General features: G+C 39.9%; 1 long non-coding RNA gene across 1 annotated transcript; it reads right to left on the reverse strand.

Moving 5' to 3' along the window:
• Window positions 1–401: 401 nt before the first annotated feature.
• LOC132821509 (uncharacterized) lies at window positions 402–55,808 on the reverse strand. The gene is made up of 4 exons (XR_009645324.1): window positions 55,683–55,808; window positions 33,702–33,763; window positions 10,596–10,697; window positions 402–901 (listed from the first exon to the last, which is right to left on the reverse strand). It is a non-coding gene; the product is annotated as an uncharacterized LOC132821509 (long non-coding RNA).
• Between the last annotated feature and the right edge of the window lie 16,281 nt (window positions 55,809–72,089).

Raw genomic sequence — 72,089 nt, forward strand, 5'->3', positions numbered from 1 at the left:
AAGATGAGGACGAATATTTTCTCTGAGGGTAGTCAATCGATGGAATTCTTTATCACAGAGTGATGGAGAGGTTGAGTTGTTAAGTATATTCAAGGCTAAAATTGACAGACTTTTAGTCAATTAAGTTTAGAATGTGAAATTCTAGAGTAATGAGTACAATCTTTAGATTGCCAGAAGTTACAATTGGTCTAACATGATTCTGCAATCACTATCATCAGTGACAAAATGGATCAAGTAAGAGTGTTACCTCCTAAAGTCACAAATAAGACTCAGGGACAGAATAATCTCACACAGATTCAAAGGTATATCTGAAATAATCTGAATTATTCGTAAATTATGAAAAGTTAATTCCACCAGAAACATTGAATTGAATTGAATTGAATTGAATTTATTGTCACGTGTACTGAGGCACAGTGGAAAGCTTTGTCTTGCGATCAATACAGGCAGATAACAGAGTTAAGTAGCATAGATAGTAAATAAAAGGTGAACAGAGGCAAAAACAAAAACACAGGTACAGGCTAATGTTAAGAGTTTGTGAGTCCACTCAGCATTCTAACAACAGTAGGGTAGAAACGGTTACTAAAACCAATTGGTGCATGTGTTCAGGCATCAGTACCTTCTCCCCAGTGGTAGAGGTTGTAGAAAAACATTGCCAGGGTGGGATGGACCTCATGTCAGGCAGGTGTCTTATGGGGCTGGGAGCATTTCATTTTGGTTCTGCTTCATGGGGCAGGTCTCTCAGGTCCCTCCAATTTTCCAGCAGGCCCTAAGCCTGGGGCTTGCTTAGGCTGCCTCCGGCTGGCCTGGCCTTCTTCCTGGGTGGTTGGATGGGTCGTGGGCACCATGTGGTTTGCTGCCTTCATCCAGGAAGCTGGCTTTGAGAAACGGAAGAGCTTCAGACCTGTGAGTTTAGATAAAACAGAATTATTCATAATTTTTAAAAGTATGCTATTAAGTTTAAAAAGTGTAGAACGATTGTAGGAAATAGGAAACTTAGACCTGCATGCAGAAGCTCGCAAGGAGTCGACAGTATCCGGCGCCATCATGCTCCAAGTTATACATTAAAATTATAAACAAACAATTAGCTGATTGGACTGAGGTGAAATCTTTCCTACCACTGATAGGCAAGGGCCTTAGTGAGAAAGTTGGAAAGTAGTGTGAGATCTGCAGCAAGATTATCAGTATCCATAGCAAAAAGGCCCATTTCCCAGCCAAGAATTGAACAGTGATATGGCAGTTTTGCAAGTGACCAGGTACAAACATATTTGCATTCATTTGCCTGGATTAATATCTCATTATTAGTTAATCTCCCCTTCTTAATGTGTAACTTTGCTTTCTCCAACTCAATGGACAGAAACTGGATGGTTACAATTCCTGATGTGTAAGTAAGACTGGTTACCTGGCATCTCTAACTTGCCAGTCTGGCTCATTATCCATAGCCACCAGCCACCAGCACCTCAATGCACGCTCAAAAGACAAAGCTTGTATCATCATGGCACATCTCTAACCCATTTCCAATACAATGCTGCACTTTGAGGTGTACTCGCACCTTTCATTGTAGCACTGCTGCCAGGACATTTTGCACTCAGGAATGCAAATACATCTTGTGGATTGGATCAGGGTGCACTTCAAGGCTCCTCACTTGCTCTCAGAGCGCACTCATATTGCATCTACTTAACGGGCTCACAACACCGCTGACTTGCCTTTTTGTTCTTTGCCCCTCAGCGAGCTCTTAAAGGTTCACATTAAGTATTTATGTGTGGCTTCATTGTTTAGAATAAACACAAAACCAGGCAGCTTATCATGGTTGTCAGCAGTCATCAGAAAAAGGCTAGATATGATAGTCACAGGTGAGGTGCCGGAGAACTAGAGGTTGGCTAACATGGTGCCACCATTTAAGAAGGGTGGTAAGGACAAGCCAGGAAACTATAGACCAGTGAGCCTGACATCGGTAGTGTAGAAGTTGTTGGAGAGAATCCTGAGGGATGGGATGTACATGTATTTGGAAAGGTAAGGACTGATTAGGGATAGTCAACATGGCCTCTTGCGTGGGAAATCATGTCTCACAAACTTGGTTGAATTTTTTGAAGAAGTAACAAAGAGAATTGATGAGGGCAGAGCAGTAGATATGATCTACATGAACTTTCAGTAAGGTGTTCAAGAAAGTTCCCCATGGGAGGCTGGTTAGCAAGGTTAGATCTCATGGAATACAGGGAGAACAAGCCATATGGATACAGAACTGGCTCAAAGGTAAAAGACAGAGGGTGGTGGTGGAGGATTGTTTTTCAGACTAGTGGCCTGTGACCAGTGGAGTGCCACAAGATTGGTGCTGGGTCCACTACTTTTCGTCATTTACGTAAATGATTTGGATGTGAGCTTAAGAGGTACAGTTAGTAAGTTTGCAGATGACACTAAAATTGGAGATGTAGTGGACAGCGAAGAAGGTTATGTCAGATTACAACAGGATCTTGATCAGATGGACCAATGGGCTGAAGAGTGGCAGATGGAGTTTAATTCAGATCAATGCAAGGTGCTGCATTTTGGGAAAACAAATTTTAGCTTGCTAATGGTAAAGTCCTAGGGTGTGTTGCTGAACAAAGAGACCTTGGAGTGCAGGTTCATAGCTCCTTGAAAGTAGATAGGATAGTGAAGAAGGTGTTTGATATGCTTGCTTTTATTGGTCAGAGTATTGTGTACAGGAGTTAGGAGGTCATGTTGCGGCTGTACAGGACATTGATTAGGGCTACTTTTGGAATATTGCATGAAATTCGGGTCTCCTTCCTATCAGAAGGATGTTGTGAAACCTGAAAGGGTTCAGAAAAGATTTACAAGGATATTGCCAAGGTTGGAGGATTTGAGCTGTAATGAGAGATTGAATAGACTGGGGCTGTTTTCCCTGGAGCATCGGAGGCTGAGGGGTGACCTTATAGAGGTTTATAAAATGTTGTTGTACATTACAGGGTTGCATAAATCCCACACCTACACCATGTGCCAGTAACTTACAACCTCCCAACACCTGTACTCAATGCTCTGATCAGTAAAGTAAAGCATACCAAACACATTCTTCACTATCCTATCTACCTGTGACTCTACTTTCAATGAGCTATGAACGTGCACTCCTAGGTCTCTTTGTTCAGCAACACTCCCTAGGATCTTACCATTAAGTGTATAAATCCTGCTAAGATTTGCCTTCCCAAAATGCAGCATCTTGCATTAATTCACTTCTCTAGCTTCCCACAGAGTTCTAGGGTACACCTGATCTGGACCTGGGGATTTATCCACCTTAATGCTTTTCAAGACATGCAGCACTTCCTCCTCTGTAATATGGACATTTTTCAAGATGTCACCATCTATTTCCTACATTCTATATCTTCCATGTCTTCTCCACAGTAAACATTGATGCAAAAAACTCGTTTATTATCTCCCCCATTTCCTGTGGCTCCACACAAAGGCCGCCTTGCTGATCTTTGAGGGGCCATATTCTCTCCCTAGTTTTTCTTTTGTCCTTAATGTATTTTTAAAAAACCCTTTAGATTCTCCTTAACTCTATTTGTCAAAGCTTTTGGTCCTCCTGATTTCCCTCTTACTCCTGATGCCTTTATACTCTTTTAAGGATTCACTTGATCTGTCCTGTCTATAACTGACTTCTGTTTCCTTCTTTTTCTTAACCAACCCTCAATTTCTCCAGTCATCCAGTATTCCATACACCTACCAGCCTTTCCTTTCACTCTGATAGGAATATACTGTCTCTGGACTCTTGTTATTTCTGATGGCTTCCCATTTTCCAGCTATCCCTTCACCTTCAAACTTCTGCCCCCAGTCAGCTTTTGAAAATTCTTGCCTAATATAATCAAGATTAGCTTTCCTCTAAATTAGAACTTCAACTTTAAGGGCTGGTCTATCCTTTTCCATGACCATTTTAAAACTAGTAGAATTATGGTTGCTGGCCCCAAAGTGCTTTCCCACTGACACCTCAGTCACATGCACTGCCTTATTTCCCAAGAGTAGGTCAAATTTTGCACCTTCTCAAAAGGATACATCCACATACTGAATCAGAAAATCTTTTTGTACACACTTAACAAATTCCTCATCACCTAAACCATTAACACTATGGCAGTCCTAGACTATGTTTGGGAAGTTAAAATCCCCTACCATAACCACCCTTATCTTACAGATAACTGAAATCTCCTTACAAATTTGTTTCTCATTTTCCCATGGACTATTAGGGGGGGGTCTATAATACAATCCCAATGAGGTGATTATGCTTTTCTTATTTCTCAGATCCACCCAAATAGCTTCCCTGGTTGCATTCCTAGGAATATCCTCCCAAAGTACAGGGGTAATGCTACCTCTTATCCAAAATGCCATTCCCCCCTCCTGTTTGGATGGTGTGAGGAAACTGAAACACCCAGAGAAAACCCAGGCAGACAATATACAAACTGCACAGTCATCCAAGGCCAGAACTGAACCTGGGTCCCTGGCGCTGTGAGGCAGCAGTGCAAACCACTGAGCCACCCTGCTGCTTCTCTAACAGTCAATAGTTTAATTCTAAAATTATTCCTTAAGGCTGGTCATTCCTTGAGGGTATTTTAGAGAAAAGAAAATTTCATCATCGGAATGATCAAATCTCTCACAGGTAGAAACTTTCAACATTGGAAGAGCAACTGTATTTCTTGAGGCAAGAAATAATTAGAGAAGTTGACCCAACGGATTGCTTACTCATCTCTGGCTGACAAATACTGCAAGGTATCCAATCTGCCTTGATGACTTAATCAGTTTATTTTTGGCAGTGAAGATAATTAACAAGAGTTTCAACCATGCATACGTATACAGACCTATTGTACAGTTGGCAGAGCTAACTGCCCTAGCTGTGGTATTTTAGTATGTGCCCTTTTTGTAAGTTCCACTGTTGGAATCATGGTACCCAACAGTTTTATTTCTTTCACATTTCTGTTTGTCATGCTGAAGTGTTCCACCTGAGAAACAGAACTACATCTCTCCACAAATAGATATTTCAAATTGCCAAACATTTTTGTTCAGTGTTTGTTCTATTAAATTATTTTTGATGTGATTTGCTATTAAGTGGATACTTTCTTATCTTGTTTACAGATATTTGCTTTCAGTGTAATGTATAATGTCAGTAAATGGCTATGCGTCATGCTACCAGATTGCATTACAATGCTTTGATGTGTGAAGCGCTTGAAGATGTGTGTATGACAAGGCTTTCAATTGTATATTGCACCTTGACCGTGTGCTCTGTTTGAAATACAATGACAGTACTCGAAGCTTGTGAAAGAGTTTGGCATGGACATGGAATAAATGTGGCCTGAAATCTTGTACCATCTACTCGATACACGATACTCTTGGCTAATCAGAGTTTGCCACATTCCTTAAATCTGTTTTTTCAAATCTGAGCCAAGGTCTCACATGTACAATAGAGAGCTTTGTGTCCACAGACCCCTGACTAGGCATGATGCATTTCCATCGAAAGAGGAGTTTCCTGAGCTTCAGAGAGAACACCTCTTCTGACATTCATCTCATGTCACAAAGATGTTCACCTGCTTTGTTTTGGATTCAATTGTGTCCCATTCTGTCTAACTTTCATTTGGAATTGTTTATGGTCATTGATCTCAAAGCAAGCTTTTAACCAATATTCCATGGGCTCTGAGAATGGTGGGTGTGGAGGCATATTATCCCCCACTCCAAAGAAAAGTTGGTCCCAAACCAACCAACTTTAAGAAGAGTTGTCCTACCACAATATTACATTTACTAGCCATGACCTCTGGTAGTCCCAGCAGAGCCAAACCTCAATGGTTGGCACTGCTGGAACTGCTTAAATCCCACAGTGTATTGGCATCACCACAAAGTGGGTCTGGGGTGTTTTGGAGGCCAGGCAGGGAGGCAGAAAGGGGGTTGCTCTGATTTGCACAGGGAATCTCTGAAGGAGGCACCACTACTTCTGCTCTGATCTTTCAGCACCTTTGGTGGAAAAACACACCTTCTCACATTCTCCCATCTTCCACTGTTCAGTGTGTTATGGCAGTGGAAACACATTCAGGCTTTTAATTGCCATTTAATCAGGTAATTAAGAGCCTCAAACAGTTTGATCTTGCCTCATGCTTCCTTCCTGTGTTATGGAACTGGGCAGGGAGATGGTGGGTTATCTGTCCAATTTATTTTGTGTCCCCCCTGAAAACATGGCTGCTGCATAATGCTGTAAAATTCCACTGCATTACTTTTTTTCTATTATGCTATTTCACTTTTAGGAAGGGTCCATGTGGTTAGTATTTATATGCTTGGAAAGACTGAGGCTTATGTTAGGCATTTGATATGGAACATTGTCTTGAGCATTGCTCCCCACACTAGAGAATATAGAGTCCTTGAGCCCAGCAGGTCAGGCAACATCCAAGTAGCAGGAGAATCAAAGTTTCTGACAAAAGACCTTCATCAGGAATCTCCAGCATCAGCAGTCCTCACTTTCACCTGATAATAGAGTCATTGCAAATGTCCTAAAGAAGGCCACGGTTTAATACCTGAGTTGTTTTTAAAAAGGTTACCACATAGGCTTACAGAAATGGAACGTACTACTCCAGAAATCTGTAAGACTTGAGAAGTTTCAATAACATTATTTTAATCAGTCTATATGGCTAAAGTGTTTGAACTTGTTGGAATCTGGACAACCATAATATACATCAGTTATGTGTGGAACTAGGTTACATACCAGAAAATGCTCCTTTTCCCACACCATCAACTGCAAGTTCCTCTCTAATCCACTTATTGACCTGACTTGGAAATGTATAGCCATTCCTCCAATGTCACTGGGTCAAAATCCTGGAACTCCTTCCCAAGCTGCATTGTGGATTTACCTCCAGTACATGGACTGCAGCCCTTCAGAAAGGCAGCTCATCACTGCGATCTCAAGAGCAACTAGGGACAGGCAATAAATACTGGCTCATCTCAGGAATGTTTCAAAGAAAACAGCATTAAGCAAGTTCCAGCCGTTATGCTGACCGTAGATTTGTTGCAAATCTTTGAAGGGGATCAGTTTTACCAATTGATGATATTAACAATTCTATAATTCCAAAAAAAAGTACGTAAGATTTTCTAAAAACAAATAGAGCTATTCTGGTCTAATATGAAAGCAGATCTACAACTGAAATACAAGCAAAGAGAAGAGTTGCGGTTCATGATTATTAAAGCTTGCCTGAGGTTCCCTGTTTTAAATATATATTCAAAGAACTTGGCTTGACGGATATTTGGCTTAAATCAATAAGGGCATGACTATTTAAGAGCTACAGCCTGCCACAAAATGGGAAGTTGTGATTGTAATAGTAAAGTGGACTGTTGCTCACCATGGTACAGCAAATGTGAATGGATAACAATATTCTCTTCAGCACTGAAGAGCGAGAGTTCTTACTGTGTGAAATGAATCAATTGAGAATTACCCTTTTAGAGCTGAAAGGAGGGAGCTAATACATTCAAAGCTGTAATTCAACTCCCTCTTATACCTGACTGCAATGATTACACTGCACTCCTCAGATTCTTGTGAGCTTCACCAAGAATGATAACAATGCAACTTGGAAACTTCCAGATCATTTAGAAAGAAATCTCAGAGGGCTCTAATCAGTGTGATTTCATAGATCATGGAATCATAGAATCCCTACAATGTGAAAACAGGCCATTTGGCCCAACAAGTCCACACCGACCCTCTGAAGGTATCTACCCGGAACCATTCCTCTTCCCTAATATCTACATTTCCCCTGACTAATGCTTTTTTTTTGATACACTCAATCTGATAAGATTCGCATCCAACACCATTTGTGGCAGATATAATCCGCAGTGACTCTTAAACTCTCTTTAAACTCCCACATCTGACAAGAAGTACATATCACTGCAAAGGCTATTTTTGCTCCTTCACAATCTACAGACCCAGAAAATAATACCGTTGTATTCCTCTACAAACATTACCCCAGGTTAAATTAATAGCTAATGACTTATATTTTAAGTTTAATCAAGAGACTTATCTCCAAAAACATATAATCAAGAAAGAACCCACTGTACTCACTAATACAGCCTTTCTCTTGGACAGACTTAAAACAGCAATTAACTTATCTGATTTTATGCTATGAGCTTCACCCAACAGTTCCTCCAAGATTAGTTGTGAATTTCACAGTTTGTTAATTTTCCCAGACGCATTCCAGTGTCCAGCGATACACAAATTCAAACAGCAAAGGCAGTAACTGTGCAGGTACACTGTGGTGTCAGTTTCGTTCTCTCTCTCTCTCCTGCACTGTCCTCACCATGTGCTTCCTTTGCCTGCTCTTCTCCCTTTTAAAACTGCTGTTGTTTTGACTTTTTTTCCCCAAAGTTTCAAAACAATGCAACAGCATATAAAACAGTAATTATTGCTCCTGGAATTCGAGGAAATCACCTCCAACCCCTAAAATACCTAAAAAAAAGGAGCAGCTCTTACAGTCAGAAATTTTTCCTACCCTCCATCTTGGATACCAATGACACCAAAATTGGAGGTGTAGTGGACAGTGAAGAGGGTTACCTCAGATTACAACAGGATCTGGACCAGATGGGTCCAGATTTGTTGAGAAGTGGCAGATGGAGATTAATTCAGATAAATGTGAGGTGCTGCATTTTGGGAAAGCAAATCTTAGCAGGACTTATACACTCAATGGTAAGGTCCTGAACAAAGAGACCTTGGAGTGTAGGTTCATAGCTCCTTGAATGTGGAGTCGTACGTAGATAGGATAGTGAAGAAGGCATTTGGTATGCTTTCCTTTATTGATCAGAGTATTGAGTACAGGAGTTGGGAGGTCATGTTGCGGCTGTACAGGACATTGGTTAGGCCACTGTTAGAATATTGCGTACAATTCTGGTCCCCTTCCTATTGGAAAGATGTTGTGAAACTTGAAAGGGTTCAGAAAAGATTTACAAGGATGTTGCCAGGGTTGGAGGATTTGAGCTACAGGGAGAGGCTGAACAGGCTGGGGCTGTTTTCCCTGGAGCGTCGGAGGCTGAGAGGTGAGCTTATAGAGGTTTACAAAATTATGAGGTGCATGGATGGGATCAATAGACAAAGTCTTTTCCCTGGGGTCGGGGAGCCCAGAACTAGAGGGGCAACGTTTTCACACAGAGGGTGGTACGTGTATGGAATGAGCTGCCAGAGGATGTGGTGGAGGCTGGTACAATTGCAACATTTAAGAGGCATTTGGATGGGTATATGAATAGGAAGGGTTTGGAGGGATATGGGCCGGTGCTGGCAGGTGGGATGAGAGTGGGTTGGGATATCTGGTTGGCATGGACAGGCTGGACTGAAGGGTCTGTTTCCATGCTGTTAATCTCTATGACTCTATGACTTGATAATGCACCTAACCTACACATCCCTTTTACTGCTCCTGGAATGCTGCCTGAACTGCTGTGCTCTTCCAGCATCACTAATCTAGAATCTGGTTTCCAGCATTTGCAGTCATTGTTTTTACCTAGTTGATTTTAACCCTACTGCGAATCCTCTTGCAAGGATGCCTGCCTTGAAGAAGTTTTCCTCCTCTCTCTACAAGAATCTCAGGGAGTCCCTCTCCCCCTGCAACTCCCAGGTCCACACTTCAGGCTCTCTGCCTTTATTCCTGATGAAGGGCTTTTGCCCGAAACATCAATTTTACTGCTCCTCAGATGCTGCATGAACTGCTGTGCTCTTCCAGCACCACTAATCCAGAATCTGGTTTCCAGCATCTGCAAGTCATTGTTTTTACCACGATGGCCATTTAGCCTAACCCGCACTGCTTAGAACTGTGGGAGAAAACCGGAGTACCTGGAGGACACCCACACAGACACTGAGAATATGCAAACTCCATTCGGAAGCTGGAATTAAACATGGGTCCCTAACTACTGTGTTGCCCCTATTTGTAGGAGAATCAGAGCCCTATTCTCAACTAATGGGAGTATCTCACTCCATCTTATGGTTATTATCCAATCAAACAATTCAGAGATGTTCTTACACTCCTCTGGAACAGGTGAGACTTGAACCTGCATCTTTTGGCCTAGAGGTAGAGGCACTGTACCATAAAGCTTTTGCTGAGTAGTTTGGTGAGTTTCTCACTAGGCAACAGCAAGTTGTTAATTAAGGGGGACTGTAGCTTGTTAAGCACCCTATTAATGCCACATCTCATCTCATTAATAATTAGCTTTCTATCTTGCTAAACATACTGAATAAGCTAGATGTTGAGAAATGACACAGACTGTGGAGTTAATGTGAGAGATGCAGTGAATGAAGAATAGGTGCTTATTCGATTGGAAGGAAATGGATGGCTTGGCATCCTCCCTGAAGTGGTCTTAGTCTTGTCGTACTGCAAGGTCCAGGCTTCATTTTTGAAAAGTGTGGTGCTGGAAAAACGCAGCAGGCCAGGCAGCATCCGAAGAGCAGGTGAATCGACGTTTCGGGCATAAGCCCTTCTTCAGGAATGATTCCTGAAGAAGGACTTATGCCCGAAACGTCGATTCTCCTGCTCCTCAGATGCTGCCTGGCCTGTTGCGCTTTTCCAGCACCACACTTTTCAACTTTAGTCTCCAGCATCTGCAGTCCTCACTTTCTCCTAGTTGATCTTTCTTTCTTTCAGGCTTCATTCTTGTAGAGGCTGAATGTCAGGCATATCTTCACCCGTTTCTGCCTTATTGTGAGCTGTCTTTTCCTGGAATGAGAGAAAGTGAGGGATTGAGTGAAATGAAAATGGGTAGTCTAGCTGTTAATGCAGGTGGAGGTGAACAAAGGTCACAGGTTAGTGAATAGCCAATGCAGAGGCTATGCGAGGTTAGTGGTTTAGGAGGTGGGATGATGAGAGTAAGTGAGGGAACTAAGAGATTTGTTGCAGGCATAATAGTAAGGAAAACCACCACTAAATGTAAAGAACAATACAGCACAGGAAACAGGTCCTTCAGCCCTCCAAGCCTGCACTAACATATTTTGCCCTTCCGTACTAAAACTGTCTTCACTTACAGGATCTGTATCCCTCTTTTGTCCAGGTGCTTCTTGAATGCTGTTATTGTGTCTGTTTCCACCACCTCCCTGGTACCGTGTTCCAGGCACTTACCACCCTTTGTGTGAAAAATTTGACTCGCTGATCTCTTTTAAACTCCTCCCCTCGCATCTTTGCCTTGCATATGTCTTTTAAACTCTACCCCTACTAATTAACCTCTCACCCTGGAAAAAAGCCTTATATTTTCCTTTCTATCTATGCCATTCACAATTTTCTAAACTTCTATCAGGTCACCCATCAGCCTGCTGTGATCCAGTGAGAACAAACCCAGTTTGGGTTTCACCCATCTTGGTGAATCTTTTCTGTACTCTATCCAAAGTATCCACATCCTTCTTGTAGTCTGGTAATCAGAACTGTATGCAATATTCCAAGTGTGGCCTAACTGAAGTTTTACAAAGCTGCAGCATAATGTACCTATCCTTATACTCAATGCCCCTTACAATGAAGGCAAGCATGGCATAGGTCATTTTTACTACAATATCTACCTGTGCTGCCACCTTCAGTGATCTGTGGACCTGCACACCCAGATTCCTCTGCATACCAATACAGAACAAGGGTTCTGCCACTCACTGTATGATTTCCACCTACACTTGACCTTCCAAAATGCATCACCTCACATTTGTCCAGATTAAACTCCACCTGCCATTTTTTTGCCCATACCTCCAACTGATTTATATCCTGCTCTATCCCCTGACAATCCTCCTCACTGAATATTATGTTTAGGAGATGTTCCATTTTTATATGGAAAATTATGATGATTGTATCCTCTGTAACCATGACAGTCACCTTTATCCACATGCAATGCAGATGGTCTAATGTGGAAGATGTTCTCTGGGATGATGTGGAATGATCCATTGTCATGAACATTTCATGTTATTGTAACCTTCATTGAGATGAGAACAGCTGACTCTGATTCAAGTGTTGTTTGCATATCTTTGTTCAGCTAAAAACAGAACTCCCTGATAATCTGACCTGTGCAGTGAAGATAGCAAGGGCAGGTCTCTGTTGATGTACTTAAGTCTAGCTCCTAAAGTAGTGGTGACTGTGTCTGAAACAACTTGGACATTATTGTTTACCTTGGCCCCTTATTAATTCTTTTTCATCAATTCATCAATTCATCTGTATGATATGTGAGAAGCTCCAAACAATACCTGTTCTCCTCTCACTAAAATGCTAAAGTAATTACCATCCAAGTTTAATGGACACAATACTAATTAAGAAGGAAAATATCAAAATGGAAGACCACCCAACAACATCCTATAGCACATAGGCCAAAATATTCCAAAAGGCAATTGAAATGTGGAGTTTGCACATTCTCCCTGTGTCGGCGTGAGTTTCCTCCGGGTGCTCCGGTTTCCTCCCACAGTCCAAAGATGGGCAGGTTAGGTGAATTGGCCATACCAAATTTCCCCATAGTGTTAGGTCAATTATTCCGAGGGAAATGGGTCTGGGTGGGTTACTCTTCGGAGAGTTGGTGTGGACTGGTTGGGCTGAAGGGCCTGTTTCCACACTGTAAGGAATCTAATCTAATCAAAAATTGAAAAAAATTCAAGAAGTAAAAGAAGTGTTCCCCAGAAAAGGCAAGTTGGCAGGACTCCTATTAATTCAGTTTTGATGGGTTTGTTATACTCTGAGTGAAACCTAATTTAAAGTTGAATATTGAAGATTTCATGATTAGATTTGAAAATCTCAATGAAGCCATGAATTCTTCTGTTGTGGCCTCAAATTTTGTTTGGTAAAATCAAATGCACACAGAGATTCAACACACAAGCCTGAAACCCAAAATTCCAACCTCAGAACACAGCATGCAAAATCCCACTAGTGCTAAATGACTTTAAGTGATTTATTTATCATGTTCTTTTATGCTTACTGTGTTAGGAAATGCAATAGAAGGTAGTTTTAGTGTAGGCAAGGCATTTCTCTGGCAGAGGTAACATTGATTAAGTAGACTACTGGAATTAATTGCTTCTCTTTGGGCCTGATTTGGTACTTGTTCTAAACCAATTTTTTTTCTTTGAAGCCTGATCAAAGGGTTAAATATGTCAGCTCTTTGGCTAAGTTAGGTAAAGGGTCTCAAATAGGCTTGATAATCTCAACTTAATTTTTGATGGGTGAGAACTCCCTATCTAATAGCACTTAGGAGACACTTTAACACACAGGTTGTAGTGGTTCAAGAATGTGGCTCACTACCACCTTCTGAGTGCAGTCACTGATGCCTTCATCAGTGACACTAACATCTCATGACTGAATCTGAAGAAATCAAACTGTCCTTAATTTAGCATCAGTTAACTCAAATGTAGCAGTCTCTTTCAGACTGTGAGCATGAACGTGATGGAAATATTCTAGATAGTGCAAATAACATCCTGATGTCCCTTAGCTATTTGAGCACCAGATCACTCTGTGCTGTTTGTCCTCTCCTCAACTCACTCCTGTACTCCCCCTCCCCCGAAAAAACCCAAATGCACAAAGAGAGCAAAGGGACCATTCATGCCCATTTCTCAATGGGTGGCAAATGGCATTGGCATAGACTCTTAGCAGATTGTCTTTCTGCCATTGCTTTCAGTCAAGGAACAGTACCTACTTGCGAGGAGACTGAAAAAGACAAAAATAAATTGCCAAAACACATTTATTTTCTTTAAAAATCATCTCATCGCAGTTTCTTTAACAAGCTATCATTTAATTTTACAATGATAGAAATTTTATGTTCAATATATGTCGCCAATGAGTCATGCATAAAATCATAGGAACTATGCCAACATTGCTTTTGTAAGAACGGCAAGCTGTGGCTCAATAGCACAGTAGAGTAAGACAAGTAGTCAATCTACAAACAATATATTTGTAGCTGATTGATGACTCTGGTAATTTGTTACTAAGGAGGCAGTAGCTATCCATTTCACAAATGTGGTTATTAAGGACAATGCAAGCTTGCAGTGTCCGGCTTAGTATCCCTAGAGCTCTACAAACCGTACTCTAAGCTACAGCTATTAATGCTTCCCTTAAATGTATTATGTTAGTGTGCTATTTGGATGTCACAACAACTACTTGTAATTAATTGAGTTAGTAAAAAGTGCTTCTGAGATAACGAGAGATTGTCAAACCCTTGGTCAAATATCTAGTTGTTCAGTCACATGATAGAATTTCTGACAATCATGATCAAATTTGTAGGTTTTTCTTTTTGTCTTCCTCATGAAGGGCACTACATAGAAATGAAGCATTGCAATAGAAAACAGAGGGAAAGTTACCAGGAACATTGCAAACAAATCTATGGTCAGCATGACTGTGTGATATTTTAAAGTGGGTTTTAGTGAGTCAACTAATTTTACTTCTCATGCAAATGTTTTAAAACTTCCATCAAATTTAGGAGTGATGCTCAGGGGGTGCTGACTCACTAACAAAATTTTAAGTGCTATTCCAAAGTGAGACCTGTTTCTCAAATGATAATGCATTTGCAATACTTAAACTGGACAATTTTAACTAATGCAGGTCAAACAGAGAGCTTATTGCTTATGCTCATAATTCTATGGAAAAGAACCCTTCCTTTCACTGCTACTTGTCTAATATGTATCTCTATATATTTCTCCAACTTTCATTTTTATATATCCATCAAACTATTAGACATTACTAAAAGAGATAAGATCTCAGAGATAAACAACAGAGCTGCAAATATGGCAAAACATCATGAAACACCACTTTAAAGCACATTAGACATGCACTATGTTACACTGGCAAAGTTATTCCACATTTTAATAATACACATTGAGGGATAAATATTGGCCAGGATACCTATGGTAGTTCTCCTGTTCTGAAATGGTGCCATAGGATCTTTTATGTTCACCTGAGAGAGATAATGAGACATCGATTTAACTTGTCATCTGAAGGATGTCATCTCTGATGGTGCAGCATACATTCAGTATTGCAGTCGGGCTTATCCTAGATCTTCATTCTCAAATCTGTGCACAACCTTCTGACTCAATGGTGACAACTCAATATACCACATCACCTACATTGTTAAATCTCTCCAATGAGAACTAGTTTTTTTTTCTGTCATGTTGCCCAGTTCCCACTACTCATCTTAGCAACTTCACTCTCTTGGTAATGCCAATGACTTTCAATACTTGAATATTTTTCATATCCGTTATTAAAACCTCCCTCAATTACCAAGGCAGACTACAACAACAAACTCATCATTTAAAAGGTGACTTTTTTTTAATCTTTAAATATCAACTTCACTATTCATAGTAATAGTTGTCTTTCTGTTTTATAGATATTGCGATGATCACTGAACTTGTTTCTATTTTCTTCACCATGTCTGAAATATAAAATTGAATGCTTTTTCTTTCCCACTTTTTTGGAATCAAGCCTATTGGTCAACTGTCTTGATTGGTCAGCAGACCTATCTAATGAGCTGTGCAGGCCAGGAAAATTCAATAATTTACAATCTGTAGCATCTTGTCTCATCCATGGAGTAGCAACAATAATGATGTTAGAATTAGTACCAATATCTTTAGTTTATGAAAGGGTTGCTGGTTAGGCTGACCTACCCTAACTTCAATCAGTTAATCCCTATTGGGGTTAATCTCTTTTGGGATTGTGTTTGTATCGTTGTCACTTGGAGGACAGCAAAGAGTCTTTCCTAATTCATTTTCAATGCTCCAGTCCGAGCCACCATTTTCAGGGGAGGGGTAGTAGAGGATAAATATTTGGATAAGCTTAACATGGCCATCATTAATGTAATATTATTTTCCAAAAGGCTCATCAAACAGTTTCATATTCTTATTTCATTTTTTACATGATCAAAACGATAGAAACTGTTAACTCCTCTTACAAAATTTCAGGCTTTCCAATCCCAAACTTGGCAGCACGTAGTGAATAATTCTCGATTTACCTTGTCTTTTTAACCCTAGTGGTATACTGAATAATAAGCTCTGGCCCCTGGCTCCTGGCCTCTTATCTACATTTCTCAATTTAAAGGAAAATGCAGACAGCAGATCAAGTCATTTTTGGACTTGATCCCATTACATTGGTATACTTGCTGTGCAGCAGGCAAAGAATACGGTGCCAAAAAGGATGTTTTTCCTTGTTTGTTGCTTCAGCAACAATGAAAGCAAGCCAGCTGAAACTGTTCCCGTTAACCTACTGAAGGAAACCATCCTTTTTCTGTATAGACTGCGACTAAAGTCTTTCCTTGCTGTTAGTCTTTTTCTGTATACAGTCATTAACTTTCACAGGATACTCCCAACATTAATCCAATCAGATTGTACCTAATTGCATTTTCTGTACAATCCTTGACAATATTCACTAATTCATTTCACTAATGTCTGGATAGTTCCAATGCTTAGTTTATGATAGCAAGACTGCTCTTATGCACTTTCTGAATTCTTAAGTGAACACATTTATCAATTACGTAAGATATAATATAACATTTTTAACTTTTCTATTATCTATATCTCTAAAGTATTATGAAATGCACATTTGTATTCCTCTCAAAAGTAAATTCTAGGGAGGCATGCCCCCATATGGAATGATGTGGGAATGCAATATTTAATATTTGGCATGCATGCCAATAACTTGGTACTGCCAGTTCCTTCAGGCTAATATCTGATGCTGATCATTTCAAGAAAATCCTGGTACCTACTGAAAGGAAACAAACTTAATGAAGTGGAGGGTCTGAATACGAAAGCAGTTCTCCAGGGCTTGGAAAAATGGATGGCAGGAATGCGTTTAGAACAAACATTCTCTTTTCTAAGAACTGATGGCAACAATAACAGTGATGCAGTGATCTGTATTATCTCATTATGGACAAATTCAGACTGCTTCATATATATCTCAGTTTTAATTTAAATGGCATTTGGTTAGTTTCCCTGTGCTGAAATTGGAATAAGGGAAATTTGGATAATCCATACTAACTTGGAAAAGAATATTTTGACAAAAATGTTCATTGTTTTAATGAGACTTGACTGACAATACATCAGTTTAGACAGGCCCTTGTAACATCTCAAATTTGGTTGAATTACTGTAAGACATTTGATCTATCCCATTTTTTTAAGGTGTGAAAACAAGTGGAACTTTTTCATCATCTCTGAACATGGTCCCATAATCTCTATGAAGAGCTTGTACTTTGTGTTCACTTATGCTTTAAAAAAAACCAAATTTAGAAATAGTGACAAACCTTCAGAAAAGGAGAATGACCCAATTAAAAATAATATGCTTATACAAAACCCTTCAAGGAAAATACTTTTTATTTCTATGAATTGTTTTCTTATTCTTTTGACACTGGCTTTAACAGATTTATCATTATTATCACTGTATATTTAAAATATTTCAAAAATAGTATCCATGTTCAGCATTAAAAAAACATATTTGTTTTGAGGTTTAATTCTCGAGATCCTCCTCTTTTCTTGGCTCAATTCATTATCTCTGCTTTACAAAGAAAGAAAATCATGCATTTGTATGGCTCTTTTCACAAGCTCAGGACATGCTAAATTTATTAAATTTACACGACAAAGTAGGTTTTCTGAAATGTCACTGTTGTGATGTACAAAACTCGACATTAAACATTAAAATACCACTTGGCAATATCCCACAAACAGCAATGTGATAATTATGAGACAATCTGTTTCACTGGTAGTGGTTGAAGGATAAGTATTGATTAAGATACTGGGAGATTCCCCTGCCGACTTTCAAGTTACATAGCAAGGAATTTGTTCCATCCATTTGAAGGAGAAGATGGGTGCTCTATTGAACATCAAATCAGAAAGATGTTTTGTCTCTAGACTGATACCACAATTTAGCATTTTCCACATGCGTTTAATGTCTAGTTCCAGCAATGATTTCTTAACATATAGAATTTTGCCAGAAGCTTAAAGAAGGAAATATAATGCAATGTTAAGCAAAATAGGTACTTGTGCTCTAGTTAATATATTCAGAAAATGCAAAATACTATAATGATGAATTATAATGTTCAATCTCAAGTTGTACAATAATGAATATTGGTGCTTCAGTGTTACAGCAGGTCATTCATACATCATTTTATAAAAGAGTAATGTAATTATGTAAAATCACCGTACCAGTTAAATAACTGTTATAAGTTAAAGTTGGCTGTTTTAAGCCAGTTCATGGTTAATTAATTTGTATTCCTAACTATCCCAGATTTTCTGTTTCAAATGCAACCTATTTTACAACATTTCATTGCTTAGAGAATACCTTAACTTGTTGGTCAGGTTTGATTGGGATAAGATTGTGAAGGATGTCAGCACAATTTATAAATCACACAACACCAGGTTATAGTCCAACAGGTTTAATTGGAAGCACAATTTATGTCCAACATTTTTAAGAAGGATGATACCTGAAATTATCAATTAATCTGAAAAAGTAGTACATGTTTTAGCAAAGCTCTGAGTTTGTATAAAAAGGTTGACTGGTAAAGAAAATAAAGAGTGGTTGATATAACTGGCTTCTCTTTACTGATACAAATGCCTTGCAGGGCAGCATCCACCTGAGTCAGTGTGCATCAATCCAATTTAGCTATAACTTAAAGTTTCATTACTTTCTGACTAAAGCAAGTGCACTTGCAGCAATGCACTATGAAAAAGACTATTGGATTGCCAGTGATTTTTATACATAATGCTATTAGGTTTGTAAAGTAATTTCTGAACTGACTAAGAGCTGATTCAGTCAGTAGGATGGCATAGTGTTCTGAAACTCTGAAATGAAACAATACGTTGTGATAGCATGTGAATCATCATCCACCTGCTGCTGTGGGGAGGTGGTAATGGCTGGTAGGTGCATTTCCCATCAGACGGGAGAACAGCAGGGCAGTTAACCCAACCTTAGCAGTGACTAACTTCACAATGACAGTAATGGAATATTTAGAACAAGTAACATTGTTACTGTCAACCGTTGGTGTTTTGTGTAGCATGAGAAATAGGACAAAATGGGGAATGAACCCGACCAGGTGTTAGGTTTGGAGGGAGGTGAGCACTTTGGCGATAGTGACCATAATTCGGTTATGTTTACAATAGCAATAGACAGGGAAAGGTGTATACTGCAGGGAAAGATGTATAACTGGGGGAAAAGCAATTATGATGTGATTAGGCAAGATTTAGGATGCAGATTTAGGAAAGAAACTGCAAAGGATGGACACTCTCGAAGTATGGAGTTTATTCAAGGAACAGCTACTGTGGGTCTTTGATAAGTACAAACCTATCAGGCAGGGAGGTAGTTGTCGAGAGAGGCAGCCATGGTTTACAAAAGAAGTTGAAGCTCTTGTCAAGAGGAAGAAGGTGGCTTATGTGAGGACAAGGCATGAAAGCACAGTTAGGGGGTTGGAGAGTTATAAGTTAGCCAAAAAAGATCTAAAGAGAGGGCTAAGAAGAGCCAGGAGGAGATGTGAGAAGTTGTTGGCGGATAGGATCAAGGAAAACCCTAAGGCCTTCTATAGGTATATCAGGAATAAAAGAATAACTAGTGTAAGATTAGGGCCAATCAAAGGTAGTAGTGCAAAGTTGTGTGTGGAACCTGAGGATATAGGGAAGCACTTAATGAATACTTTTCATCAATATTCACATAGGAAAAGGGCAATGTTAGTGAGCTTACGGAGTTACAGGCAACAAGATTAGATGAGATTGAGTTTGACAAAGAGGAGGTTTTAGCAAGTTTGGAAGATCTGGAAATAGATAAAACCCTAGGGCCAGATGGGATTCATCCTCAGATTCTCTGGGAAGCTCGGGAGAAACTTGCAGAGCCTTTGTTTTCAATCTTTATGACATCATTGTCAACAGGAGTAGTGCCAGAAGACCGGAGGATAGCAAATATTGTTCTCTTGTTTAAGAAGGGGTGTCAGGACAACCCTGGTACATATAGGCCAGTGAACCTGACTTCAGTTGTGGGTAAGCTGTTGGAAAAGGTTATAAGAGATAGGATTTATAGTCATTTGGAAAATAATAATTTGATTAGGGATAGTCAACATGGTTTTATGAAGAGTAGGTTGCGCCTCACTAATCTTATTGAGTTCTTCAAGAAGGCGACAAAACAGGTGGATGACGGTAAGGTGGTTGATGTGGTGTACATGGACTTCAGTAAGGGGTTTGATAAGGTTCCACATGGTAGACTGTTGCACAAAATAAGGAGTTTCAGGATTGAAGGTGATTTAATGGTTTAGATCAGAAATTGGCTAGCTGAAAGAAGGTGGTGGTTGATGTGAAGTGCTCATCCTGAAGCTCAGTTACCAGTGGTGTGCTGCAAGGATCTGTTTTGGGGCCACTGCTGTTTGTCATTTTTATAAATGATCTGGAAGTGGATGTAGATGAATGAGTTAGTAAATTTGCAGATGACACAAAGATAGACAGAGTTATGGATAGTGCCGAAGGATGTTGTGGGTGACAGAGGAACATAAATAAGTTGCAGAACTGGGCTGAGAAGTGGCAAATGGAGTTAAATGTGGAAAAGTGTGAGGTACTTCAGAAGAAGTAACAGGAATGCAGAGTACTGGGCTAATGGTAAAATTCTTTGTAGTGTAGATGAACAAAGAGATCTTAGTATCCAGGTGCATAAATCCCTGAAAGTTGCCACCCAGGTTGATAGGGTTGTTAGGAAGGCGTATGGTATGTTGGCGTTTATTGGTAGGGGGATTGAATTTTGGAGCCACAAAGTCATGTTTCAGCTGTACAAAACATTGGTAAGGCCGTATCTGGAGGATTGCATGCAGTTCTGGTCACCGCATTATAGGAAGGATGCGGAAGCATTGGAAAGGTTTCAGAGGAGATTTATTAATATGTTGTCTAGTATGGAAGGAAGGTCTTATGAGGAAAGGCTGAGGGAACTGAGGCTGTTTTCGTTGGAGAGAAGGAGGTTGAGAGGTGACTGAATCGAGACGTATAAGATAATCAGAGTGTTAGACAGGGTGGACAGTGACAGCCTTTTTCCTCAGATGGTGAAGGCCAACATGAGGGGATATTGCTTTAAATTAAGGGGTAATAGATTTAGGACAGATACCAGGGGTAGTTTATTTACTCAGAGTGTAGTAGTGGCGTGGAACACGCTGCCTGCAACAGTAGTAGACTCGCCGTCGTTAAGAGCATTTAAATGGGCATTGGACATACATATGGATAATAACAGAACGGTGTAAGTTCAATGGGCATCAGATTAATTTTGCAGGTTGGTGCAACATCGAGGGTCAATGGGCCTGTACTGTGCTGTAACATTCTATGTTCTATGTTCTTAAATACAAACTTAACAAGAAAATATTGTAACGGACAAACTAATGAGACTTGCTGTTTGTTCGACTCAACATTGATTTAATTTTTAGACCATTTGTCCTGGAGGGTAGTGTAGGCAGAGATCCAAAAAGTGTGACACACTCGACACAATATCTGGTATTTTGCAAACAGATTAAGCAACCAATCCAACTGAAATTTTATTATCTAACAATGATGTGTCTAGACTGGGCAACGTAAGGTTGGATTAAGGCAGATAGCAATAAGAGACGGAATGATAGAGTTCAATATAACGTCTTTCTAAAGAAGTCTGCAAAAAAATTAAATTGTGAAGGAAGGAAACATCTCCATTTGTAAAAGTTTGTTTTCAGGGCTAGGAAGGTTGTTTGACAGTAATTATAATTTATGGGCCATGTAAAAAAGTCCATGGTCTGAAGTGAGCTTTGTCCACAAATACAATATAAGAGTTGGGACCTCCAGTTTTGATGTTTAACTGAAATGGGGCGACAGACAGTAAGATTTTTTGTGTGTAAGTTGTAGAGGAATGATGCTCATTGGACAGCAATTTCTAGAGATTTGGGGTAGGAAGATGTAAGATAGGAAAAGGGTGAAGAGAGGGAAGGACACAGCACGTTGTCTAAGAAAAAGTGTTCTGAACTGCTGCCAGCCCTTTTCTGTTCTCCATACCTCTTGGTAAAGCTCCATTGATCAAATATGAAACTATTGTTTTAAGGATTACTGGGATCTAAATCTGCCATTCAAGGACTTTTTTTTGTTAAAGTTTAACCTAATTCCAATATCTTTTAGGCAACTCAGTTTTGAATGGATTGTTTAACTCACTTTGTTTGCTGGAATACTGGAGCCTGAAGTTAGCATGGGAGTTCTCCTGAACATGGCCGACCCAGCTGAGGGGCTAGCTACATTACCATAAATGTTTGCATTCATCCAAAATAATTCTTTTTTGTTTCTCCCCCATACTACAAATGGGATGTTACTGGGAAGGTTAGGGTTATTGCTGCAGTATTTCTTTAAAGTGGTTAAATTGATACTTTAGTTTTTCTATTCATTCATTTTTCACATCTCGGAACACAGACCACTGTCGCACTGGAGCTTGTGTTTCTGGTCACACCCAAATGAAACAAAATAAAACAAATAAATGCACAAAACATAAACTTCTGTACCTTGGTGACAGAACAAATTTGGAGGCTAATTTATTCCCCATCTCCCAAATGAAGATATTTTTGGAAATATTTTAGAATGAGATTTCTCTTCTAACTTCTGAAGACATTGCATCTCGAAATGAAGAAGCCAGAGCTCATATGTCCAGAAAGCAAATGTTTCAGTGCACCCTTGTTACTGGGTCCACAAGCTCTCATGATCCAGGCAGACTGATATATTTGTCACTAGAATTAGATGTTCTCTTTGTTAACTGTGTATAATGTGTGTTTTGTTTTCTGAAATTCCTGAAAATTTTAGCTCTTAAAATGAAAATAATTCTTGATTGATTACCAGAGTGTATTTAGCTGCTCAAACCATGAAAGGATTACAGTTCAAACAGCGAGAATAGTTGAGACCACGGTTCACGTTTAAAGCTCTTCTCAATGCAGTTTCAATTTTACTGTATTTATTATGACTTTGACACAAAACGATTATGAAATGCAGCAAATGAATTGAACCATTATTGCATTTCCTTTTAGCATGCTAAACTATTAAGTCATATTATAATGAAAGCATTGTTTCCCAACTGTCCCTTAACTAGCTATATTTCTGCTTAGTTTTTAACTCTGGCTAAGAATTGCCAAGCAATCTGTCTGGCATGAGGCCCAGGAGGTTGAAATTTCGAGATCCTTATTTTTCCCAATGCCGACTCCTGCTTGAAGTCAGCAAGGATAACATGGACCTCAGTGACCCACAGTGAACATTGTCAGCAGTACACCACTGAGGACTGAAGAAAGAGTTTGCGTTCAGATTTGGGATGATCATAAAGCCAGACTGGGAAGTAAAGCAGGACAGATGATCTTGGCCCTAGGGTTTTTTTGTTGCTCTGACAGGAGCACACCTGACTTTTCTGAACCATGAGAAAACTCTCCAATGATTTTTTAAAAAAATATGTTATTTACTTACACCTAGAATCCCTACATTGTGAAAGTATGCCATTCAGTGCATCAAATCCACCCCAACCTTTGGCAGGGCATCCCATCCTGCATTTGCAATGGCTAATCCACCTAGGTTGCACATTCCTGGACACTATGGACAATTTTTGCATGGCCAATATGCACATCTTTTGACTGTGGAAGGAAACTGGAGCACCCAGAGGAAACCCATGCAGACAAGGGGAGAATGTGCAAACTCCACACAATCACCCACGGGTGGAATCAAACCTGGGTCCCTGATACTGTAAGGCAGCAGTGCTAACCACTGAGCCACTGTTCCAACCTCTTTTGTTCTGATGTTGCTGTTCATTAACCTTTGTTTCAATCGAGATATTTCATATTTACTCTCTATCCATAGTGAATTTATCAATTTATCAGTAATATCCAGAATACTCATTTAACTGGCTGGCCCAGTTCTACCAAAGATCAGCATACCACAGTACAGTTCAGAATGCAGTCATGCCTAATGCTGTCCTTTATTTCAGAGAGTGAATTGGGATGGTGGAAAATCATGGGGAGCTGGAACTTTGCCACACTTCAGCACCAAGTACTGCCTACCTACCAATGTCAACACTGGAATGTCTGAAGCTCTGAAGATGCCCATGTTCTCCTGCTTCTCAGCTGCAGATCAGACAATGAAACACACGGGGCTTCAGTGGAAAAGGAAGAGGCAACATTTTTATCAGCAGAAATTTTTCTTAAGTGTACATGTGGGACTTCTTTTGCTCTACTCCAAACAAAGTCTCAATCACAAAAGGTGAACATCCCCATGCATTGTGCCATCTCCATTATACATTCTAACCATTACTATAACGTTTCTGAATGTGATGGCCCAATTGAGCACTAAGCTTTGTTTATTCTGTGTATTTCCATACCATTGATTTCTATCAACTAGAGCCAAGTTGAGGGTTACTGAACATATTGCACATTGGATGCTGACAGATATTTGTCCCACTACTTCTCTCGACCTTGCACCTTTTTCATTCAATGAAAGTTAACAACATGAACTGACCTCTTATAATTGAATTTAATGTTTTATTTTTCTCCGGTGAGCTGCTGGAACTATTTTCACTAGAACAGTGTAGGAAAAGATAGCATTTCAATGAGTTTCTACAATTATGAAGGGCATTGGTACGGTGAATAGGAACACATTCGACAAGCTGGCTGAGAAATTAATGACAAGAGGTCACCAATTCAGATTTAACAAAATATGAACAAGGAGAGAGCTTAGTGGAAATGTTTTCATGCAAAGAATTGTTGGGACACAGTAGTTGCTAACAAAAACAGCTAAAGTTGGGATAATGTATATCTTAAGAAAGGTGATTAGATATATAGGTGTTCATAGCGAGCTTATCCAGTGTTGTTAGCATGATTCTGTTTTGTGTTCCAACCATCAAGCCAACTGAGTTAACCAACCCCCAACTGCGTTCAGCTGTAAGAGCTCTCAAAGTCAAGTAGCCAATCCCAATAAGGTGATCATCCCTTTCTTATTTCTCAGTTTCAACCAAATAACTTCCCTGGATGTATTTCCAGGAATAACCTCCCTCGGTACAGCTGTAATGTGATTTCTCATCAAAAACGCCACTCCTCCTCCTCTCTTGCCTCCCTTTCTATTCTTCCTGTAGCATTTGTATCCTGGAACATTAAGCTGCCAGTCCTGCCCATCCTTGAGCCATGTTTCTGTATTTGCTATAATATCCCAGTCCCATGTTCCTAACCATGCCTTGAGTTCATCTGCCTTCCCTGTTAGGCCCCTTGCATTGAAATAAATGCCATTTAAGTTGTTAGTCCTACCTAGTCCCTGCCTGCCCTGACTGTTTGACTTCCTTCTGTTCTCAACTGTACCAATTTCAGATTGATCTCTTTCCTCACTACCTCCCTGCCTCCTCCCCCCCCCCCCAACCCCACTTACTAGTTTAAATCCTCCTGTGCATCTCTAGCAAATCTCCCTGCCAATATGCCACTGTTGGAATATTGCGTGCAATTCTGGTCTCCTTCCTATCGGAAAGATGTTGTGAAACTTGAAAGGGTTCAGAAAAGATTTACAAGAATGTTGCCAGGATTGGAGGATTTGAGTTATAGGGAGAGGCTGAGGGGTGACCTTTTGGAGGTTTACAAAATTATGAGGGGCATGGATAGAATAAATAGACAAAGTCTTTTCCTTGGTTCGGGGAGTCCAGAACTAGAGGGCATAGGTTTAGGGTGAGGGGGGAAAGATATAAAAGAGACCTAAGTGGCAGCTTTTTCACACAGAGAGTGGTATGGGTATGAAATTAGCTGCCAGAGGAAGTGGTGGAGGCTGGTACAATTGCAACATTTAAGAGGCATTTGAATGGGTGTATGTATAGGAAGGATATGGGCCAGGTGCTGGTAGGTGGGACTAGATTGGGTTGGGATATCTGGTCAGCTTGGATGGGTTGGACTGAAGGGTCTGTTTCAATGCTGTACATCTCTATGTCTCTATGTTCATTCCCTTCCAATTTACGTGCAAACCGCCCTTCTTGTACAGATCACTTCTACCCCAAAAGAGATTCCAATGGTCCAAAACCTGAATCCTTCTCCCATACACCAGCTCCTCCAGCCATACATTGATCTGCTCTATCCTCCTATTCCTTCCCTCACCAGCTCGTAACACCACAACTAATCCAGATATTACTACTCTCGAGGACCTCCTGTTTAAATTCCTGCCTAACTCTCTGTAATTTCCCTTCAGAATCTCAACCTATTCCCTTCCTATGTCATTGGTTTCAATGTGGACAGTGACCTCTTGCTGGCCCCTCTCCCCCTTGAGAACATTCTGCACCCTCTTTGAGACATCCTTGATCCTGGCACGAGGGAAGCAATACACCATCCTGATTTTTCGATGCTGGCCACAGAAACGTCTGTACCTCAGACGAAAGAGTCCCCTAACACAGTTGATCTCTTGGAACCCAATGTACCCCTCATTGCATTAGATCCAGTCTTAATAGCAGAAACATTCCCCTGAGAATCCATCACCCCCTACATTTTCCAAAACAGCATACTTGTTTGAAATGGGTATAGCCACAGAAAGCTTCTGCACTAGCTGCCTACCTCTCTTACCTTTCCAGGAGTTAACCCATCTATGTGACTGTATCTGAGACTTTTCCCCCTTTCTATAACTGCAATCCATCACATACTGTTGCTGTTGCAAATTCCTCATTGTTTCTAACTGTCTCTCCAACCGATCCATTTGATCTGATAAGATTTGCAACCAACAGCATTTATTGCAGATATAATCTGCAGTACCCCTTAAACTCTCTTTAAACTCACACACCTAGCAAGAAGCACATATCACTTTACTAAAGGTCATCTTGCTCCTTCACAATCTACAGACCCAAAAAATAAAACCATTGTATTCCTCTACAAAACACTGCCCCAGGTTAAATTAATAGTCATGTCTTATATTTTAAGTTTAATCAAGAGACATATCTCAAAAAACATATAATCAAGAACCCACTCTACTCACTACTGCAGACTTTCTGTAGGTCCCACTTAAAAACAATACATTCATCTGCTTCTGTGCTGTGAACTTCACCCAGTTCCTCCAAGATCAGTTGTGAATTTCACTGTTTGTTAATTTTCCCAGATGTCCAATGATACATAAATTCAAATAGCAAAGGCAGTAACTGTTCAGGTTCACTGCTGTGTCAGTTTCTTTCTCTCTCTCATCTGCACTGACCTTACATGTGCTTCATTTTGTCTGTTCTTCTCCCTTTTAAAACTGCTGTTGTTTTGACTTTTTTTTCCAAAGTTCCAAAACAATGCGACAGAATTTAAAACAGTAATTGCTGCTCCTGGAATTCAAGGAAATCACCTCCAACACCTAAAATACCTCAATAAAGGAGCAACTGTTACAGCCAGGAATTTTTCCCATCCTCTATTTGGATTACCCAGAATATGTGAATAAGGTTTATTGAACTGTTAAGCTGTGAAATTATTTTAACTGATTGCCCTTTAAGAATAAAATAAAACTACCCACCTGTGTCTGGGTTGAAAAAAAATGTTCTATTAGTTTCAATAGTTGCTCATTTACACAAAACAATAGGTATTGTTATTTCAATATTATTACTGCTTTCCTACTTCATAAACCTGTCATTATCACAATGGGGAAGATTGTATGATTGTAAGTTTGCTATTTAATTGATTACACAAAGAGGTTATCAAAGCATTAGGTGTCCTTGTAGGTTATGAATAAAATATTTGTTTTGATAAGGGATTAAAGACTTGAGGGGATTTAAATATATTAAATGGGAGATCATGAATTATAGCTTTGTTAATATATGGAAGTCTTTGAAATATAATTTGAATCTTATTTTGTTTTTTCAAAACATGGTTTCTGAGGTATTTGATAAATAGGGGATGAGTTTGCATGGAGGCTGTAAGGGCGGAGGCTGTAAGGGTAAAGGCTGCTAGGGGGGCATAGGTATATGAATTGGCACTGTGCTGTTCGGTGACTGGAGCAACCTTGCGATGATATCATTGGAACAGCTCTCTAGTGGGCATAAATGGTACGTTTGGGAGCAATTAATTGGATTACAAGAGTAAGTAACATGGAACGTAGGTAATAGTTTTTAAATAACAGAACAGTAGGTTCAGAGCCTGCCTATCTCAGATTACTACGTATAAGAGTAGTTACTATTAATATGCAAGAATCAATGGTTGAAAGAAGGCTAAATTTGCAGGCAGTTCTTGACCTCACCTTCTCCTTAACCAGTTTGTATTGAATTGAACTCTTAGATGTGCACATAAAGCTACACAACAAATGATGCACTAAATTGGATATAAGTGACTGTGGGGATTGGATGGAGTGCATGGTTTTCATTTATGGGCATGGGGAGTTGATGGGCGGTAAGGGATATGAAAGCTGAGTGCAAGAAAGACAAATGTTTAAGAAAATAATCCCAGTGAACTATGGTAGGCCATTTAACCAGCCATCCTGGCTATTTGGCAGTGCCTGTGACCACCTACAATCTGAATCTGGGGATGGGGGGATAGTTCCCAACAACCAGTCCGTGAATCTTACTCTGCCCCACTCCCAAAGAATGCAAATTCCACCACTCAGGACATTCCTTGCAAATGGATGCAGTGAGTCAGAAGAACTCCTTCCTCCATACACTTGCCTTGGAGGTGAAAATCCAATCTCCAGATTCTACTCAATGTAAACTTAAAGACTGCCACTATTGTCTCCAACTGTAAATTCTTTCCACCTTCTTCCCAGTAAAACTATCTTAACATTCCTTTGATCTCCAAGAGGCAAAGCATCCAGTTGTATTGTCAGGAAGGTGGCAGTACAGGTCACATGGCTCCCTTCATTTACCTTAAATTCAAAGCTACAGTCCTAAAATATTATAATTTTATAATCTTTATAACTGCAGCAAGAGTGAACAAAAACATGCTGTGCTTTATTTTCTGTGCAGTAATCTTTTCTGGTTCAATGTACCTCTTCAAATAAGTACCAATTTTTTAGATGTGCAGATTTTAAACATCAACACACACCTGTTACGGGCTCCAATTCTCCTTAGCCATTGACCCTCTACACACTCCGACAACCTCCAGTTATGTACCTAGTCTCATTTGATCCAACCCTTAGCTGTTGCTGTTAAACACTGATCCTTCTTTGTTGTACTGTTAGAGGGGAAGGACCCCCCACATTTCTCATATTTTATGTATTATTCATCAATTTTTATAGATTATTTTAAAATAATGGTTTATTAACTACTACTACTAATACTACTATTATGTTTAACAGATGCCAGCACTTTACTAATTAACTAATTTACTTGAAGGATTAAAATATTTTAAGGCAAAATTGATGAATCATGTCAGAGCAAATGGTTGACTTGTAATTTAAAAAGATTTCTGCTAAGACTTGTACTTAATTCTAAAAGTGCTCTATTTCACCGTATTACCAAATACTCTCTGTCTAACCCCCGCCTTTCCTGTCCTGGGGCAATGGGAATTTTGTAGCCCATTCAGCAGTGCTGTGTTTACACTGCAATGATTACTACAAAGGTCACCATTACCATGCATGATTCAGTGAGATGGATGTTTTCACTTAAACTTTCTGATGAGCTTAATCATCTCTTGGTCTAAGCTTACACCTGTAAAAAACAGCAAATGACTAATCTCTGAGTTATATATAATGAACTTTAGCCTTTGCTGATGCCAGTACCCGCCCAGTTTCAATCTTAGATTGGTGTGTGTGTGTGAAATTACATCAATTTAGTCCATAAAGTCCACGCAAGAGTGGGTATATTTTTAATTTCTTCAAGGTGTTGCATACTTGTTGCAGTGGAATGCCAGTGCTTTGACTTTACTGAGAAGGCTCCATAGGCTTCCTCAATGTAAGTGGTGAACAACAGGATAAATGTAAAATGAACAAATATTTGTTTGAGAAAAATCACTCAAACTGGGTCCATTCAGAAAGGACAGCATTGCATCACAGCAGATTACCAGGGAGTGTTGGCTTGTATTGCAATATCAAAGATATATATCTACATTAACACCTTGGAATATTCAATCTTTGCTTGTTATAAGACAAACAGATGTGGCAGCCATTTTCTACCAGTAATGTCCTGAGTTAGCTTTGAAATAAACTTCAAATTGCCCTATTTAGGGTGATTAGTTTAGACAGTAGTTTGGCCAAAATATTAGGGAACTTTTCATTCCTCTTCCAAACTTGTCATCTTACTGTATACTTTAATCACTGTGTGTGGTATGACCTTTCTTTAACATCTCATCTGATTTCCAATACTGCAGCAACTGTTCAGTGTTACATTACAATGTTAGCATAAGTTAATGTGGACAAACCTAACTTGGGTCCTAAATCACTATCTCTGACACAATGATACAAGTGTTGATAATTAAGCTGACGAGCTTGATTGGATGAATGCTGTATTTCCCAGATTTTTCAGTTGATTATCTTAGGAGCAAAATTGAAATATTAGAAGCAGTATCTCTGCAGAACACAGACCATGAATGACATTAATAATGGCCTAATAGTAAGTGTTATGTCAATGATAATTGTATAATAATCAATTGCTCATCAGAGTTTGATTAAATCCAAGGATTAGTTTATTTAAACCAATAAAATGGGCTCTAGTGGTGTTATGGTAATATCCCTACCTTTGAGCTAAGAAGCCCAAATTCATGTCCACCCTTGTCCAGAGATGTGTTATAACAGCTCTGAGTAGGTTGAGTAAAAAATAGGTTTAAACAAATAAAACACATTACAAGTTGAAACAGATGTTAGAGCAAACTGATTTCTGTGTGTGCAGTTTGGAATCCCACACCAGACCAACAAGTGAGCAGAATCTGAACATTATAGACATACTCACGTAGAGTGCTGAAAGACTAATTCTCTCAAAGGCAAGGTCTGCATACAACATTACCTTTCTTTCCAAAAGAAAGTTTAACTGTTTATAATGGATGAAACAATGAGTAGCTAATTTGCTAGTATAAACCCAGATCTTGGAGATGGTATTCTTAAGTTTAGATTTATCCTGATCTGGTGATTCAGCACTTTCCTTTTGAACCTTTGTTTTTCTTTCCACGTAGAGGGCTAAGATTTTAGCACCACTAATTCTATAGTAAGTGTGTCATTCTCAATTCTTCAAATGTCTCTTGAACAGATTGCTGATGTTTCTCTTGTGTCTCTGATGGTCATTTCTATGAATTGTGACTTGTGTAAAGTCAGGGAATGCTGGTATATTTGTAAATGCTGATCCAGCAGGATTTTAGATGCAGAGCATCTGCAACATCCAGGCACACTGTTCTTGCACTTCAGCATTATTGATCCTGTACTTAAAATTGATCAATAACATGGCTTCCCATATCTGTGGGCTAGTGTGCACTGTGTTAATCTTAACTAGTAATGAATGGTTAACAGTTTCTGAGAACAGATCATGTGAAATTTTGCACATACTTTAGACAGCATGATATCATTATCTTCCATGAGATTGACAGTATGAAACATGTGTTCATCACTCTTTGTCACATCATGTACATTGTCAGATTCTAGTTTGTTGATCGTTTCATATGTACACCTCTGGCAAGACATCACAGGATGTTTATCACTTAAAGTCACTCATTGTGCATGGTCTGATTGGGCTGCCTGGATGTTTCCTTGATGCATGCAGAATGCTGCACCCTCTATACAACATATCATGGTTATGTGTTTTAGTGATTGTATCAAATGTTGAGCTTGTAAGACTGTAAGTTTTATCAACCTGCAAAAATCACTTTCTATTTATGTCCATCCTTCAGTAGCTCTTTGCTGCTATTCTTATTGTTTGCTATCAAATCTTTCTTGGGAATAGATGCAATCACCAATTCAATAATCCTATTTGAGAGTGTGGTGCTGGAAAAGTACAGCAGGTCAGGCAGCATCTAAGGAGCAGGTGAATCAATGTTTCAGGGATAATCCCTTAATCAGGAATGAAGCTCATTTATTATGAAGGACTTATGCCCGAAACATTGATTCTCCTGCTCCTCAGATGCTGCCTGAGCTTCATTCCTGATAAAGGGCTTATCCCTGAAACATCGATTCACCTGCTCCTTAGATGCTGCCTGACCTGCTGTGCTTTTCCAGCACCACACTCTCGACTTTGATCTCCAGCATCTGCGGTCCTCGCTTTCTCCAATAATCCTATTTCCTAGCTCCCCACTTATTAAAAAAAAACCTTTTCTCTGCATCTGCTCATTAAGTGGTCTGTGAATTCTGTAGGTTTCTACATGAATGATGTGAATTATTGTTGACAAAATGCAAGTTTAATCTGATTGTTAATTGGTCTTCTAAAATGAATCAATATTTTTGGGGATCCTTTAGGTTTTTGATGGCTAATCCTGATTAAGTTTGTGTAGACCTTCATTCCCTATTGCTGAGAAAATTTTAATGGCTTGCCTTTATATATTGAATGCCCCCAAAGTAACTCTGAATGCTGTTTAATCATTTTACGTTTTGTTAACATTTGTAGTTGAATCAGGAAAAAAACAGGGAATTCTGAACATTCTGAGAATATGCTTTTGACTTCCCCTTGCTTGCTTTTGATCCAGCGCACAATCAATTCATTTGCCTTCCTTAAGTGAGTTAAACTGGTCAAGATTTGTCTGCTTACCAACAAAGCTGTATCTTCAACACACTCTGGTGCTGTAATGAACAAAGACATCTAGGGTTGTCTCATTCACTTTAATATGATTTAGGTCCATTGACCATGTGTTCTGCCTGCAGATTAAATTGCTTGCTGACTGTTCATGCGTGATTGGCCTTATTGGCACATCACTCTCACCATGTCATGTGAACAATAATGGTCTTATAATCAATCACTCATCAAGAATTGATTAATGCTAAGGGCATATTTTTAAACAGTAAAAAGACATGATAAGTTATGCAGTGGTTATTACAGCAAACTAATTGATTTCTGTGTATCTTGAAAACTCACAGTAGATCAACAGCCAGGCAGAATCAAAGCATTGTGTACATTAGGAGTCCTTAAAGATGAAGTTTTTTAAAGGCAAATATGCACACCACCGTAAGCAGCCACATGATCATAGGACAAAGGTGCAGAAGCAGACAAATCAGCTCATCAATTCTGCTGAGCCTTTGAATGAAATCATAGCTGATTTGATAATCCTCAACTCTACCTTCCTGCCTTCTCCTCAATCACCCTTTTCTCCCTTACAGGTTAAAAATCTGTCTATCTTACCTTGAAAGTACTTAATGAGCCAGACTCAACAGCCCTCTGTGGTAAAGCATTCCTCAGATTTTCAAACCTTTGAGAAAAGAAATTCTTTCTTATTCCTGATTTACATGTGCAACTCCTTATTCTGAAATTATCCCCTCTCATCCAAGATTTTCCTACAAAGGGAAAAACCTTTCTGCATCTACCCTGTCAAGTCCTCTAAGAAGCTTGTATGTTTCAATAAAGTTGCCTCTCATTCTTCTACATTTGAATGAGTATAGGCCAAATCTACCCAACCTCTTTTCATAAGACAGTTCTTCCATACCTGCTAACCAGCCTAGTGAACCTTCTCTGGTGTCTCTGAAATGCCATCACAATTCCAATTAGATAAGGGGTCCAAAACTGTTCACAATATTCCAATTGTGGTCTGACCAGTGCCATGTGTAGTTTTAGCAAAACTTCCCTACTTTAATTTTCCATTCCCCTTAAAATAAAGGCCAACATTCCATTTACCTTAAATTGCTAAAGTTTACTTGCAAACTTGAATCCCTAATCTTTCTGATTTTTGGACAAGGGGTTCCTATTCCTTACCTTCTGTAGCTTTCCGCAGTCTTTCTCCACTTAAACAATTTTCAGGTGTCTTATTCATTCTGCTGAAATACATAATCACACATTTCTCCACGTTATATTCCATCTGCCAGGGTTTTGTTCACTCACTTAACCTGTATATAGCTCCTTTGCATACCTTTGGTATCACCTTCATAACTTGCTTTCCCACATTTTTTGTCATCATTTGGCTATGGTACATTCACTTTCTTCATCCAAGACATTAATATATATTGTTCATAATTGTTGCCCCAGCACTGACCCACCACTAGGTACAGGTTGCCAGCTTGAAAATGGCCCACTTGGCCAAGCTTTCTGTCTTGTATTAGTTAGCCAATCCTCCATCCATGTTAATATACTACCTCCAACATGGGCTCTTTTCTTAGCAAGAAAAGTTACTACCAGTACATCCACTATCTCTATAGTTATTTTCTTTGATATCCTAAAATATGTCCCATATGGTCCAGGGGACTTATCAATCTTTAGCCCCACTAGTTTCCCTAGCACTTTTCTCAAATGATAATTATTCTATTTATTTCCTCTCCTCATTTTGTCTCTTGAATATTGAGTAATTTTGGAATGCTTTTAGCATCTTCTATGGTGAAGACTGATCAAACGCATTTATTCAACTACTCTGCTATTTTTTGGCTCCACATTATCATTTGCCAGCCTCATTCTGTAAAGGGCCTGTGTTCACTTTGGCCTCCCTTGTCTTTTTTATGTATTTGAAGAAGCTCTTGCTGTCTGTCTTAATATTACTTGCAAACTAGTTTCAAATGTTATTTTCTCCATCTTTATTATTTTTATGGTCGTCTTTTGTTGGTTTTAAAATCTGCCCAATCCTTTAGCTCACCAATTATCTTTATCACATTGTATGTTTCTTTTTGTCTTTTGATCTCTTGCTATCCCTAACTTCCCTGATTAACCATGGTTGGCTTATCCCTGCCTAGAATCCTCCTTCCTCACTAGAATTTGTCTTTGCTGTGAGCCATAACTATTTTCTTAACAGTCTGCCTTTGATCCTCAACAGTCTTTGTGCTAAATACCTTTACCAGTCCATTCCAACTAGAGATACCCTTATTCCTATTTAAGCTTAGCACAGCAAGTTTCTTCCTGTCAAATTGAATGCTAAGTTCTGTTATGGTTTGCCCACTGTTTTCAAGCAAATCCTTTCACATCATCAGATTCAAACTAGTTCGATCCCTGGTTGGATCCACAATATACAATTCTAGGAAACTGTTCTAAATACATGCTATTCTTCCTCATAGTTCCTTCTGACAATCTGACGAATCATCCATGATTAATATACTGCCTTTGTTACATACGCTAATTACCTCCTGATTAATTCTCTGTCCCACTGTATAGCTACTGTTAGGGCCTACACAGACAACTACTAGTGTCTTCTTTCCTTTAATATTTCTGACCTCCATTCATTTGGATTCTAAATCTTCCAATTCAAGATCACTTCTTGCTATTGTACTTATTCCATCTGGTATATGTTACCTCACCATTTTTCCATTTCTGCCTGTCCTTTCAAAAATGTTATATGCCCCTGAATATTTAGTTCCCCAGTTTGATCTCCTTGTAACCATGTCTCTGCAATTACTATAAAATCAAATCCATCAACCTATATTTGTGCAATTAATTAATCTATTCTGTTCTGAACATCACACAGTTTCAAGTCAAACCATTAAGTTGCCATTTTACCATTATTTCCCTTCTTGACCATAATTACTGCTGATTTTTCTATGTTTATATACTGTGATCTTTCCTGCCCCACTCAAGATACCATTACCCAAATTGCTGCTCTGTAATTCTGCCATATTTTCTTGTTTTATATATTTCCCATATTCCAAACACTTCCCATCCCCTCTAGTTAGTTTAAAGCCCTCTCTACAGCCCTAGTTAGTCAATTCACCAGGATACTGATCCTCTTTGTTCTGTGAGAGGGTGATCAGCAGAGACTGGTGAAAGGTGAAAATGAGGCTTGAGATTGGGGTACGTGATCTATAAGGTCATACATAATCTTTCATTTTGTATGCATTACTTCAGATCTTATATGGACCCCTTGCTTTCATCTTGTGTCTGAATTGGCCCTAAATTGAATCAGTTTGGCACTTCAAAGACAGTCCTTGAATTTATAAACGATAATACAAGATTATTAATGAATTAGCATTAACTCTACCATGTTCATTAAAATAAGCATTGTAAATGGTTACAAGAATAATGACATTTACTGCAACTCCAACATACTAGCATGGCTTGCAAGTTTGCACTTGAATTTACCAGAATGAATGCATGAATATCTCTGAACGCTTCCCTTCATGGAGTACAGCTAAATGTATTTGGACAAAAACCATTGGTGAACTCTGTATTAGATACTGAGCATTTTTGATGCTGCACATATCAAATAAAGTTTATCTAAATGCAGCACTCTATAGATGAGAAGCACAGTTGGCTGTAAGCATTGATTATAAAGAATATATAATAACAACAGCATTTAAAAGACAATTATCCGTTGAATTTTCAGCACTCAATGTATGTAAACATTCCAGCAGAAATCAGCTAAACATATCAATGTATAGTTAGCATCCTGTAAAATGTTTTGGTTTACATTGCTGTTTTCAGTACAGCAGGTATTAGTGCAACTGACATTAAAGTTTCTGGAGATAGCATGACTTGAATGAACCTGAAGTTCCAGTTCTTTTTCAAAGAAACTTCTTAACTAACTTGTGCAAATGAAGAACATATGAATCTTATACAATTCAATAGTTACTTGAGTACAATTATTTTAAAAAGTCCATTTGTAGTTCATGAAAATTGCACCTTGTCACAGCTTAAACAAGGTTGTTGATATCTAAATTTAGGGACTGTCTGTGTGGAGTGTGTACATTCTCCCCGTGTCTGTGAGTTTCCTCCGGGTGCTCCGGTTTCCTCCCATAGTCGAAAGATGTGCAAGTCAGGTGAATTGGCCATGCTAAATTGCCAATAGAGTTAAGTGCATTAGTCAGAGGGAAATGGATCTGGGTGGGTTACTCTTCGTAGGGTCAGTGTGGATTGGTTGGGCTAAAGGGCCTGTTTTCCACACTGTAGGGAACCTAATCTAATCTAAATATAACTGAATATAATACTACCTGATATACAAATTAATCCAAATTTGTGATGCTTGCTTGCTACAAATCTTTTCATAGAGAAGCATTTTTCTGGACAGCTTACAATTACAACAATTTTACAGTATCGAAGGCCATTTAGATAGTAACTAGGCTGCCACATCACTTATTCATAGTACAGTCTGCACGAGGATCAAAATTAGCAATTTAAATTTGAATGAATATATTGCACTCCATTTAGAATGCTACGTTTTAAATAATCTTACAAAATTGAAGAGGAACTATTTCTAAGAGACATGCAATGAGAAAATGTACAAACAAAATGACCTGCTTTCATTGTATCAAGAGATGATCCTTGCAGCTGTAGTTGAAACACTCTCTGTACAGCAGGTAAAATATAAGCTTTGAACTTACTGCTACTCATTTGCTATACTTTGCATGAGAGTCGTTCTCTAAACAAAAGTTTGGTAACAAGAAGCAGACAATAGAAATTGAGTCAAAGAGAAAACAACAGTGTCCAGCTATGTGGCACGTATTTCACAGAATTGTCACAATACAGAAAAGTCTATTTGCCCCATCAACTAGTGAACATTCTTTAGACTCTCTCCAATGTCACTCTATTTTTCCTGAGACAAGGGCCCCAAAACTATTCACAATATTCCTGTTGTGGTCTGGTTAATATCTTGTATAGTTTTAGAAAAAAATGCTCCACATTTATATTCCATTTCCTTTGAAATGAAGTCCAATATTCCATTTGTCTTCTCTATTACCACTGAATTTGAATGTTGGTCTTGTCTTATTCATGCATGAGGCCTCCCAAATCCCTCTGTTCCATAGCTTTCTGCAGTCTTTTTTCCATTTAAATAATACTCAATAATTAAATAATCCTCTTTTCTTCCTGCCAAAGTGCATCACCTTTCATTTCCCCACATTATATTACATCTGCCAAGTTTTTTGCCCATGCACTTAACCTGTTTATATGCTCTGCATACTCTTTGTGTCACTGTCAACTATTTGCCTTCCCATCTTATGTTTTTGTGTCATACACAAACTTGACGATAGTCCATTCACCTTTCTCATCTAAGTCATTCATATATAGTAAATAATACTCACCCCAGAAATGATTCCTGTGGCACACCACAAGTTATAAGTTGCCATCCTGAAAATACATCCCTTATCCCAACTCCCTCTCTTGTATTATTAGCCAATCCTCTCATATTAAGAAGTCTATGTTTGGTACCTTATCAAATGCCTCAAAAAATAATAGGACGTGTTTCTAGGCAATTCAGGTTACACAGAAGCTTTTTCAGTCATCACAAGCCCCTGCTTAACACAATTTTGTTGACAAGACCATTGCAATTCCACTTACTGCAATTTCATTGTATATCACGGTGGTACAGTGGTTAGCACTGCTACCTCACAGCGCCAGAAACCTGGGTTCAATTCCCGCCTCAGGTGACTGACTGTGTGGAGTTTGCACGTTCTCCCTGTGTCTGCGTGGGTTTCCTCTGGGTGTTCCGGTTTCCTCCCACGGTCCCAAGATGTGCGTGTCAGGTGAATTGGCCATGCTAAATTGCCTGTAGTGTTAGGTAAGGGGTAAATATAGGGGTATGAGTGGGTTGAGGGTTGGTGTGGGCTTGTTGGGCCAAAGGGCCTGTTTCCACACTGTAAGTAATCTAATCATATTTGCCCAGGATTATTAATGTTTTTATCTCTTCAGTTTAGTTGTGAATACGTTGTGCATTCATATATGCAGCACCTTTTGCAAAGTTGGCCCATATTAATTTTTCTGTTTTTCTCATTTCCAAATACAGAACTTATGTGGTTAGGATTGAGTGAGAAAGCAGGATTTGAAGGAGACTATGGGCTAACTGTTATCAGAAATTACCAAAGTTTCATTTTTGCCTGTTTCATAGCAGGATTCTTTCCTTGACCCCTAGATGTTTTCTCACACTATCTTCCCAAACTCACCTCACCCTTATTGCACATATTCGTTGTATTCTCCCACTCATCATAGATGGAAATATTGGCAACTGCAGAGAACTCATTCCTGGCACCATTGTTTTAGTGGATGCAATAGCTGAGACATATTATCAGTAAAATATTAATCCAGAAATGCAGTGAATGTTCTAGGGACCCAGACGTGAATCCTGCCACAGCAGATGATAGAATTTCAATTCAGTAAATATTGGAATTAAGAATCTTATGATGACCTTGACTGACTATCAGAAAATCCCATCTGGCTTATTAATATCCTTCAGGAAAGGAAATCTGCCATCCTCACCTGGTCTGATTAACATGTGACTCTAGATCCGCAGTAATCTGGTTGAATTCTACAACTGCTCTCTGAAATGGCCAAGCAAGCCATTCATTGTAACAATTGCTACAAGTCTCAACAAACAAACAATACTGGACAGACTAACTGGCATCAACCTAGGTCCTGGAAATGACATTGGCAGAAACAGCAAAGTCCTCCTAATTAACAACTGTCAGCTAATACCAAAATTGGGAGATGGCTCACAGACTAGTCAAGCAACAGCCTGACACAGTCTACTCATGGAATCAATTCTTACAAATAGTGTCCCAGATACCACTATCACCATTTGTGGATATGTGCTGTCCCACCAACAGGACAGACTTAACAAAGGTGGCAATGCAGTGCTGTACAGTTGAGAGAGAGCTGCCCTGGGAGTCCTTAACATTGACTCCAGACTACGTTAATCTTCATGGCATCAGATAAGCATGCGTAAGGAAACCGCCTGCTGAGTACTATGCGCCATCCTCCCTCTGCTATAGAATCAGTACTCCTCCATGTTGAACAACACTTGGAGGAAAGGGTGGAAAAGGTGCAAAATGTGTACTCTGGGTGGGGAATTTCAACATCTACCACCAAGAGTGTCTCAGCAGCAACACTACTGATTGAGCTGGTCGGTTCCGACAAGACATAGCTGCTAGATGGGGCTGTGGTAAATGGTGAGGGAAAAACATACTTGACCTCATCCTCACCAATCTGCCATCTGCAGATGCAACTGTCCATGAGAGTATCAATGAGAGTGACCACCACACAGTCCAGTCTTCACATTGAGAATACCCTCCATCATGTTGTGCGGCATTATCACTGTGCTAAATGGGATGCACTTTGAAAAGATCAAGCAACTCAAGTGGGCATCCGTGAGGCATCGTGGACCATTAACAGCAGTTGAACTGTACTTCAGCACAATCTTCAGCGTTGTAGTTCTGCATATCCCTCACTCTACCATTACTATCTAACCAGGGGATTAACTCTGGTTAAATGGAGAGAAGCAGTACCACGTATACCTAAAAATGAGGTATCAATCTGATGAAGCTACTAGGCAAGACTTACTGCATGCCAGACAGTATAAGTATCAAGTGATAGACAGCTAAGTGATCCCACAACTAATGGATCAAACCTAAGCTCTGCAGTACTGCCATATCTAGTCAAGAATGATGGTGGACAATTAAACAACTCATTGGAGGAGAAGGTTCCATAAATATCGCCATCTTCAATGCTGAAAGAACCCAACACATCAGTGCAAAACATAAGGCTATAGCTTTATTGGGGGAAATTGGGAAATGGGGGACTCCAGGAATTGGGAAAAACTCCCCACTGGTTGGAGTCATATGGGGAACGCAGGAGGCTAGTTGTGGTTGACAGAGGTCAGTCATCACAACCCCAGAGCATCTCTGCATGAGTTCCTCAGAGTTCCATCTGCAGCTGCTTCATCAATGATTTTTCCTCTTTCATAAGGTCAGAAGTGTAGATGTTCACCGATAATTGCACAATGTTCAGCACCATTTATGACTCTTCAGATAATGAAGCTTGGGCTGAAAAGTGGCAAGTAATGTTCGTACCACACAAATGCCAGGCAATGAATAATTCCATTAAGGAATAATCTAATTACCACCCCTTGATATTCAAAGACACTGAATTCCTCACTATCAACATCCTGGGGGTTAGTATTGACCAAAAGCTGAATGAGACTAGCTACATAAATACTGTTCCTACAAGAGCAGGTTGGAGATGGGAATACTGCAATGAGTAACTCACCATCTGACTCAGAAAGGCTGTTTGCCATCTATACGTCACAAGTCAAGAGTGCGATGGAATACTCCCCACTTGCCTGGATGGGTGCAGCTCCAAGAACACTCAAGAAGCTTGATACTATCCAGAACAAAACAGGCCGCTTGATTTGCACCATCCCCATGACCATCCATTCCCTCCATCACCGACGGTCAGTTGCAGCAGTGTGTACTGTTTACAGGATGCACTGCAGAAATTCGCCAAGATTCTTGGACAGCATCTTCTAAAGTCACGATCACTTCCACCTAGAAGGACAAGTGCATGAGATATATGGGAACACTACCACCTGCAAGTTCCCCTCCAAGTCACTCACCATCCTGACTTGGAAATCTATCACTGTTCCTTCACTGTCATTTTGTCAAAGTTAGAAAATTCCCTCCCTAATGGCATTGTGAGTCGACCTACAGCACACGGACTGCAATGGTTGAAGAAGGCAACTCCCACCATCTTCTCAAGAACAACTAGGGACGGGCAATAAATGCTGGCCAGCCAGCAGCACTCATCTTCCATGAATAAATAAAGAATATCTTTCGTGTCCAGCTTGCACCCGAGCAAGTGATACCAGTCTGCAGCTGCCCTCTCCAGTTCCTGTCAATTGCACCAGACATGTTGGGCAAAAGCAAATTGTTACCCCTTTTGCAATAGGGACCTGGAGGCCTAGTGAATGGAGTTTTGCATGCAGTCGCTGCCCATGGAGATGACTGATTGAGGCTCAAAGGAGCAAGCAGTGAGTCACCAGGTGATTACTCTGACTTTCCTGATGGGAATTGTCACCACCCGGTTTCCATGTGGCAGGTGGAAAATAGACGCTGCATCTCAATGAGGCGTGATGCCATAACGAGGACACTAAATCAGGCTACAGTATTCAGATAGGCTTCTCGCCACTCACCTGTGAGAGTTCTGTCTCGTCATTTAACACTTGGTTGGAAAATGGGACCTTTGCTTTCAATATTGAGAAGCCATCTCTCACTAACTTCCTAATTTTCTGCTCATGTCATTCAGGGGCTGGATACATTCTGTCTTATGTTGTTTTATTCAAGATCAGTAACTCCAGTCATACTAATCTGATGCTTGCAATCTACATAGGATTTAAAGCACAGAAGTAGACCATTTGGCCTAAATGGTTCATGTTGTTAATGTTCTTTGCAAGCCTGCTCCTACCCTAATAAAGACAAAATGCTGTGGATACTGGCAATCTGAAGCAAACACAGAATGCTGGAGATACTCAGCAGGTCTGGCAGCATCAATGGAGAGAGAAACAGAGTTAACATTGAGTCTGATATGATGTTTCTTGCCTCAGCTAACCTTTTGTTCCTTATGCACTTTTTCTGCCTTTGCCTTGAATGCTCGTGTCCTCAGCTACTTCATGTGAGAGCAAGCTCTGTATTCAAAGCAAAAAAAAGTTTCTCATGAATTCCTTCTTGAATTTATTAATTGCTACCTAATATTTATGACCCTAGTAGTATTTTCATTATCTAGTTATTGACAGTGCAGTTTGAACTTTGCTTGTCTTTAGAATAATCATTGGCACGTTCAGAATTTCTAAAAATAAATTAAATAGGTAGATTGTTGAAAAATGGGTACTGATGTTTTGTACTGTGTCTTGCTGCTTATGGTGAAAATTAACTGTCTTTTCCATTTAGATGTACTCCATAGATTTCCTGCATGTATTTGACTAGGCTTTCAGATGTGTTGTAATTATTTTTGTAGGTTTGGCCAATATTCTGAATATAAGGAGAGATTTAAGAGGATACAATCGGTAGTTAATTAGCTATTTGTGTGACAGACAGCCATAGAATAACCCCTATAATCCTCTTCTTTGTGGCTTATGTCTACCAAAGGGCTCAGTTCTCTGTAAAAGTCAGTAATGCTGCCAAAATTCTGTGAAATGTACACAAAGCTGCATTTGCTAAGTATATGAGCATGGGAATGGCCTATGAAGATAGGCAAGGCTGTGTTACTTCCTAACATATAAATAGTCAGATTTCACCCTTTTTACAGAGGGCCTGATCATTAAATAACCCCTTGAAATGATGTCCACAATTTTTTTATTACTTCATAGCTCTGGAGCAGGTCCTCTTAAAGATAATGAATTTCACTTCTTGGCTTGCTTATGTTTAGAAAACAGGAAATGTATACTATTGCTTGTCTCTTGGATTATTTTCATAATGTAATCTATTTTCCACTGTTTTAGGGTAGAAACGTGAGCTGTGGTACAATGCACATTTCATAAGGATCATTTAGGAAGCATTCCTGGTAACCAAAAACAAAACATTGTTTCAATTTACCCACCATTTTTCTAGGGCTACACATCAGGAAATTTTTAACTTACAAAACTGAGTCTAATCTGAAAAGTGTCATAGCCAAGGAATCTGAAATTGCACTAATTAATAAATAATGTTTCATTTGGAATCTGCAGTTCATATCTCTGCAGAATTATTGAAGGAATGGGAGGGAAGAGGAAGACATATTTTTAAAGGCATTTAATAGAATTAAAAACAAACTTTCTACAATTTAAAACTGACATAAATTTGACAACTTTACATGAGATAGCCTCAGCACAAAACACAACTCAATGGTTGGAGATTTAAGATAGAAAAGGAATAATTAAATATATTGTTTCTCATGCCTCTATTTTTTGTATAACTGAAAATTATGACAGGAGTTTCCAAAACAAAAAATTGACTTAATGCAGTGTGAAATTATCAAGAGGGGTACTCATACTTCTCACAAAATAAACTTCCCTATTCTTATTTTCTCTTCAATTTGTTCTTGTTTCTCTTGTTTACAACATTGACTATTACTTTTCAGTCTCCAGTTCCTTCTTGTCCCACTTCTTAAAAAGTGCCAGGTTACACAGGTCACAAGAAGTGACGTGTTAGTTCATATAAAACATTTTAATCGTCTTCCAAAGAACTAGGGAAGTAATAAATGCTGAAGTGTATATATCTACTCCTTTTCATCTATAGCATGAAGATAAAGAACACAATTGGACCTACTGATGTTGACCATGCTTGAGAAGTGGAAACAATAGCAAACAGCCTCCTGCATTGCTTTGAATGTGGCTATATATGATTGAGTCGATAGGATCAGTAAACTTCCTTAACCCAGCAGGATGAATGATGTGTTTCAACAACTTGTTTAGGGAAACAAGAGAGCAAATGTTCAGACGCTACTCGGCAAGCTTTCAACAAGTCTTTGCTCTGCTGTTTATTCCACTTTGACAATAGAAGTACTTGCAACCAAGTTTTTAAGAAACATTTGTTTTCGTTCTACAATTTGAATGTACGGCATTACCTCACTCATCATTTTGGAAATGTTTTTAGCTTGTGTCTCCTGTGTCTAATGACTGAAGTTTTGCCCTTTCTTTAATCCTCTTTGAAAGGCAAAAGTAAGAAAGCCTTACTTCTACTCTTTCACTCTGCCTAAATCTAGCATGGAAGAGATTTATAGTGGAAAACCTATGAGCAGGGTTGATTTAGAACAAAAGCTTGTACCAGCCCTACCCCACACTCACATCACAGTGCAGTTCATATTGGAATAGTCTTCATGCTTGCTTGGTGCAGACTTCAAGCCACAATAGTCAATTCGCTTTTTCACCTGTATCATTTATGATGTAGGACATCAGTGCTGGGGCATCCTTCGCTGTACTTATGTCCATTTCTTTATCTCTTAGATAAGAGACAGGATTGTTTTGACCTACATATGGTCTGATATAGTATAAACTTTGCTGAACATGGGTTTTATCTTTGTATTCTCAACGGCTGATGTCAGAATTAGGCTGGTTAAAAATAATGGTCTCCTACAGAGTTAATAATACTTGAAATTTAGCATGAAAACCCAGTTGTGCCTACATACCTTGTAATGTAAAATGCTGAATGAAGAATGCTCTTAATCTGTTACTAACAAATGCAATCCACAATAAAGTGAGACACCAGATATGCACCTAAGCATTTACGTAACAGGGAGATGGGCATTATTTAAAACAGCTTAGAAGGAACTATGTAAAGTTGAAGTAGAGTTTAAAAGCTTTACTCATTCCTGCTCTTGCAAATTGTTGCTAGTGAACGTATGCTGAGCTACCCAATGTTTAGAGACAGCATGTCAGTATTTGTAGTCATTTATGTTAAACACTTTTTTGAGAACAGCTGAATCTTAAATTATTCAAGTGATTGTATTTTCTTTTTAAAAATCATTCTTCTTTTTAATTCTTCAGCTGTTCCTTGCATTTTTATGCCACCGCCAAGAATTCCATTTTGCTGATTTGCAAGAAGAATGGTTATTATGGCTCGAGAAATAAAACCTGATAAATAAAACTGAGGAATTCTTAACACACAAAAAAAGTGCTTTCAAAGAGTCTGGCTCCAACTGCTGAAGTGTAAAGGGTCATAGTGGCTAAAGCCTGGCAAAGCTGCTAATCTGGGCACTCCTGTGCAAGCTCATTTCAAAATCTTACATCAACGCTCAGGCATCTTGAGGTGGAGCTACATGAGGACAAACACAGCACACAGATAACAGGCAAAGAAAACTCTGAAAGCATTAAGATTTCTTTTCTTCACATGGGCATCATTTACGTAGTTATTTGGAGCAGTAACTGGTTTAAGTTGAAGGATATTCACACTATATTCCCCTTTTGCTGATGCATGTGAAACCCTCTTCAAAGTCACAGTGCTTAACTGTTGGCCATTACTGAATCTTTAAAGATTAGATTTATTCCTTGATTGTAGGGTCACCAAGTTATAAAGAAGGCACGACCTCTAAATTTGTCAAATTTTCACTTAAAGTTCACACAAAGACTTTTTTTCTCATTCATGTACTGTGGAGGAATCATCTACAAAATGTAGTAGAGGTTTGGACTTTTTAAAGCCCATTTTACTCATTTATTTTATATTTTACACAGGATTTGGTCCAAAGTACCTGCTAATTTGAAGAAAGATTCTCTATTGGATGTTGTACAATACAAATACAATATAGAGCAACAGGTTTAATAAAGTTTCAGAAAGTACTAAAGTGACACCCACACTATGAGGGAAAACCAAATTTGTTTTCTCTGAAGGGAATTTGTGTTTGTAAGGATGATTCCTGGGGGCTTTGTTTTCAGGCCTTGATGTGTGACCAGCAGCCTAGGCTGCCCCTCACCCCTGGCCTATTCTGCCAGTGTTCTGCCCACCCATACTGACACAGCAGGGGGAAGGGCTTCAGCAGAGGGACAATCAAAAGCTGAAGAAAAAAAATGCTTTTCAGGGTCTGATGTGTGGGAATCAAATGAGGGGCCTTGCTCAAATCCTGTGTCCAGGCAACCATGGCAATATGCTGGGGGAATATGATTAATGCTGGAAACAAGGCAGCCTCTCTATGTTGGTAAATCTTAGCCGCAGTAAGATGACGCACCAGAATTATCATAGCAAAGCTCAATTTCTGCACGTAGAAAGCAGCTGATTTGTAGGATTTTATTCCCCTCTTCTGAAATGGACAATGAGTGTCCAGACCCAGGTTGGTGGTAAAATATGGTATCTGCCAGGGCTGCAGCTGGCCCTTCAACAGAAGATTAATAAGTCGCTGTTTCCAAGTCGACCACAACTTAGTGGGAACTATCCAGCACTTCTTGAATTCTGGGTAGTAGTCTCACTGCAGGCTGTTCTGGTTTACTGCAATGTTTTGTCCGTAACTCATAATGTGTAGTAAACATCTGTGATTGGGAAAAAAAATGTCTGTGATCACAAATGTTGTGACTTGTTTACCTCAGACAAGTAGATGGAATTAGAAATAAAACTACACAAAATATTTTTTTTAATGCCTGCTGTTTGAGAAAATGTGGTACAATTAATTTTTAATGGCCACACAGCACTTTCTATTCAGACAGAATTATGCCTGTGCAGTGGTAGTGCCCTCTAGTGAAAAACTTAATCAACATAACAAACATGAAGAAAAGGATGATTGGGGCTCTTTTTGCATAGGGTGTTTAATATACTTTGAAATTCTAAGTCAACTTGCTAACTTTGTTTTATTTTGGCATACATATGGATTTCTAATAATTCACATTTAAATTCTTCGCTAATTGAATTGGTTGTGCTGTGGCTGTAGTAGACCATACTGAACAGTTCTTGTACTGAAGGCAGTGAATCTGATTGTTAATAAGAAATAACCTAAAGAAAGTGCCATGTATAAACTGATAAAGGAAGCTACTGGCAAATTTATGAGTAATAAATATGTTCATACTTTCATTTTGATGTCAGAATGGTTATGGATTTGATTGTTAAGTTAAGTACAATTTTACGGCTAAGCAACTAAAATATTTTCATTATTTCAAATGCAAGTGTTATAGCTTTGTTACTATTAAGAATAAGTTAATGTATTTTGCATTTCAATTTCTATATTATTCTTATTTGCTAAGCAGAATACTGAGGTCTTGGTGGATGATATACCAACACTGATTTCCTAAATAGTGAGAACACTAAACACCTCTAAATCTTCTATTCTGTCATTCTGTTACTTTGTTTATTAGAAATTTAGATTATTGCAAAACAAAATCAGCCTGGCTACTTAATCAAATCTAGTTTTTTGATACAACATTTAATTTAAACAATTTTAATATTCATTTCTTTCAAGTTATTTTGTTCCCTTTTAACATGATTTATTGATTTTGTTTGTGCAATAGTTCATGGCACAATTCCACATTCTAACCCAACTGTGTGAGAAGAATGTTTTTTTAAGTCCCTCTCTCATTCTGTTCCTGTGATTATCCCAAAGTTTTGCCACCTTGTTACTAACCAGTGAAAAAGAATCCATCATTGTAACCATCCTAATCGTCAAGATCTCCATCAGATCACCCCTTAACCTTCTCAGCTCTGGTAAAAGAAACCTCAACATCAAATTACATAGAAATTACAACAGAGAAACAGGCCCAACTGGTTTGTGCGGGGTTTATGTCAGCCTTGGCTCAATGGTAGCACTCTGTCCTCTGATTCAAAAGGTCATGGGTTTAAACCCTACTGTAGACACTTGAGAACATAATCTAGTATGATATTTCAGTGCAGTACTGAGGGGGTGTTACACTGTTTTTTTCTGATTTAGATGTTAAACCATCTGCTTTCTCTGGTGCACACAAAAAGTCCTATAGCCTATTCACAAAACAACAGTAAAGTTCTTCTCATGTCCTTGGAATATTTTTCTATAATTTCCTGAAGGAAGCAAAGTAGATAGACAATGGGACATATAAGACACTTTCTTTCATTGTCTGAGCCCAAGACTATAAAGTGAGAGGTTATTCTAGAACCATACAAAACATCAGTTAGACTGAAGTTCGGGTACGGTGATCATTTCTGTACACTGTTATATAAGAAAGATATGATCAAACTGGAGAGGGTGCTGAAAGATCAGATTGGGTGAAGTGCATAAAAATATGAGGGAACCAGACAGAGTGTACAGGAAGTGTCTACTTCCATTAGTAAAGAATAAATGGGCATGGATTGAAAGTATTAAGTAGCTGGACTAGATGGAAGTTGAGACCATTTTCACAGAGAGTATAATGGGAGCATCAGACCCATTGCCAGAAAGGGAGTTAGAGGCAGAAGTCCTCACTGCATTTAAATATCTGGATATGCATTGAAATGCCACAACCTCCCGGAATATGGATGAAGAAAAGGAAAATGGGATTAGGTTTGGCTTGTCAGAATCCCTAAACAATTATTAACTAAAGATTTTTTCCTTGCCGTTCAATCCAAAGATGGCAGCTGCTTTTCCTTAAATGAATTGGTAGATTTGGCGATGTATGCTTATACGTGCCAGCACCTCGATGATCCGTGACACAATATGTTGCATTGTGCTTTCACTCTTATGATTTTCCTTTGCAACTGGCCCTTGCAATTTGTGTAGCATCGAGAGATATTGTTGGAAGGTATGTGAGGAAATTCTGTGAACAAGCTACTCGAACTGTTGTCATGCAGCTTCTCTGAAGCTGGCTGCAGAATTTCTTTGGTAAGACCTAGCGGTAAGTCAGCAGCCAGCTCTCCGTTTCAGACTGGCATGGAATACCTGAATGGTAAGAAAAATAAACACAGCAGCAAATTTAGGGTTGAACTTATCAGGTCTTTACTTAGCCTGAGGTCCAGATGATTACATCTGCCTGACTGTCTGTACATTCACTTGTGCTGCTGGTTAACTTGCCCCAGGTCTAGCATCTTACCCAAAGCAGGTGAAAGGCTAGCACAGGGATTGACAATATTTGCATTCTTGTGTCAACTGAAACTGCACAGTTTTCCAAACTACTGCCTCAGTTTTATACAATTTGCATATGTGATGTTTGGTTTGAATATAGTGTATCTGTATAATCTGCTCAAACCTGTCTGAAGGTTTTCTTGGGTTACGGCTTTCTTGAAAAACATCAGAATCCTTTCAGGTGTAAATAAGGGGACTAAGTTCTCATTGGCTTATTTGTAAAGTATCTAACTGACTCCAACTGGGTTAGATTTGTTAAGGGGATGGTGGGTCGGTGGAGGAAGGAGTGTTTAATTGCCAGCAAGGATGTAGTTTTTCTTTCTTATTCAAGCAAACTTAATAAGGACGTACCAACATTTTTAAAGCTTGTTTCCTGATGCCCTAACTTATTCAAGTGGCAGTTTCTCCATCTTTTCAGGCAGCCCTTCAGGAGTGAGGATGATTTGTTTGCATTCTGGTTTGATCTGTTCTGAGATGACTGATGAGTCCAATGTTTGATGTGTTGATTCTGGCACATGCAGGACAGATGCTATTTGAGCATCAAGATTTGGAGATGGCGGTGTTGGACTGGGGTGTACAAATTAAAAATCACGCAACACCAGGTTATAGTCCAACAGGTTTAATTGGAAGCACACTAGCTTTCGGAGCGCTGCTCCTTCATCAGTTGCTCTGAAAGCTAGTGCTTCCAATTAAACCTGTTGGACTGTAACCTGGTATTGTGTGATTTTTAACGACTTGAGCATCAGTTAGCTGAAGTGTTTGGAGGTTTGTGCACTCCCTCCAATACCTGTCCACCCATTTCTGCACTTTTCCAAAGTCTGTCAAAGTATTCAGTGTCACCTCGAAAGAACCTCCTCTATTTTGGTTGGCCACAAGCAAGGGTAACCCATGAGTCAGCATGTATGTTTGACCTTTTCTGAGAAGCTTTGAGGACTTCCCTAAAGCACTTCTACTGTCTTCCTTGGAGGCTGCTGCTGCAAATGAGTTCTGAGCACTACAGTTACTTCAGATATCTGGTGTCAGGCATATAAACATGTTCTGTTTAATGAAGCTGGTTTTGAGTGATTTGTGCCTCCATGCAATATGGCTTGGGAGCAGACACTCTGTTGGCAGTCAGACTAATGGAAAAATCCAGAGATGTTTACACCATTCAGGTTTGTAGCTCAGAGATAATGACCTGGTGGAATTTTCTTTTAGTGCCATTTTGATTTTCCACTAAGGCAATTTTACCTTGTAAGGTACTTTCAAACTTGAAATTATATTTTCCGGGCTACTATTCTCAAGTACTACTTTATAGATTTATACAAAGGCAACCCCATAGTTAATGTTTTCAGGGTACTTGTGAGCTTACATGATTCCTTCTCATGCAGTTTTATTATATCCATTGAAACTAGATGTCATAGTGTTTCATGGTGGTACAGGTTGGGGGGGGGGGGGGAGGGGGGGGCGGCGGTGGTGGAGGGCAAAAAAATTCCCGCTGAATAGTAAAGTAGTATTATGCATGATACAGAGTGGATGTGTTCTGAAGGATCTAGCTGCCAGACTGCATTTGCAGCATATGGTGAAAAAACAATATGACACTTCATCCTCATCAATGTATCTGCTGTAGATGCACGTATCCATGACAATAGTGATAGGACACCAGCACGATGTAATGTTAAACTGTGGATTCCCTCACTATAGTGTTCTAAGGTACTATAGCTGGGCAAATCGGTTAGAATTTGATTTGACCTAACAACACAAAATTGTACAGGCATGAGGCATTGCGTTTCACAATGAACAGAAGAACTTGCAACCCCAAGTCCCAGTATACCTTTCAATCTACCATTACCATCAAGCCAGGAAACCAATCCACATTCAGTAAAGTGAGAGCCACAAATATTACTGGGCATGTTCAAAAATGAGACATCAACTCAGTAAAGCCACAACGCAGGAGTCCATGTGTGTTATAACAGTGGAAATTGCATGTGGTAGACATACAATGAACCTTCATAAAGACCATTAATATTTAAAGAAGAATTTAAATACCCAGTTATTTGCCAAAAACATTTAGCCACAATGTTTTATGCTTTAAAACAAATGAATGTTTTACTCATTTACAAATTTGCTACATAAGAATCAAATAAAGCAAACACTACTAACAAAACACTGCATTAGATAAGTACTTACACTTTTATATATATATATATATATAAAGACAGATACTTTAGAAGAAAATATCCAACTGAAACTTCCATTTTCCACTATGACTGCACTCCAGAATATATTTGACTTAGCAATTTCTCAATTTTCTCAGGATCAGCTTGAAACTGATTGATCTTTGTAGGTCTGGAATTGTTCAACTCAAGCCCAAGCTTCACTCACAATTTCTGTTTCTCACAATTTCTTAAACAGAAAATGAGAAATGTTCTAAGGAACTCTACATTCCTGGTCCACAACTTTCAGAAGATTTGTTTCTTAAGTCTTCTGAGCTCAGGGCTATCTCACACCAACTGTTTTCCCATTCCAATCTGAAAACCTTCTGGAAAGTCTTATGACTTCCACAGCATTCCAATCAGGGCTCCATTTGTGTTATTTATTTCTATGGTCACGGAGGCTAGTTGGGATGTCTGAAGTATTTAAATTAATTAACTTGTAGCTTTAAAACCAAAGCATTTGATTTTGAGACATATATGAATAATTTATATCTCTAATGGAGCTAATAAGCTTCTCCCTAAACCTCCTAGCTCCACCAAAGAATGTCCCTGTTTACAAAGGTGCGTTTGGTTTCTTTGACTAATTTAAACCAATAAGAAACAAAGGAAATATGGCCCATGGTGAATGTTTTCAAACTTTCACCTCTGACATCTCTATGTATACACAGATTATTCTTTGAATGATAAGTCTAATTTCTCAATCATATCTTTTCCCACTTAGCTTAGTGAACATTTCAATCCTTAACACTAAAAGTTAAACCTCAAACACATGAATTATGAATTCGATATTTACAAGTCGGCCAATTGACCCCATATCCAATGGATTTGATCAAACTTTGCTTTCCTGTCATATCCAGTCTTGAATGGTGGTGAACAATTAAATAATTAAAAGGAGGAAGAGGTTCTGCAATTAACTCCAAATTTCAATGATTGAGGCATCCATTATATCAGTGCAAAAGACAAGATTGAACCATTTACACACAATCTCAGCTACCTTGGCCTGTTCTCAAGATCATACCATCATAGAAGTTATTTTTCAACTAATTTAATTTACCCCATTTGGTATCAAGAAACAGCTTATTGCATTAAATAAAATGAAGATTTTTGGTCCTGATAATATTCCTAATGTAATGCCAAAGGCTTGTAGTTCACAACCAATTGCTCCTCCTGCCAAGTTGTTTTAGTATGGTTCCAAATCCAGCAACTACCAAAAAAATTAAAAATTATCCAGGCATGTCCTCTCCAAAAAAAACCAAGAACAATGCAACCCAGCCAATAACTTCCCCATCAATCCATTCTCGATCATCAACAAAGATGGAAAGTGTTGTAATCATCGCATTCAAGTGGCATTTACCCTATAATAATCTATACATCAATGCTCAATTTGGGTTCAGCCAGGAACACTCAGCTCCAAATCTCATTGTAGCCTTGGTGTAAATAAATGTTAGTTCCATAAGCGAGATATGAGTTACTGCCCTTGACATCAAGACAGCACTTGACTGAGCGCTGCATCAATTGAAGTTAATGGGAATTAGGGGAAAATCTCTAGAACGTTTAGAGTCATACCTAAGTGTGGTAGTGGATGTTGAAGGCTGCATGAGCTCCTCAGGAAAATATTCTAGTCTAGACTAATCCAAATGCCTGTCAAAAGTGGGAATGTTTTCATATGATTACAATGTTTAATTCCAATGAGGCAGTCTAAGCCCACATTCAGCATAATCTTGTATAGCTTGGTATGTAAGTTAGCTCACTGAGCTGGAAGGTTTGTTTTCAGACATGTCGTGTGAAGGACTAGTGGTATGTCCCACCTCTCTAAAGGATCCATTAGATACTGCAAGCAAATCTAACATCATTTTCAAGGTACCATGTGAGAACTGTAAAAAACACTACATTGGACAAACAAGTAGGAAACTTGCCACGAGGATACACCAACACCAAGTGGCCAAAAAATGACACCACCCACTATCACTAGTTTCCATGCATACTAGGCAAAGAAGGACACCATTTTGACTGGGACAACACGCACATCTTAGGATAGGTAAAACAAAGACATAGAGTCAAAAATAGAGTGGTGCTAGAAAAGCACAGCAGGTCAGGCAGCATCCGAGGATCAGGAAAATTGAAGTTTCGAGCAGGAGCCCTTCATCAGGCTCCCACCCGAAATGTCGATTTTCCTGCTCCTTGGATGCTGCCTGACCTGTTGTGCTTTTCTGGCACCACTCTATTTTTGACTCTAATCTCCAACATCTGCAGTCCTCACTTTCACCTAGTTGAAACAAAGACATGCACAAGAATTCTTAGAGGAATGGCATTCTAACCAGAACTCCATCAATAAACATATCAATTTAGATCCTATCTACCTTCCCTCAAAAAAAAAGAACCAGAAATGACATTACCCACCTTAAGAAATCAAGACCTATAAATAGAGAGGTGGGCCATACCACCAGCGCTTCACCGGAGACTCTTACTGATGATGTTACCTAGTATGGTGACAAAACATCTGAAAACAAATCTTTCAGCTAACGTTACAGGGAGAAAGTGAGGACTGCAGATGCTGGAGATCAGAGCTTAAAAATGTGTTGCTGGAAAAGCGCAGCAGGTCAGGCAGCATCAGAGGAACAGGAGAATCGATGTTCCTGAAGAAGGGCTTATGCCTGAAACGTTGATTCTCCTGTTCCTTTGATGCTGCCAGACCTGCTGTGCTTTTCCAGCAACACAGTTTTAAGAGCTAACATTACATGTTTGTCATCAACCTGACTACAAATCTTCTCAAAAATATCTTGTATAGCATTTAAGTTTGGGTTCAAATAGCAAGAAATACCAATTTCATAAGTGCCAGGCAACGATCATTTCCAACGAGAGGGAATATAACTACCTCCATTGATTTTTAATAGCATTATCATCACTGAAATACCCATTGTCAACATTCTGAGGCTAGCCATTGACCAATTAAGAGATCGGACCAGGCAAAAAAAGAACTGTAGTTACAAGGGAAGGACAGAAGCAGGGTATTATTCTACAAGTTACTTTGCTCCTCTCTCCTGTTGCTTTTCTACCATCCACAAACCTAAGTCAGGAATATGGTGGAACTCATCATTAGCCGGATGATTGCAGATCTAACAACATCCAAATGATTGACACTTTCAAGGACAAAGTTGCACACTTGATTGGAACTCCATTCACTTGCTCTACTACAGGTGTATCATGACAGCAGTGTGTACTATCTCCAAGATACCCTGCAGCAATTCGTAAGGCTACCTGGGACATTACTATTGCATGAGACAAGTATAGCAGGTATATCAGGGAACACCACCACCTGCAAGTCACATGTTAATCTGACTATAAAACATATTACACTTCCTTCATTGTCACTAGATCTAAAATCTTGGAACTATATTCCCAAACGTCTCTACACTATTCACTTAGGGAATAAGATATTTAAATATGGATTAAAAATGCTGGCTCTGCCAGCTATGTCAATATTATTTAAAATAACATCAAAAAGGAGTTTGCATACATTTTAAAAAGGGAAGAACCTTTATTAGTCGATGTCATTGCAGTACCAATATTTTTATTTTGGCTGCAAGTAAAAATATTACATTCTTCAGTCAATTAAAGAACATCTCAACTTGCAGTGAGACCTGTTTTCCTACAAGTTAGGATGTCGTCAGTTCTAGAAAGGAGTGCAACTTGTGTTGATGGAAAAGTTCACGAAGCTTATTTCCCAGCCAGGATCAAGCTAAAGTAATTGAATTCAAAAGCAGCTGTGTAACACAATCGCCAAAATGTTACCAGCAGTGTTTGCAGAGGCCCTTGTAGTACTTGACATCATCTTTTGGACAGATTATAGGGTCCTCTGAAACAATCATTAGAACCAGGTCCACTGTACAGGGCAAAGTCAGCTCTAGAAGAAAATTAGCGCATTTATCTGTCAGCAGTAAGCTAAACTTTCAACCCAGTCAGTTAGTCACAGAGTTCAGTTTTCTTTTCTGCAGGGAAGTGAATCTGATACACCTGAGCAAAGAGGTGTCATTTGTAAACAGGAAATTTACATGAAGAAAGTGGAGAAATCTAAATTACCTTCAGTGTCCCTATAATCACACTTCATCAGGAAGAGTTAACTTCTTTGTTTTAGAAGTTTCAGCTTGAAAGATCTCCAAGGAGAAAAGCAATTTTATTCTGCAGTAAACAGTACGCCCACCACCCCCACAACCACCGCCCACTGCAAACCTGCTGCTAACTCGACCCAGATCACTTAAGAGCCTCATTGCATGGAGAACAGCTCTCGTCTATCAGTCGCCAAGGAGGCAGACAGAACAGGGGAACAACAAGTCATTTGTACCTGTTGAGGAGGACACTCCTGGGAAACAAACAGATGAGCCACCTTCTGAATAAAATCCATTCTCTAAAACAAACCCCGTGGTAAATAGAACTTCATGAGAAACACACAGGCAACGTTCCCAAGCTGCAGCAGGAAATATTATCGACTTTCAGTTTAACCCTTTCAGTGCTGCTATACATAAAGTAATATGAAGACGGATTGAATTTCAATACATTACTTAGGCATTTAAACTTCAATTGATTTGGTTGGTGGCAGAATGTTGTTTCAAGATGCAGAATGTCCATTGATTTTCCATATTTTGGAAAGAAAATTGAAAGAAAATTAGAAATATGGAAGTTCTTTGTCTCCTCTACAAGGGTACTGCAGAAATAGTCATAGTCATATAATCATACTCATAGTCTTAGACTAATCATTAATTGCAGAAGTGTACGTATTTTTCAGAACACTTGCAGCCTAATATACTGGTCTTCCTCATGGTATAAGCTAGTTTTGAATCAAATAAACTGTGCACTGAAATATTAAGTTTCTTTTGAAGGTTGAATTTTAAGGTTGATTTTAAGGTAGCCTACACAGCAGCATTGGCAGAGGCTAGAAATATATTTCAATGCTTCTTGGTGAATTGTGTGTGTGCCACGCACCACTTCCCAGTGAACATTGTATAATAGTCCACATGTTGGATCCCAAGGGTAAGTGTCACCTAAATTTGAATCGTGTATTCAATTCCATCTTGCCATTTGGAAGTAACAACAACAACTGAATATACCACTCGACCGTTGCAAAATTCCAAAGCATGTCACAGGAATATTATTGAACAAAATTTTACAGCAAGTCACATGTGATATTAGGATAGGTGACCAAAAGGTAGATTTGAAGGAGCATCCTAAATGGATAAAGGAAGCCAGAGAGGTGGAGTAGCTTAAGGGGGATTCCAGAGTTTAGAGCTTCAGTAGCTGAGGCATGGGTACCAACACTGGAATGATTAGAATTGGGGATTCACATGGGACCAGCATTAGAAGAGTGCAGATGTAGGGATAGAGGAAGTTACCGGGATAGGGATCTATGTGGCCAGAAGATTTATAAGCAAGGCTGATTTTTAAAATCATGGCATCTTCAAACTAGGAATTAAGGTGGGTCAGCAAACCATGCAGTGAAAAGGATGTGGTGCAAGTTAGCTTACATGCAAGGACCACTCTGAAAGGAAAATCTAGCATAGTCCAAAGATGTGCAGGTTAGGTGAATTGGTCATGCTAAATTGCCAATGAGCTAGGTGCATTAGTCAGGGGTAAATAGGGGGAATGGGTTTGGGTGGCTTACTCTTCGGAGGGTCGGTGTGGACTAGTTGGGCCAAAGGGCCTGTTTCCACATGTAGGGAATCCAATCTAATCCAATCTAATCTGACTTGGCTACTCAGGAAATGCTCTTGGTGGAACATGAATAAAATGTTATGTTGACATTGACAACATTACATTGTAAAGGGTTAACCATTGCACAAAGATAGCAGCACAGCAATATTGTTCAAGTCATATTTTCGATTTTCATGTCTACTTCGACATTTGGCAATTCTGCAAATCCGTAGATTTAAACTTTAAGCAGAAAATGTTAATTTAACAGTCAGGAGCTCACTTCTAAAGTGAATCCATTTTGTACTCAAAGTGCAAATCATTAATATTCTGCTATTCATGAAGATGTTGGCTGCATTATATTTTTTTTCTAAATCCAATTTTAATTTATCCAGGCAGGTGAAAAGGTCATTCTAAAATTTGAACAGGCAAGAATGGCAAGGATGATTATTCTGATTTGTAAACCAGCAATCAAAAATTGGTGTTGAACTCCCTAATTATAAGGTTAATTTTCTCATTTAATCATGATACAATGGCCATAAAATACATGCAAGCTTTTTAAAATATATATAAACTATATATATTATATATATATCACCTGGCAACAGTAATCAAACATCGTCTGCTTTTATTTTAATTTTAGAGGATCAAAATCAGTTAAATTTGTAAGAATGCTTCTTTAGTCAGTTCATAAAAGCTAAGCTTAGCATATAAACAACCTTACATAAATATTGGAGGTGATGTGCATATTTTACAATGTAGTTCATTACAAATCTCTATTTAACCCTTCAGTATTACTGATGCTCTTACACCTGCTCCTGTAATATGCACAAGCATTCAGTGATCTTTGAGCATATTAAAGCTGTAGAAATCTAGCTGTGCAGCATCTGATTTTCAAGGCTTCTAAAATGCTCCTAATGCCTCTCATATGGCAGGGAAGGAAGTGTCTCTCATTACAAACTAGAAATGTCACATTGGTAAAGGTAAATAAAATTGCCATATACAACCCATACCTGAAAAAGGCTATTGTGTGCATATGTGAATAAATGGCTTAATCTCTGTCTGAGGTCCTTACTGTATTGGTTTGCTCTGATATAACTACTGATAGCTGAACTCAGGAAAACCATGACTTCATGCAGTCTTAAAGGGATCATTGCAGATTGTAGCCAGCAAGGCAAGGTTTCTAAATACACTCTTAAATGTAGAGCCGGGAGTGCTTTCCTGGATCCTACTCTCAAAAGATCCAAGAATGTAGAAGTCTGCCTGCCATCATAGCCTACCATGAATTTATGGTATCATCTCACACAACTCCATCTTGCCACCCTGACTGTCACTATCATACTTACCAAATGCTCTTTGCAAACATTGCAGCATCCCGATTTTGTATCCCATCCCATTCTATTGAGTTCAAACTGACCTTTAACTTTTGTAGCTTATCTTTTAAATCAATTCTTTACAACATTAAGACTTATTGGAAGGTTAATCCCTCTGGCTTACTACACAATTTCTTAGTTTAGGCAGACTTCCTTGATTGTGGTACAGCATACTTTAATCCTAACCCCTAGCTTTACCCTCTGTGTCTCTGGAACATCACCCAGTCTTATAAACTTCCAAACTCCGTCTTCTCCTCCAATTTTGCTCTCTTCCACATGCCTGAATTTCTTTCCTCAATCACTTACCTTCTTTTTAGGATTAAAAATCACATAACACCAGGTTATAGACCAACAGGTTTAATTGGGAGCACTAGCTTTAGGAGTGACGCTCCTTCATCAAGTGGTAGTGGAGGGCTCAATCCTAACACAGAATTTATAGCAAAAATTTACAGTGTGATGTAACTGAAATTATACATTGAAAAATTGATTTCTTTTTAGGGCACTCTTTAAAGTCTACCTCTTCGGCCAAGCCTTTGGTTGCTTGTTCTTGTAGCTCCTCATGGCTCAATGTCAGATTTTGTTTGGTAACACTTCTGTGAATCACATAGGGTGTGTTTACTAATGTAAAGTTGCAATATAAATGCAGGTGATTGGTGTTCAAAATGTTGTCTAAAATTCTTTGTAATAGGGAACTGTAACTGTTTTTGCCACTAACGCTTGGGTTCAAATTTTATTCAATTGGGTTGTAAGCTTTAAGAGTTCTTTATGAACTGTGTTTCAGCAATATTTTTCCAGTTCCTAGGTAAAGCTGTACAGAATTCTGGATTGGATAGAAATTAGCATCAAACTGATTCTTTTCTTATACTTCTACAAGCTAGACAGATGTATGGTGCTTTAGTCTTTATTGAGCAAAGCAGTGCTTTATTCTATGTAAGTTTTTGCTGTGCCTGATAGTGAATGCCAAGAGTGAAAATGTAGAATTGGCAATGATGTCTTCCTTTGATGAGTATCAAAAATATACATTTGAGAAACGATAGGTGAATATTTGTATTGTGCAGAGTTTTCAGCTGTACAAAGGAGAATGCAATATATTTGTCTCAATAGCAGATGTAGTTTACTCATGTTCCTTTATGTTTTGGAAATTACTGTGCAATTGGTTCATTCCTCCTCACTCAGTATCAATGGAAATGTTTTCATAACTTTATGTTAACCCTTTCTACCCAAATTCCTTGGTCATGTGTAAAAAACAACCTTTTTATCCAAAGAGTGGTAAGAATGTGGAACTTGCTGTTACAGGTAGTACAGATATACTTCAAGCTAGATATGTATATGAGAGAGAATGGAATAGAGAATTATGCTGATAGGTAGATGAGGAAGACTGAGAGGAGGTTCACATGAGGCATAAACATTGTTTGGACCAAATAGCCTATATATTCCACGTAAAAATAAATAATTATTCAGGTAAATTGCAGGGAGGTGAAAGATGAGACCTTTCTGAAATCCCATCCCCGTGGATTAGCTGAGTGAGTGGTGTGGATTGATCTTTGATCCCTATGGTAATCAAGTGCCACCCAAACGTTGCACTCCTGTCTGTTCACTAGATAGAGTTTCTAGCCAGGTTTGATTGGGCAACCAATTGAAGCATGCAGAAAATGCACATGAGTTAAAAATCTCACAAGGCTCTGCAGATGTCAGAATGGTTTGTTGCTCACCTCTGCCCTGCTCATCCAATTTCTGTTCCAGCTGAAATTAGAGCTTTTCTTTCTGCTTTAATCCATCAGTTATAGTTACCACTCAAACAATATTCTGTCTTGTTAATGGTACAAGATGTTTATCAAAAATATTTGACATATCTTTTTCAATTGAGAAGGGGAAAAGTTCATTTTTGGTGTAATTATGATGCTTGCACTGACTCAATGATTTCAAATTAATTCACCTCATTGTGCCATGTCTTTGCAAACAAATGGAAAAGAACTTACCAACTTCTCTTTCACAAAGATTGAGCTCCTTTGTAAGAAAGAAATTTGTAAACATAGGCATTGTTGCTTCTCTGTCAGACCAACAAACAGAGTTGTTATAGCAGCCATAAACAAACAATGCCACTGTTCCCATATCCACTTCAGCTGCTGCCTTCCTTACTTTGCACATATTAACACCCTCACCTGGTTACTCTGTCATTCTTTTCTGGCTGCAATCAAGTTCAAATTAAGTTTCCTTTGTTTTTGAATGGTTTAACCATAATCTGTATCTTTTTTTGTGAATAGTTCAGTCAACCATTGATTAAAACTTCAGTGCATTTTTCTGAAGGTGTTGAAATGCAATTCAGATTACAGTATGGACTTCAGATCTCCAACAAAAACATCATTTAACATACCTATTTTAGGGTTTGCTCTTGAGAGGATAGTAAACAAAACTTGCATAGAACTTCAATCTGTAATTTTTGACTGTACACTGTCACTTATGCATGCAATTAAATTTCTGTACAATTGCTTAGTGAAGTTGTTCAACTGCTGATAGTACTGTTTTTTTTATTATACAAATTGGCTTCAGAGGTGTTTGACTTCTGTAAAACAGATATATGTTTGCAACAGATTGCTAGCTTTAAAATTAAGCTTTAGGTCCAGTGTGTTCATAGAATGTTAAGCCTTTTGATACAGAATCTATTGAGCTTAGCTGCCATTAAACTCTCGTTAACATGTGTTTGAAGAGGATGAATTAATGATAAAGGTCAGGCAGTTTACACTTTAGTTTAAAACCTTTGATATATTATGATGAAAGCAAAGAGGGAGAAGGTTGGTGAAATCTAACAGGTGTAAACCCTTAAACACAAAGAATGCTGGAGAAATGCAACAGGTCTGCATACAGCTGTGGAGAGAGAAATAGAGTTAATATTTCAAGTCCAGTGTGACTCTTCTCAAAAGAAATCCATAGTGAAGAAATGATTTGGAGATGCCGGTGTTGGACTGGGGTGTACAAAGTTAAAAATCACACAATACCAGGTTATAGTCCAACATGTTTAATTGGAAGCACACTAGCTTTCGGAGCGACGCTCCTTCATCAGGTGATAGTGGAGGGCTCAATCCTAACACACAGAATTTATAGCAAAAACTTACAATGTAATTTTTGCTATAAATTTTGTGTTAGGATTGAGCCCTCCGTTATCACCTGATGAAGGAGCGTCGCTCCGAAAGCTAGTGTGCTTCCAATTAAACCTGTTGGACTATAATATGGTGTTGTGTGATTTTTAATAGTGAAGAAAGACTTAGTGCTACCAGACTGGCATTACTGGAACCACAAAGTGGTCCTGCCTTTTATACATCTCCCAGGGTTCACACTTAAAACATAAAAGAAGTTACAAACTCAGGAGCTCATGTGCCATTAGCTCACTGACATATCATCACAACACACCCAGTAACTTTTCACCAAAAGCTATCATGGGACAAGAATGTAACCAACAAAGATGGCCTTTTGGGTTGAAGCCCCTTTTGAGTTCAGACTTACTTGCCTGCACCAGTCAGGTTTCACCAGTCAGTGTGGATACCTCATTTGGGAAGTCTTGATGGGTCTGTTCAGGCTTCATCCCGAAACATGGAAGGGTTTAACAACAGCAAAGCTGACTTCATATGCTGAACCTTCTCATGGGTTGATTAACACTAAGTGTGTGCAAAGAAATGCCTTGGTTATCAAGGAGCTAAGTTAATAAAGGAGTTTTTACTGTCTGGAGCTTGGAAGAACCAGCCTATCCCATTTGGTACACACATCATAAAACAATTTGGGTTTGTGAACACGTTTCCCATTTTTGGCTGACATGATTGCACCACTGAATGTAATTCCAGGGAACTGAAGCGTTAATAAGTATTCATGACATTTGAGGAAACCAACCCATATGAGAGGTTGAGCACTTAACGACAAAACAGTAACCAGTCACTGGGAAACTGATTGTTTGCTTCTTGCCAAGTTCTCCCAATCCTCCTTCTAAAATCTCCAGACGGATATGGAAATTCTGCTCAAAGAAGAAAGGACAACAAAGGTTATGTTCGAAAGATCTGGAACTGAATATTGACTCCAAAAGGCTGTAGTGTGCTGAAACAGAAGATGATCGATGAACATTTTCCCTGAGCTCATATTGAGCTTTATTGGAACACTGGCCATGGACTGAAAGCTTGAGAACATGTTTGCAAGCAGAATGTAGAGAAGGCCACATGGTGAACAAAGAATACAGTATAACAAATTGAAAGAAGTACAAGTAAGTCACTGTTCACTTGGAAAGTGTATCGGGTGTAGGGCAGTGAGAAGGGAGGAGGTGAAATGTGCTGCTGTCAGGGAGGGGGGGTAATAGGGGTAACTGAGGATCTGTGTACCAGGAAGTCATGGAGAATATTCTCCCTTCAGAGTGCTGAATGGGCAAGATTTATTTGATGGTAACTTTGTGGTGGAGCTTGTAAAGATGGTGGTGTTTTTGTTCTGGATTGTTTCTTTCTTGATTCCTTCATATTGCATTCAGATAGCTGCCATTCACACCTCATGTGGAGTGCACCTTATTTCATTTCAGAACTCATAAGTACTCATTTCTTTTGTTTCTTCCCACCACATCTCAGTGCAGTTCTATGGTCCACAGCTGGGGTGGAGGGAGCCTGCCCTACACTGGAGCCCTTAGATTGTGGAGTTTTGGTTAGCGATATTTGAGTCTAAAGAGCCCAGAAATGATGCATGAATCCTGCCCAGAGTGAATCCTGTACCCTCCTCAGCCTTAAACTCCCCAGGGCGAGTGGGAGACATGCCCAGTGGAGGTGGAAGGCCTGATTTTCCTCAGTATCCTGAGAAGAGTCATCCGGGGTGGGGGGGGGGTAGCGATATGTTTTGTCATCTGGCTGGATGCCTATTGGGAGTACCCTGTTCCCTTGTCAGGAAGGGGCACCATGGAGTAAGGTCGAGGTCCGTCATTCCCCTATAGGGACACCAAATGCAGTGCAGGTATGTACACATACCCAGCAGAGACTAAGTACACTGATATTCTTCATGAAGTACTCTTTGTGGCAGCTGCCAACCTATGCATGGAGGCAGCTAGACATTCACATGCCTGAGGCAGCAAGGTCCAAATGGCAATGGTGCATTCCTGCAGCCATTGTGTCATTGTGCACAGTGCCCCTGACAAGCCTGGCTGTTGCTCCTTTGTCTGATTGTGCATTCCAATGAAGTCACAATAGGCTGACCCCACCAGGTTCTCTCCAGCCTGGGGCTGAGCAGGTGTTGACCTCCAGCAATCCTCCAAGTGCCAGTTCCAGTGTGGTACTCACCAACAGATTCTCCCAACTCTAATCTAGTTAAATTACTCACCAGTTTCCGAGCTGTTGGGGATTGCAGGAGACAGTCTTGCTGATGCTTCCTATAAGGCATTCTGCTAGCTCCCTCAGAGGCAGATGGGGGGATGTCTTGCAGGGCAGACCTCTTGGTCACAGACTTCATGATAATGCCACTTGGGAGACGAAAGAGAGAAAGCACCACGAACAAGTGATAGAAGTAGGGGCATGTTAACAATACGTTGACTGTGAGACTAATGGGAGGGTAGCAATGGACAATATTTCTCACTTGGTTTCCGGGACATGGAGTGCGCTGTGTGTAAGTGGAGGTGGCCCTGGTCTTGCCTGCCAGGGTCATGGTCCTTTATTTGTTGGGGTGAGGAGTTAATGCCAGGCACCCTACCACCCAGATTGGCTCTGTCCTACTTATTAACATGTTGTGAAATGAAAGAAAGGGAAGTGTTGAGTGATTTCAAAGTGGGTGATACAGCTGTTGCAGGTTGAGGAAAGCTGTTGAGATGTCCCACGTGAGTAAGTTAGCAGAGTGCAGAGACAATGCAGGATTAATATAAAACAGCAGATTGGGGTGAGAGAGGGAAGGTGTCACAAGCAATAATGAGACTGTGGTAGGCCATAGGCCTGGAAGGGAGGAGGGTGCAGGAGCTGACTTAGGGTGCGTGTGGTGGTGGTACTTACCCTGGTGGAGTGGAGAAGGTCACTGACATTGCAGAGCTCTTCTCTGGACTGTTAAGACCATATTGAGTTGGGTGGCAAACTCCAACCAGGCTGATACAGTCTGTCGTTGTGGACTTCTCTGGTGGTTCTAGGGGGTAGGAGAATGTTTTGGCTCTGCAGCACCACACTCACCAGGAGGGCACCAACTTAATCTTGTCCCAGAGATGGTAGATCCTTCATGGAAATCGTGCAGTGTAGCTTTGGAATGCCAGCGTTTGACTGGGTGCACAATGACCTTTTAATTCACCCACATTTTACAATGTGTGACATTTCTAAGATTTAGATTTTTAAGATCACAAGCATTTTCAGCAGCAATAGTTTCTGTTCTTGTTATCTGTAATTGATCTCCATTTAAATTCTGTGATATTTGTTCAAGGATTGCGGGCATTGCTGGCCACTGATAAAACCGCTGCAAATGGTTGGACCTAGGACACAATCTTGAGGGACTCTCTATGACCTTCTTAGCAAAATGCTCTTCCTTTGTGACCAACCAGTGGAAAGTATCCTCCTACTTCCCATTTTGGCCCCAGTTGTGTGGAGGCAGCTTTATACAATTCTCATTCAAATGCTGCCTTAATATCAAGAACAGTCATAGAGTCATACAGCATGGAAACAGAACCTTTGGTTCAACCAGTCCATGCCGAACATTATCCCAAACTAACTAGTCCCACCTGCCTGCTCCTGGCCCATATCCAAACCTTTCCTATTCATGTACTTATCCATCTTTTAAATGTTGTAATTTTACCCAAATCCACCACTGCCTCAGGAAGTTCACTCCTTACATGAACCACCCTCTGTGAAAAACAATTTACCCTCATGACTTTTTAATATCTTTCTCCTCTCACCTTAAAAATGTGCCCCCAGTCTTCAAATTCCCTATCCAAGGGAAAAGACAACGACCATTAACTCTATCTATATCCCTCCTTATTTTATAAGCTTCTACAACGTCGTCTCTCAATGTCCTATGCTCCTGTGAAACGGTCCCACGCTATCCAGCCTTTATTTGTAACTCAAACCTTTCTTACCCAGCAACATCCTGCACCTCTAAAAAGGTCAGCTATTTTGTCCGTGTTTAGCAATGGCCCTTGTGGAACCCAAATTAAACATTTTTGGTTGAGATGTGACAGCAAGGAATAAAGGGCTGCTAGAAGGTGAGTGAAACCATTTATTTGGGTAGCAGCTGAAACTGAGCCACTACACGTGTAGTGCCTCCCACCTGCCCTGCACCTCTAACCAAGAAAATGGACTCTGTGGTGAGCCATTTGGATACAGAACTGGCTCAAAGGTAGAAGACAGAGGGTGGTGGTGGAGGGTTGTTTTTCAGACAGGAGGCCTGTGACCAGTGGAGTGCCACAAGGATCGGTGCTGCGTCCTCTACTTTTTGTCATTTACATAAATGATTTGGATGTGAGCATTAGAGGTATAGTTAGTAAGTTTGCAAATGACACCAAAATTGGAGGTGTAGTGGACAGCGAAGAGGGTTACCTCAGATTACAACAGGTAATGCCAATGGACTGAGAAGTGGCAGATGGAGTCTAATTCAGATAAATGTGAGGTGCTGCATTTTGGGAAAGCAAATCTTAGCAGGACTTATACACTTAATGGTAAGGTCCTAGGGAGTGTTGCTGAACAAAGAGATCGTGGAGTGCAGGTTCATAGCTCCTTAAAAGTGAAGTCGCAGGTAGATAGGATAGTGAAGAAGGTGTTTGGTATGCTTTCCTTTATTGGTCAGAGTATTGAGTACAGGCATTGGGAGGACATGTTGCGGCCGTACAGAACATTGGTTAGGTCACTGTTGGAATATTGCGTGCAATTCTGGTCTCCTTCCTATTGGAAAGATGTTGTGAAACTTGAAAGTGTTCCGAAAAGATTTACAAGGATATTGCCAGGTTTGGAGGATTTGAGCTATAGGGAGAGGCTGAACAGGCTGGGACTGTCTTCCCTAGAGCGTCGGAGACTGAGGGGTGACCTTATAGAGGTTTACAAAATTATGAGGGGCATGGATAGGGTAAATAGACAAAGTCTTTTCCCTGGGGTCGGGGAGTCCAGAACTGGAGGGCATAGGTGTAGGGTGAGAGGGGAAAGATATAAAAGAGACCTGCGGGGCAACTTTTTCACACAGAGGGTGGTATGTGTATGGAATGAGCTGCCAGAGGAAGTGGTGGAGGCTGGTACAATTGCAACATTTAAGAGGCAGTTGGATGGGTATTTGAATAGGAAGGGTTTGGAGGGATATGGGTCGGGTGCTGGCAGGTGGGACTAGATTGGGTTAGGATATCTGGTCGGCATGGATGGGTTGGACTGAAGGGTCTGTCTCCATGCTGTACATTTCTATGACTCTATGAGTTGATCAGGTAAAGTTTTTCTATTTCCTTTTTTTTATTGAGTGATTTGGTTAAAACTTTCCTTTTTCATTTACCTAAGCTGAGACTAAAGTTAAATTTAAGGTTAAAAAATTAAAAAGGAGATCTCAGACCCATGTTATGCTCCTCTTGCTCAACATGGGAGCTCAGAGACACAGCTGGTGTCCCTGGCTCCTTTAGGTTCATGACGTGTGTCCAGTTGCAGCTCTTGTTAGACCGCATGATGGCTCTGGTTCTGTGCATGAACTCACTTTGGAGCATACACAATGCTGAGGGAATCGTGGATAGCACGTTTAGTGAATTGGTCACACTGCAGCTTAGGATTGTTGAGGGAAAAAAGGGAATGGGTGACCAAAAGACAGAGAAAGAGCAGGAAGGCTGTGCAGGTGTATCCCTGTGATCATCTCCCTCCAAGACAGGTATACCGTTTTGGATATTGTTGGGGGAGATGGCTCATGAGGGGAAGGCAACAAGAGCCAGGTTCATGGCACCGTGGCTGGCTCTGCTGTTCAGAAGAACAGGAAAAAGAGTGGAAGGGATATAGTCATCAGGGATTAAATTGTAATGGGAGTAGATAGGCGGTTCTGCGGTTGAAAACGAGACTCCTGAATGGTATGTTGCCTCCCAGGTGCACGGGTCAGGGATATCACAGATCTGCTGGAGAACAGTTAAGGGGAAGGGTGAGCAGCCAGTTGTCATGGTGCATATGGGCACAAATGATATAGGTTTAAAAAAGGGATGAGGTCCTATAAGCATAATTTAGGGAGTTAGGAGCCAAGTTAAAAAGTAGAACCTCAGAGGTAGTAATCCCAGGATTGCTACCAGTGCCACAAGGTAGTCAGAGTAGAAATGAAAGAATAAGCAGGCCCAATGCATGGCTTGAAAGGTGGTGCAAGATGGAGGAGTTCAGATCTTTGGGACATTGAGACCAGTTCTAGGGGAGGTGGAACTATTACAAATTGGACAGTTTCCACCTGGGCTGGACTCGAACCAATGTCCTTGGGGTGCTTTTACTAATGCTGTTGGGGAGGGTTTAAACTAATGTGGCAGGGGGTTGAGAATCAAATGAGGTTAGAGGACAGTAAGGAAGCGGTAACTAAAACGTGTAAGAACTAGGTAATGAAGTCAGCATCACTAAGGGGACGAGGAGCAGGAAGCAGATGATGAATGGAAAGGAAGTGGTGCATTTGTTTTAATGTAAGAAATATAGTGGGTAAGATGGATGAACTTAGGGTTTGGATTAGTGCCTGGGAGAATGATGTTATTGCTATTACTGAGTCTTGGTTGAGGGAAAGGCAGGATTGGAAGCTAAACATCCCAGGATATCAATGCTTCAGGCGGGATAGAGAGGGAGGTAAATGGGATGGAGGAGTTGCGTTACTGGTCAAAGAAGATAGCACAGCTGTGCTGAAGGAGGGCACAATGGAAGACTTGAACAGTGAGGCAATACGGGCAGAGCCCAGGAATAGGAAGGGTGTGGTAACAATGCTGGGACTGTACTACAGGCCTCCCAACAGCGAGCGTGAGATAGAGGTACAAATATGTAAACAGATCATGGAAAGATGTAGGAACAACAGGGTGGTGGTGAAAGGAGATTTTAATTTTCCCAACATTGACTAGGATTCACTTATTGTTAGCAGTCTAGATGGAGCAGAATTTGTAAAGAGCATCCGGGAGGCTTACCTAGAGCAGTATGTAAATAGTCCAACTTAGGAAGGGGTCATACTGGACCTGGTGTTGGGAAATGAGCCCGGCCAGATAGTTGGTGCTTCAGTCGGGGATTACTTTGGAAATAGTGATCACAACTCCGTATGTTTTAGAATACTCATGGACAAAGACGAGAGTGGTCCTAAAGAAAGAGTGCTAAACTGGGGGAAGGCCAACTGTACCAAAATTTGGTAGGAACTGTGGAATGTGGATTGCGATTAACTGTTTGAAGGTAAATCCACATTTGATATGTGGGAGGCTTTTAAAGGGAAGTTGATTAGAGTGCAGGACAGACATGTCCCTGTGAAAATGAGGGATAGAAATGGCAAGGCTAGGGAACCATGAATGATATGTGAAATTGTGAGACAAGCTAAGAAGAAAAAGAATGCACACATGAGGTCTAGGCGACTGAAGACGGACGCTTTGGAAGAATATCGGGAACATAGGCCCAATCTGAAACAAGGAATTAAGAGGGCTAAAAGGGGTCATGAGATATCTTTAGCAAATGGGGTTAAGGAAAATCCCAAAGCCTTTTATTCATATTTAAGGACAAGAGGGTAACTAGAGAAAGGGTTGGCTCAGCTGAAAATGTGTTGCTGGTTAAAGCACAGCAGGTTAGGCAGCATCCAAGGAACAGGAAATTCGACGTTTCGGGCATAAGCCCTTCATCAGGAATGAGGAGAGTGTGCCAAGCAGGCTAAGATAAAAGATAGGGAGGAGGGACTTGGGGGAGGGGCGATGGAGATGTGATAGGTGGAAGAAGGTCAAGGTGAGGGTGATAGGCCGGAGTGGGGTGGGGGCGGAGAGGTCAGGAAGAAGATTGCAGGTTAGGAGGGCGGTGCTGAGTTGAGGGAACAGACTGAGACAAGGTGGGGGGAGGGGAAATGAGGAAACTGGAGAAATCTGAGTTCATTCCTTGTGGTTGGAGGGTTCCCAGGTGGAAGATGAGGTGCTCCTCCTCCAGCCGTCGTGTTTTTTACCCAAAGGGTTGGCTCACTCAAGGACAAAGGAGGAAAGTTATGTGTGGAGTCAGAGAAAATGGGTGAGATTCTTAATGAATACTTTGCATCGGTATTCACCGAGGAAAGGGACATGACGGATATTGAGGTTAGGAATAGATCTTTGAGTATTCGAGGTCAAGTCAGCATAAGGAAAGAGGAAGTTTTGGGCATTCTAAAAGGCATTAAGGTAGACAAGTCCCCAGGCCCAGATGGGATCTACCCCAGACTACTGAGGGTAGCGAGAGAGGAAATAGCTGGGGCTTTAACAGATATCTTTGCAGCAACCTTGAACATGGGTGAGGTCCTGGAGAACTGGAGAATTGTTAATGTTGTTGCCTTGTTTAAGAAGGGTAGCAGGGATATTCCCGATAATTATAGACAGTTAAACCTGACGTCAGTGATAAGGAAGCTGCTGGAGAAGATACCAAGGAGAGGATCTATTCCCATTTGGAAGAAAATGGGCTTATCAGTAATGGGCAGCGTAGTTTTGTGCAGAGAAGGTCATGTTTTACAAACCTCATGGGTGGCATGGTGGCTCAATGGTTAGCACTGCTGTCTCACAGCGCCAGGGACCCGGGTTCAATTCCCACCTCGGGCAACTGTCGGTGTGGAGTTTGCACATGCTCCCCATGTCTGTGAGGGTTTCCTCCAGGTACTCCAGTTTCCTCCCACAGTCCAAAGATGTGCAGGTCAGGTGAATTGGCCATGCTAAATTGCCCGTAGTGTTAGGTGCATTAGTCAGAGAGAAATAGGTCTGGGTGGGTTACTCTTTGGAGGGTCGGGGTGGACTTGTTGGGCCAAAGGGCCTGTTTCCACATTGTCGGGAATCTAATCTAAAAATGTAATCTAATAGAATTCTTTGAGGATGTGACAAAGGTGATTGATGGGAGAAGGGCTGTAGATGCCATATACATAGACTTCAGTAAGGCGTTTGATAAGGATCCCCATGGTAGGCTGATGAAGAAAGTGAGTCGCATGGGATCCAGGGTGTCCTAGCTAGATGGATAGAGAATTGGCTGGGCAACAGGAGACAGGGAGTAATAGTGAATGGGAAGTTTCTCAAAATGGAGACCTGTGACAGTAGTGTTCAACAGAAATCAGTGCTGGACCACTGTTGCTTATGATATAAATAAATGATTTGGAGGAAGGCATCGGTTGCCTGATTAGCAAGTTTGTAGATGACATAGATTGGGGCAAAGCAGATAGTGAAGGGGACTGTCAGAGAATAAAGCAGAATATAAATAGTTTGGAGAGATGGGCAGAGAAATGGCAAATGGAGTTCAACCCAGGCAAATGCAAGGTGGTGTACTTTGGAAGATCCAATTCTACAGCAAACTATACAGTAAATGGATAAGACCTGGGGAAAGTTGACATACAGAGAGATCTGGGTGTTCAGGTCCATTGTTCCCTAAAGATGGCAATTCAGGTCAGTAAAGTGGTCAAGAAGGCATATAGCATGTGTTCCTTCATTAGGCGGGGTATTTAGTACAAGAGTTGATAGGTCATGTTACAGTTGTATAGGACTTTGGTTTGGCTGCATTTGAAATACTGTGTACAGTTCTGGTCGTCACATTACCAAAAGCATGTGGATGCTTTGGAGAGGGTGCAGAGGAAGTTCACCAGGATGTTGCCTGGTATGGAGGATGCTAGCTAGATTAAGATTATTTTCACTAGAAAGACGGAGGTTGAGGGGAGACCTGACTGAGATCTACAAAATCATGAGAGGTATAAAGTTAAAAATCACACAACACCAGGTTTAATTGGAAGCACACTAGCTTTCAGAGTGACGCTCCTTCATCAGGTGATAGTGACCATCACCTGTTGGACTATAACCTGGTGTTGCGTGATTTTTAACTTTGTACACCCCAGTCCAACACCGGCATCTCCAAATCATGAGAGGTATGGACAGAATGGATAGCAAGAAGCTTTTTCTCAGAGTGCGGAACTCAATTACGAGGGGTCATAAATTCAAAGTGAGAGGGGAAGGTTTAGGGAAGATATACAGGGAAAGTTCGAGATGCAGAGGGTGATGGGAGCCTGGAACACGTTGACAGTGAAGGTGGTAGAGGTGGGCACGATAGCGTCACTTAAGATGTATCTAGACAGATACATGAATGGGCAGGGAGCAGAGGGTTACAGATTAAATTAGATTAGATTAGATTACTTACCGTGTGGAAACAGGCCCTTCGGCCCAACAAGTCCACACCGACCCGCCGAAGCGCAACCCACCCATACCCCACATTTACCCCTTACCTAACACTACGGGCAATTTAGCATGGCCAATTCACCTGACCCGCACATGTTTGGACTGTGGGAGGAAACCGGAGCACCCGGAGGAAACCCACGCAGACACGGGGAGAACATGCAAACTCCACACAGTCAGTCACCTGAGTCGGGAATTGAACCCGGGTCTCAGGCACTGTGAGGCAGCAGTGCTAACCACTGTGCCACCGTGCCGCCCAGATCTTTAGAAAATAGGCCGCAGGTTTGCCTAGTTTTTGTCCATTCTGTTACCTTGCCCATATCCTTAAATTTGAAGGTTATTCATTTTATTTAATTACAACTTATAAAGTAAAAAGTTCCATACC

This window comes from Hemiscyllium ocellatum, chromosome 13 (assembly GCF_020745735.1).
Source record: "Hemiscyllium ocellatum isolate sHemOce1 chromosome 13, sHemOce1.pat.X.cur, whole genome shotgun sequence".
Taxonomy (NCBI): Eukaryota; Metazoa; Chordata; class Chondrichthyes; order Orectolobiformes; family Hemiscylliidae; genus Hemiscyllium; species Hemiscyllium ocellatum.